The 72,089-nt window shown below is 41.7% G+C and overlaps 1 protein-coding gene across 1 annotated transcript; it reads left to right on the forward strand.

Moving 5' to 3' along the window:
• The first annotated feature begins 5,502 nt into the window (after positions 1-5,502).
• DPT (dermatopontin) lies at positions 5,503-33,603 on the forward strand. Its single transcript, XM_084227128.1, has 4 exons — positions 5,503-5,804; positions 15,964-16,089; positions 27,174-27,281; positions 32,857-33,603. Exons 1-4 carry the CDS (start codon positions 5,506-5,508, stop codon positions 32,921-32,923), a joined length of 600 nt encoding a protein of 199 aa, XP_084083254.1. The 5' UTR covers positions 5,503-5,505; the 3' UTR covers positions 32,924-33,603.
• The last annotated feature ends 38,486 nt before the right edge of the window (positions 33,604-72,089 follow it).

Raw genomic sequence — 72,089 nt, forward strand, 5'->3', positions numbered from 1 at the left:
TGTGATTGGAAATGTACCGTGCCCTGCACTGACACATGAAACTGTAATGGCAAACACTTCTTAACTTGGCTTTTCCTTATTGTAAGGATCCTGGAAGGGTCACTGTAATCACAGCTTCAGGGACTGAGTATTTTAACATAAAGGGTGAGAGTTACTACAACAGGACAGCTTTTACAGTATGTGGAGCCGGTTAGGGAGGAGCAGTTATACCTCTGCTCTGACTAAAGCCTGAATTGGATTAGGATCACACCTTAGAGGAAGTTGCTCTATTTTAGTGGGTCTGAAGAACAACAATGAAAAAAGCATCAATTTCTGTTCATAAGTTGTGCATGACTTCTTACAATATGTATGTAATAGTCAAGTTACCAGGTTCCTCATGCCTGCATTTGATGAATGGCTGTATCAGAACTGGTTAAATGACCCTTAGCAAATCTATTTGAAATTACTTCTGTGGAAATCTGTAAGGATGGCAATTGGTTCTTGGGTTGTTTAACACCAGAATATTCTGAGTAGCCATTCTAGGATGTTTGTACAAACTCTACTGTCGATGAAGATGCCTCCCATTGCAAAACTCAGCACTTTTCCAGTATCCAACTTTTCCATACTCAAAGGGAAGATGGAGAAGATTTGTCACGAAGGTTTGTGACTGTTGCTTTTGAGCAGTTTTTGGGGGTTATTTGATCTAGCAACGATGATTAATCTATGATGCAGTTGTTTGCTGATTATCAGAAAATTAAGTTTTCAAAATAATAGATCTCAGACTCACAGAAGGAAAATAATTATCATGGCATCTAGATGGTTTCCCAAACTGAGAAAATTTGTTTCAGTTGTTTCTTTACTAATGCTTCAGTGCAGCTTTCTTATCTTTCCCTCAGAGACGTTGTGGCTTAAGTTTTGCTTTTCCTGTTTGCTTCTATTATTTAATCCATAATTTAATAATACATATGCTGGAAGGAAGCTTTTAGAAAAGCAATTCAAAGGCTTTTGGTAACTTGGAAAAATAGAACTGCAGCAAGCACTTTTTTTCTCTACAGCAATATTCCAGGTGGTATCATATCAGAATTTTCTACAGCTACTTCCAAGGAGAAAACAGGTCTGCAATATCCTCCAGTATCACAGTATCTTGAGTAGTAGCTTCCCTTTCACATGAAAGGACCTACACAAAGTAGAAGCCAAACCAACATCTCTGTAAGGAAGGAGCAGGAAGAAGAGGTTGGGAAAATGAGTGCTTTCCCAGGACTGGAGTAGAATTTTAAATTCCAGTCTAGATGCTGAAGTTTAAAATCTCTTTCTAGCCCTGAAGTACTGGTGAACATTGAGCAGATCACTCTGGAAAGGGTTTTAACCTTTCTGGTTTTCCAAAAAATGGGCTCAAAAGGCTTAATCAAAATACTTTGAGAACATCAAGTGAATGGAGCTACACAAAATATCATTAATAGCAGGAAACCTTGACAAATTAACTCCAGCCTTCACCATATACATTATTCTGAAAGAAGATAGTATCTCTGAGCTAAAAAGTTGACTAGGATATATCTTTACCAGTTATGAAGCAGTCTTTCAGCAGCTTTGTCCTCCACAATACCAAGGTCTCTGTAATCTCTTTTCAAAAGTATAATGAAAGCACCTCAAATCCTCAAACTTCTATGACAACTGACAGTGTAGGAAACTTACATTTATGTGTATATCTATATATATAAATTTCCCACATTTCAAAGTTTGAGGATATGGGGTGCCTTTATTGTGTTTCTGAACACACACATATATATAAGCCATACTGCAAAGATGACAGGAGAAGTAATCCGCAATTGAATTCAATTTACAGCTCCCAGATCATGCAGCCTCCCTGACTCATCCAAGCCACTCTGCTTTATCAGAACTGCCAGCATCACACTGAGACAGTGTGCAATAAAATGAAAAATATGTTCGCAGTGTGTGACCTCAGGGATGATATGAGCTGACATGAAAAATGGTGAAATGCCACGATGCAGTTCATTAGCTTGGAAGCAAACATATATTGCTGCTGCTAGTGGTACTGCTTTTGCCATACCTGTTTTGTGTACCAAGGATTTCAGGGCTCAGCATTACACATTCAGCCTCCTTCACCAGCCTAAAATGCAAAGTTTCACTTCTCACCATAGTCCTGAGTAATATGAGACAGAATCTCTCCTATGCATCTAAATGGTGAAGTGCTGTGAGATACCAGCCTCATATGCTCCTTCTGCCCTCAAAGTGAGGTAAAAACTGGCTGCCCATGAGCGAGTCCTTTGCAGACACAGGATCTTAAACAGCACAGATACTCCAATAAAACCACATGACACTGTTTTCATGCAACTCAGTTTTGTAGACACAGATCTAGTTGTACCTGTCACTGACCAAGCCTGAAGCCTCACTTTTCTCATTGCAGCTCTAGCATCTTTGTGTTTGCCAAATAATAAATGAAGCTTTACCATTCGTTCTCCTATTTCAGTATAGAGCTTGGGCTGGCTACTGTTACTAATTCAAATAATACTTCTGCACCTGTGATTTTAGTTCAAAGCACTGAAATCTTTCTGCATTTCATGCCTGTGTCGTGGCATGGCAAAAAAATACTGCAGCATTTCTTCCTATGCTCCAAAGCACTAATAACACCTGCATCACTAAATAATGGTGCATCTAGTACCTTCAGCAGGAGAGAAACACAGAATAATTCAAGTTGGGAAGAAGATTCTTCTTTAGCCCAAGCTGTGTTAAAAATTGAACTAACTCCAAAGTTAGGCCAGGGAGGCAGGGTATCAAGAATAATCACTTTTATCTGTCACCACTGGACAGGACAGAAATTAATTTTTTTATGTGCTTTAAATGCAATGTTTCTTAGAGCTGATGGGGAAAGCAATTACCGTACAATATAGATTCCACAGCAAGGAACTAATAATGAAAGATTGATCTTAGCACCTCATATTTACTACTTCATTGACACTTTCTGCTTTTCCAAAGATTGGATATACAAGGCTGATATATTTAAAGTCAATTTAAAGGGTAGGTAATTTCAGAGAGGGACTGATTTTTAAATATCAGGATTTTCTTGCAGTGCAAACTGTAGCAGAAGACAACCAAAGACACCAAGCTGCAGATTAGTTTGCAGCTCAAACGCACTGGCTCTTGAACTGTTGTGTGCCAGAACAGAATAAGCCTGGCCAGGACATGTCTAAACTGCCACAACTGCTACAGGGAGTTGTTGTTCCACATCTGCTGTGTTCAGTGTCTTCCCTGCATAGCAGGCAAGCCACTTCTTGATCACAGTGCAGCATGAAAGTGTCGCTCTACTCATTGACTGGGATCAGGCAGGGTGGACTGTGTGTCAGAAGTGAAAACAGACACCTCAAAGCTTCACAGGCATGTCAAAGGAAGGCAAAGACTGCCTACTTTCCATAGAGCCTTCCTTCCACCTTCTCCTTCCCTCTTGCCTGTAATATTGTGGGTTGTGTAAGAACTTTATTACAAGCAATGGTGCTTATAAAGAGTTATGTGAGGTGAGGATCATATGTATTTGGGAATGTGGTTCTTCCTGCTAAAACTTCTTCCAGAATGCCTCTTAGCAGTGTGCAGAATTCCCTGATGTGGCTGTACATTTAAGGAAGTAAGAGGGGGAAAAATACACTATTGAATTATCTGAAAAACTTGTGTGAGATTGTGCAGCTCGTGCACTCTGATGCTCATCAGATTACTACGAGAGTTTTTATTCTAATTTCCACTCTCTTAAGACATTGGGTACCCGTGTCCCCCACTGGTACCTAGAGGAGGGCAGCTGAAGGAAAGGGCTCTTCTCTGCTGTCTCCATAGTCCCTTTCCCCAGGCATCTGGGGCTGATGCAGCTGGAGGTGAGGCACTGAGCCACACCAGCAGCTCTCACCATGCCTGGTGCATGTGGATCTGCACTGGCTGTGAGCACAGACAACTGGGATGTGGCTGCAGTGCTCAGGAAAAGACCCAACCACCACCTACAGTTTTGGTGAACAAGGCTCTGCTACTAGAAAAGCGATTAGCTAAAGGCACAAAAGCATCTGGCTGATAAGACTGGAGGCAGTTTTGAGACCTGAGGCTTGTTAGTAAATGCACCTGCCTCCTGGGATTCGTATAGTCCTGCAAAAAAATGACCAGACAGGATGGATTTGGAGATACCTAGAGAGGAATAATTCCAATTACTATCACAGGTCTTTCTGTCAGTACCAGCAACAGAATAAAAGCTCATAAACATTTCCCCCCCCCCTTTTTTTTTTTTCTTTTCCTTTTTTCTGTGCATGGTCCAAATGTGGAAGAGAGGTAGTAAAAAGATTTGAGAAGAACCTTGCAGCAAGAAACAGTCTTTGGATTTCACTAAAAGAGACAGAATCTGAATCTGGAACTGTTTCAAGGGTTACACATTTCATTAGTAACACAGCAGAGGCAACATAGGCATATGTAGATTATGTTAGATTGACTTTGGACTGTCTGACTTATTAAAACATGCTCAAGTCCCAGAGTTTTCTATGGGTCAAGTACACAGTTAAGTAAAGCACACCATTCCAGACTTTCCTGAAAAGAGTGGGTTCCTGATACAGAAATTGCCTAAGGATGTTGCATGTAAACACTTTCCAAGTGGCAAGTCAGGTTTTGGATTTGCAACGCAGCAGTTCCTCAGCAGCAGCCTTGTGTCCCTAGCCCATGATAAAATCAAGGCAGCTTCAAGGCCCTCACTCAAAGATTTCAGTAGGCTCTGGTCACGCATGAAGCTCTTCTCATTGTAACTTGCTTATGTGCTTTATCCTCAAATTAAAATATCTGCTGAGTCCACAGTTTCACAGAGCTCACACACAGTCATAGCAAAATCAGTTCTACTTGGAGGAAGCCAATGCCCTACTTCTCAGGGTGGGCTGCTTCCATGCCAAGACAGAGTCTCAAGTCATTTGGGCTCCACCTTGCCTCCAACCAAACCAGCTCAAAATTTCTAAAGGAGTTTTTTCAACAGGAGCAGTGAATTCCCTCACCTTGCCCAATTCTCTTCTTTCTAGGCACTGGCAGAATCATGATACACATATTTAGGAAAAAGAGGATGGCCACACACACACAGAGGATCACATTTGATTGCATGTTACTAATGATGGAAAATGGCAGCTTCAAATCAAACTTTAATTTCAAATAAAGTAGTTTTCAAACTTAACTGCTGTCTGGAGGATGAAAGTGGCATGTCTGTGACAGTTGTACTATGACATGTAGCGTGCTGTGCACAGTAGCTCTGCAGTGAAGGATCACAGATGGTTTGCAGCGGCAGGAAGACCCTGCTCTTAGGGACTGCAGTTTTACTGTACTTGCAGAATTCCACCTTAAAAGTAATTGGACATCTCTGTAGCTCAGAGAAGGTTTGCTAAGCAATGACACACTGCACTTGGATCTGAAAACATAACATCTGGAAGCCAAATGTTAGAGGCAATATAAAAGGGCCAGCCTAACAAACCAGAGGGGCACTTCTAAGCCAGGAACATCTTCAGGATGGACATTTTCCTTCTCTGTGTGTTCCTGCCTCTGGTGACTGTGACATGGGGCCAGTACAGTGACTATTACTATGGTCCCTATAATTATGGAGATCATGATGAATGGGTCAATGTGTACCGGCAAGGTTTCAACTTTCAGTGCCCGCATGGGCAGGTGGTCGTCGCCGTCAGGAGCGTCTTCAGCAAGAAGGAAGGCTCTGACAGACTGTGGAACTATGCCTGCATGCCAGCATCCCAGAGCCTCGGTGAGCCGACAGAGTGCTGGTGGGAAGAGATCAACAGGGCAGGAACCGAATGGTAGGATAACCCCAGCCATCCCCGGAGGGCACAGCCCTGATAACCCCTGTGGAATGTGGGTCCTCAAACTGTGGTCAGAGCAATGCAAATGCATATGAATGCCATGATAACCAGCAGGTTTGCTCCTTAAGACTCTTTAATCACAATGCATTGGAGCTGATTAGCATCACATTCGTCTTCTCCCTAACAGTTTCTTGCTGGAGGGTGTCAGTGTCCTTAGGTCATTTGGTCATTCCAACCTCAGCTGTGAAGTGGTTTGGTGTTGCTGCTGTTTCAATGATGAGGAAAATGAGGCAAGCACTTACTGTGAGGAGAGCATAAAGTCCCTCTTGAAAAGTCACATTAAATCAGTGACTAAACTGGGAAACAAATTGCAAAACTCCCCACTTCAACCTCACTCTCTGATAACTAGGAAAAATAATCTCTGTATTGCACTGGCTCTTTGCTTTGTGTTTTTGTTGCTAAGCTTTTTGGCTTAAGCATAAACAAATGCTGTTTTCTAGCTGTGCTGTTATTACAGGAGCCAAAAATCCACACTAACAAGCAATGATGGTGGCATATATATCTGCCTGGTGCTAGCAGACGATCATGCTAATTCCCTAATACTGTCAGTTTGCTTAACTAAACGTTACATTTTCCATCAGCCTTGGAGGCAAAGGTGATGACATTATGAGGAGACAATAATTTCTGGAAATATGTATAGCATTTCATATTTGGGCAAAATACCCAGTATTTAATTATTTTCTGGGTTTTTTAATGAAATGGGAAACAGAGTTTTGGACAGTTCTGGGATTGAAATATTCTTTGGACAGAATGAAATGCATTCAGGAATGAGTATTTTCAAATACTTGAAATGGTTTTGTCCCAGAAATTGCAATGTGATTTTTGAATTTTGTTATATGGGAATAGGTTAGCAATGAAATGTGAAGTTTCTTCTTTTTAAATGATTCAAAATTTTGTTCTGAATTAATCATTCTCTTTCATTTACCATGTGACGCATGCTTATGGCTGATGCAATTGCTAAGGGAAAAAACAATTGACCCTATACTTAACTTTGGGATAAGAACTGAAAAAAGGAGGAGAGCTGCAAAACAGGCGGAAAGAACACATAGTGATAATCCTGGACAACTTCTTCATTTTTAATATATTGATGCAATTTCTATGTATTGCATAATAATTTTGAATTAGACATTTCTTTTTGTTCAAAATAAACTTATTTTTCACTTTCTAAAAATCCCTGGCAGCAATTGCTCAAGTTCACTTCTCACAAACAGGATAGTGTATAAGTCTATACAGAACATTTTCTTCTGCTATTTATCCATTCATCACTGTGCTTTGTATGCTTAGCATGACTACATCCACAGTGTATTATCTGAATCTTATTTCCATCACCTCTTAAAAAAATCTTTTCACTTTGTCCTCTTTGATGCCTACCTTTTCCCTATAGCAAACCCTTTATTTTCTCCAAATGTATTTCTTTTTCAACCCCTTTTTAATTGTTTATCTCAGTTTCTCTCCCTTAACTAGTTTTTGGAGTTATTTTAGTAATTCTTCACTTGCTCACCTTTCCAGTCCAACATGCTTACATCTCTCTGCCTACTCTGCATAGATCAACCAACCTTCCTTCCTTCCTTCCTTCCTTCCTTCCTTCCTTCCTTCCTTCCTTCCTTCCTTCCTTCCTTCCTTCCTTCCTTCCTTCCTTCCTTCCTTCCTTCCTTCCTTCCTTCCTTCCTTCCTTCCTTCCTTCCTTCCTTCCTTCCTTCCTTCCTTCCTTCCTTCCTTCCTTCCTTCCTTCCTTCCTTCCTTCCTTCCTTCCTTCCTTCCTTCCTTCCTTCCTTCCTTCCTTCCTTCCTTCCTTCCTTCCTTCCTTCCTTCCTTCCTTCCTTCCTTCCTTCCTTCCTTCCTTCCTTCCTTCCTTCCTTCCTTCCTTCCTTCCTTCCTTCCTTCCTTCTTTTTTCCCCATAAGTTGAACTTGTGCTCCTAGTTACTTGGGCCATTTCCATAAATCCTAGCTAGCTGGTTGGATTCTGCAGTTTTGGTTTTCCCCCCCCAGGGCTGAGGTGGTTGTATGACAGTGCTTCATGGAGAGAGGCTTGCAGCACGCAAGCACATCCCTGGTTATGCCAACACTGCTGCCCAAGACCCCAGCGACTGGAGTGAAAGTGCAGGCCAGTGTAGCCTCAAATTAATGTGATGGCACAGATATATCCTGGGAAACCTTTGAGAATTCTGCCTTCTCTCTTGGCATTCTTACTTCCCATAGGTGCCCCTCTTCTCTCTCTCTTTCCCATCCACCTCGGTGCTATTTGGAGCCATCCCCAATTCTAAAAAGATTCACTCAATAATTGAGTGGGAACCACAAATATGAGTCATCATTTGTACCCATGGCTCCTGTTTGGCCAGCTCTCTTCCCTGCTGATCTCCCAACAAACCAATCTGTTGGTGACCAATATGTCATTCTCAGGTCAGCTGACACAGCACTTGCTGGACTTGCTAGTACATTTTCCTATCCTTGGACTAAAATATTCCTCCTTCAGCTCTGTCTCACAGAGTATTTTGTCTCACCTTGCACACCACATCCAGTGACGCTCAATTACTTGAACCACCAGTCGCTACAAGTCTGCCAAGTTTTTGCTAAAATTTTGCAGAAATAATTAGGTCTGAAAAGACTTGAAATAATTGAGTCCAACCTATGACTGAAAACTACCAGGTCAACTGAGTGTTACATCTGGTCCTTATACACTTCCAGGGATGGTGAACTCCACCACCTGTCCAAGCTGTGGGCTGCCAGCTTTTTTAGGAGTATGCTGTGGGACCCAGTGTCAAAGGCTGCCACTCTGCTGCAATTGAGGCTTTTTAATCTTTCCCCTACCTTCACTGAGCAATGAGAATAAGCTTGCTGAATCTTTTGAAAAATCCTTTTTACTTAATAATAGGTAGCAGCTACGCCTTTCCCTCACCCACACACCTTCAGCCATGCTTTTGCTTTCAGGCTGAACACGTCTCCATTCCTGTAGTTCTCCTCTGGAGGTTTTGTATTCTAACAGTCCTAAGCAAGCACTGATCATACCTGCAGCTTTTCTCTGAATTCCCTCTGGTTTCCCAGACAGAACCCCAGTCAGAAAATCTAGTCTGGCAGAAACACCAAAAAAAAAAACCTTTGACATATTATGCTTATGGCATTTCAAATTTCAAATGGTGATTTTCAAATTGCCATTCCTGACTGCTGCACAGTTGCGCAATAGAGAAAAAATCAAGAGAGGTTTCTTTAGAAAAGACAATAAAGAAAGTAAAAGCTTAGGAGAGAAAATGAAGAGGGAATATAAAAGACAGAAGAAAGAGTCTCCAACTCATTATTTTCTTTGGCCTTCAGTATCTGGGACAAAATGACAGAAATGGATGGGGGGACCATAGGGGTAGGAGAGTCGGGAGCAAGACAGAACCACTGGCAGAGCTTCCTGGTAAGTTCACTTCCTTCACTCACACAAGGGATTATACAGACTTAGATAATCAAACCATAAAACTTAGAATCTTTCAAATATGAAAAAACTATCCAACAGAAAGAGGACAATGACACAGATCCACATTAGGCATCTAATGCCTAATAATGCTTAGTTTATGACCTTTGCCTCCTTCCAGGGTCAATGGAGAGAACAGGTACTCTCAAAACTGCTCTCTGGGGAAACCCATCTCTTTCACAAGCAGACTCATGAAGACCAATCCCTTCTGGTCACTACCTATAATTACCTAGTGGCATTTCAGACTATATCTAACTAACGTGCTTCACTGCATAAATGCATCCCTGAAGTTAATCATATATGTTCACACTCTTCTGAAGAGTCTATATGCATTTGTGCTTTGCTGAAAGGACATAAGAAGCTTGTGAACCTGTTAGAAGACTCAAAGGGGAAATTGTGGCAATAGATTGGATCAGATGATCAGGAATGCCTTCTCAGCCTCATTAATCTGTGAATATTTTTAAAGTTGAGTACGTGTGAAAAGACTGTTGAATCTGTTTCAACACCTTACTCCTTCAGGGTAAGGTTAATTATCTGCTAACCAAGATGATATTCAAAAGAGAGACAGCAACTGGGAGCAAGAACCAGTTCCTGGATAACTTGGAAATACTCATGTCTGGAGTAGGGAAAAGTCTCCAGAGCATGCCCTGATTCTGCAGTCTTTCTACTGCAGAGGTCCTCGAGTCCTTCTATGCCTTCTAATTTTTATGCTGCAGCTTCTTAAAGAATCCTATCTTTTCAGGGAGCATAAATTTTATATTCTTATCTCAATTTGTAGTGCAGAAATTTTGACCTTGTTTAAATATTTCACCACCTAAGGTCTGAATGATTGAGGCTGATATTGTTCTTCACTGCTTTGTTGAATACTACAGAGTTGTCTCTACAGACCAGCTATTTTTCTTGCCAAAAACTATCATACCAAAAGACAGGGTTCACACAAACAAAGGAACAAAAGCTTGCAAGTGAAGACAAGCAACACTTCCCTCCAGTAACATAAGTTTGGTTTACACCACATGGTACAGATGAAACCATGCCATATCCTCATTATACTCCCAGTTAGCTGTAAAGTAAAAAAGGAGAAGCATTTCCAGCCAAGAGCTATTTACTCCATGTTTGTTGCATCTTTTCCTTGTTTAGACATCTGAGAAAGTGCTTAGATGGGACTTGGAAAAAACAATATAGATTCTCCCTCCCCACTCCCATTCTCTCCCTCCCTTGCCCACAAACTAGGTGCAAAGACAGACTACTGAGAAAAGGATCCTCCTGTTCAGGTTCTGGCAGCACACCTTGGTATGTCAGTAGGAGCTATTTTTGTTCCAAATCTCTGACCAGTCCCAAGTTTCAGAGCTGAGCCTGTATTACCCAAACCAAATAATCCAGCTGCTCTTTGAAAATGTTCCCATTTGTGCTATCTACACAAACAAGCTAATTTTCTTCAGAGCCCTAAGTTTATGTTAAAGGACTAGTGCTACAAGTCCATTTAGCACAGCTGCAATGGACTGAGTCCAGAGGGAGCATCTGAGGAGAAGAGGGATGTTTCTGTAGAAAAGGAGGCCTCATCAGCTACTGTCAAGAAGAAATCACCAGGGTGAAAAGGGCCTTGCCTTCCCTTGGCCAGGGAGAAAAAAGTAAGTCATAAATGTCATTGAATTAGTTCTCATCACACAATTAATCCAGTTACACAGAGGGAGGACACACCACAAAGATAACTCAGGAGAGCAGTCTAGGGCCTCTCCTCCACAGGGACATGGAATGGCACTCTCATGTTACCCTGTTATTAGGAACAAATCACCCTCAATGCAGCATGACCCAGTGCCTACTGAACTGTGTGGCAGCCTCTGCATGGCTCTAGAGAGCTTCAGGGAGCATAATCCCAGTCAGTGCTGCAGGAATTCAGTGCATTCTCTAACAGCACTACTTCCTGCAGCTTAACTTGGTCTTCCCTGAGAAGATTTGTAATGAACAGTGTCCTCTTTGGGCTCTCATCCTCAGGATAACACGGTGCTGATGTGGCTGAGGAACAGGGGGCCTCAGAGGGCCACACAGCACTAGCATTAGGTGGGGCACAACACTCTGAGGCTTTGCTTAGCAAAGAGCAAAATTGAGGTGCAGGCGTAAGTTTGAAGTGTCACCAAAACTGATCCCATTGCTCAAAACAATTCTATTGTTGTAAGCAATGTTTGTATTCAGTCTGGCAGACACCTGTTGAGCCAACGAGGAACACGCTTGGCTGCCAAGATCGTTGCTGATGTTCACAATTAATGTGGCACAGTTTGAGAGGATCTATAGGGTGAAACAGGTCATGCATGGATCAAAATTCTCATATGCATTTTGGGTGGGTTTGTTTCACACCAGCTCTTGTTTGGTCTCACAGACGAAAGCTCACTAGTGAAGAACCAAAGCAGTTCTGACCTGAACTAAATCTGTAACATGGATGCATGCTTTGATTGCACGCCATGACAGAGCTCAGCTGTACAACACTCATTAACCAGTTCAGAAGAGTATTTGGCAGAGGAGAGGTTTTTCACTGGAATCACAGCAGGCTAGGAAAGTCTCAGATACCATATCCCTGTTACTACACCAAACTCCTCCCAGAATAAGGCTTTCTATAGAACACTGCAGTCATTTCCCACACTTGTACCCAAGGCAAGGGCAACTTCCCATCCAAGGGCACCTGATCTTCACCACCAATCTTCTCACTCCCCCCCTACCAACCAGCTCGCCTCCTCTTCTCCCAGTACCAGATCCAAAAGACAGCTCTTCACACTTGGCAACTTGAGCCAACTAGAAAAAGAAAACCTACCCACTGCCTAGTTTAATCCCACACAGTCCCAGCCAGTGTCTCACATTCTTCTGCACTCACCTTGTAAAAGGCATTTTCCTCTCTTCTTAGCAATGTCAGATTTCAGGAGTGAGGAGAACCTGGTCACATTAATTCTGAATACGGAACTACCCTTTGTAGTCAAAGTGCTAAAGAGTGGGTCTTGTGAAAATATATTGTTTTTACTTGGCTATAAATCCAAGTTCCTGAATCACTAGTTTTTATTCACCCTACTTGCTTCAGGATTTGCTGTGACAAGAGTAATGAATTGAACAGAGAAGGAAAAAATTCTGATAAATGAAGTGTTGCTTTCAGATTAGTACATAGAGCAACTGACTGAAAAGGTGGGTGAGGAGGGTTGTTTGTTTACCTTGAAGAATTACTTTCTGCTTGTAGGAAAGTGGCCAGCTGGGAAAAGGAAAGGGAAGAAAATATTTTATATGACCTCACAAATAAGCACTCTGTTATAAATGATCAAATTGGCAGCCAAGTTTATAAAAGAAACTAAGATTTATTAGATCAATAACAAAATAGAATTTCAGAAAAACCACCACAGCCAAGGCAGCGTCAATTACAGAATTTGGCGCTGGGTGAACCTGGATCTGACTGACAGAGTGCCAGAATTTCCCGGTGGTTTCCCGGTGGTTCACCCCGACTGTCTCATACAGCCAGCTTATATCCCTTATTCTGCCTGAGGCAGCAATGACAGAATGTCCTTTTGTGTCCCTTCACATGTAGAACTGGGACCACATAGATACAAAGCCAGTCCAGGTGTCCAAATGACTGTCTGAGCTTCTCCAGAATAGCCTTCTCTCACATGTATAACTGGGACCATACGGATACAAAGCCAGTCCAGGTGTCCGGATGGCTGTCTGAACTTCTTCAGAATAGCCTTCTTTCACATGTAACCGAGTGGTGCTGGTGCTGAGATGGTAGATGCAATCTGCTCCAGGTGCAGGTTCTCGAGAAAGGCTCAGACATTCCTGGGAAGTCGACACTCATGGCCCATACTTACATTAATGGACTTGATATTATCTTACAGTTGTCCGGGAACTAACTGAATAGAAATAAGACTCTGCTCCCAGCTAGGGTGGTCAAAGACATGAGTTGGGTTTTACAATATTTTATATACACATACATACATATATATAGCATGAATTAACTCTAATATATATAACAACTCCAAGTTCTGAGAGCATCTCTTCATTTTTGGAGTGTCTGGATTTTACTTCAAAACTAGAAAGATTAACGCAAATAATCTTACATTATGTCAAAGCTAAAGAAAAGTACTTCAACATTACTTTTTTTTTTTTTTGCTAAACAAAATACTGAGCTTGAATAAAAGATTACAGGACCTTGTGCATGAGACACAAGCAAAGAGAGAAAATTGAACATGACCTTTAATATGTATTTCAAATTTTACTTTGAATTACATTAAAACAAAACTGCAATTTAATTATAAAGCATCACTTATGTCCAGGTTCACTTACCACCCAAGAAACTAATTTTTAAGGCAACACCAATTATATTTTTTAATCAAACTTATCATGAAAAGATAGACTAAGAATAAAAAATAACCACACCTTCCTAAAATCTGGTACTCAAATATGAGTGCATGTCAACATATGAGTGGTATACGAGCTAGGTTTGTTTCTCAATTCACTAAAGAGAGAAGTGTCCATGAGTGATATCTCTTTCAAAATGAATCTTTCCATCACAACGGGACTATATTAGTAGAAAATAATGTGTCAGAAAAATAAAAACCTTTGTAGAAGAAAAGAAGACAGGACTTCCCAGGCTGAATGTCAACAGGTGGGAAGAGAAAAGAAGGAAGAACCTCCCACAGATACAAGTGAGCAGGAATATCAGACACTGATCTGATGAGTGGGGATGGGAATTTGGCAGGGCAGTGTTGAACTTCTGAGAGGAAATGTCAAGGAAATGGAGAAACTAAGTGCTTCCAACATTGCACCTATGCAAAAGTGCTAGAAAATCTCCCAGGAGCATGAGGACTTGAGCAGTGCAAATGCAGATAGGAAGGGTGACAGATGGAAGATGAGGTACAAATTTGCTGCTATTATACACAGTTTAATGCTCATCTTGCAACAGGTAGAACCAATCCCTATACTGCTGTGCATCAACCATTCTCCCATCAGGGTAACACCAATCATCTGCATCAATATGTTTACTCAGAGCCTTAGCCATATGTTCCTATGGCCTATGAGCCAAAAATCAGAACAACTTCCTATCAAAGCCTTGCTGAAATCCTGAGTGAAAGCCAGACTGCCATACTTGGTGTGATACCATGGCAACTCAGAATCCCCATCAGGACTGAGCTCTGAAGGTCCTTGAAAGAGTCTCACAAAGCACAACAAGTACTGTGGCCCCATCAGGGTGGGAGATAAGGGGACACAAACAAATGTAAATACTCTTATCTGAACAACAGAACGCAGGGGAAGAGACAGAGAAGAGACCCTTAGGTTCAAAAATGGATGCTGAAAACTAGGTAGGGAAATTCATCACTGCACTGGTCAAAATTGATCAGTTTTTCAGCTTTTGCATACTTCAGCCTCACGCTGTCTTTGCAAGCACTAACACTCCTGTGCACAAGTGAATGACTTTCGAAACACCAAATTCTGCTAGATGATGTGTGTTCCCTTCTGGGAACTTCAAGTCTTTAGAATAAATTATGAGGTCATTGAATGAAATTAAGGGAGATTTTGGGTATTTGTTGTACATACAGTTACTTCTGAAGGTGTCTTTCAGATGGATCATTGTAATTGATTTTATGAAATAGCAGAGAAAGTTTGCTACAGGTTTTCCTTGATGAAAGGAAAAGAAAGAAAAGGAAAAGTGATGGAAGAAACAACATTCCTATAATTTTCAGGATGGGGAACAGTGAGGCCAGGAGGGTGCTTGAGAGAATGAGCACAGGACAGCAGAACCAATGACCTGTCTGTTTCCATGAGCTCCTTGTCATTACTCTCCAAGAAGCAAGCTATTCAAACTGATTACCACTTGAATTTGGGTATCAGTGTTAAGGTGTTGAAGGGTGTGCAGACACAGGCATGCATGCTTTGAGACCATGTCTATTCTACCTGGAGGCAGTGATTCACACGTATAATAGAATTATCGAGCACACAGAAAGCATGAAGCAGCAGATTTTTCTTTTGAAAATCCAGTCATAAACTTTCTGTGACACTTAAAGTTACATAACATTTGAATTACAGTTTTCCTTATGTGATTGCTATCAAATAATGATTTCACCATAAGCCTAAAGGTTTTAAATAAAGAATCCCTTCTCCTAGAGACACATAATTGTGCAATTAAAAAAGTTAATGAATTTCTTTTATAAAATAGCTTCTCAAGATTTTGTTTTGTTTTGTTTTTTGTGGTAGAGAAGTAGTTGAAAAGGCTAGTTCAATAAAGCCCAAATCCTCAAATACCAACAGTCATAGACAAAAATATTAATGAACTGTTTTGAAGTCAGTCTTATGATTTGTAAACAGTTGAGAATTATAACACCAGAACAATCTTCTTTCCTGGTTAGCATACTAGAATGATCAAATATTTCAGCCTGATTAAATAGTTTTAAGTGCGACATAGATGTTAAGACATTGGTTAACTGCTGCTGCTTTCTTATAGAAAATTGTTACTCTACGTACAGCAAGTGCAAACAGTGCTTCTCAGCACGAAGTCAAACCCTCCACTTGGATTCTATGTCAAAAATACTAATGCTGTTTTGAGAAATGCTTGAAACTATCAAGGAGTCTAATACCATGTTTTCCTTGTGTATTCTCCCCTTTACCCTCATTATTAGGTATCAAACCTGCTCAAACAATGGGCTGGTGGCTGGTTTCCAGAGTCAATATTTTCCATCGGTGCTGGACCGTGAATGGCAATTTTACTGCTGCCGCTACAGCCGGAGGTGCCCATATTCCTGCTGGTGAGTTCAAGCAGTCACCAAACCTGTGATCTTCTTTCTCCCAACAATCCCTATAAATGCCTTTGGCTGCTTGACCTGTCAGAAACATCGTCTGAAAAAGAATTAGCTGTGTTTTATGGAGCTAAGCATGTTATTTCCAGTCTGCCACAGGATTCCTAAGGATGCAAGGCTAAGGGAAAGAATAAGACTGCAGTTACACTGAACAGCACAACGCAGTAGCTGACCCTCAATGAACAGGTCTGGGGATCAGCATCAGCCTAGCTGTGCTGGAAACACAGAAGTCTGCAAAGAGGAGTGACATTTTCCTACTATAAATCCAGCACATTTACTGGAGTAGGAGGAGCATGTCTGTGCTACACTTTTGTGTGACAATGACTTACAAGACAGAACTTTAACCACTTACCTCAGAAAAAATATTAGTAGTGCATATGACTATGCTTTCTCTCTCAAAACTGTTTAAAGATCAAAGTCAAAATGAGCTACTGATCATAAACCCAGAAGAAAAACGTGGTCTCAGCAGGGTATCACAAATAGTGCTGACAACTTTATGGAGACTGAAAAAATGAGCTGTGAATCCTAAGCTTCCCAGTTTCTCTAAAATGCACCACAGGTGTGGTTTCTCTAAATTAAAACCAAAGACAGCAGCAGATTTTGTAGAGGCAGCTTGTATTTCTCCTGGCCATTCTGTTCAAGAGAAGCCATCATTTTATGCTCTGGAGTTACCTTCAGATTAAAATTAGCTATTTTCAGTGATACAAAGAATAACCTGCCAACCTGCCTATATCTAAGGAAAAAAAAAAAAAAAACAACAAAAACAAACAAACAAAAAACAAAACAAAAACAAAACCAAAAAAAAACAACTAGAGGGAGAAAAAAGTAGACCTGTGCTTGAACCCTTTTTTCCAGACATCAGTTTTAAAGGAGGCTTCCCATTGAGATGCATACAAACTGTTTTTGTGCCTGTTGGTCTTACTTGGCTGTCTGGCTACTGGCCAAACACAACACCACTGCCTTGCTTTTTATCCTTCAGTCTCCTTCCAGCCAGAAGGAAAATAAATATTTTTATTATTATTATTTTTAATGCCTTTAAATTACAGGAACTACGTAACAAAAGTCTTTGAACGTTCTTCTGCCTCCATTCCAGCAGACATTGCCTATGTATGTTCCCTACATGCCGCTTTATTTACAAACCTGCCCAGGCTCTTCCCTCTGAGGGAAACTCACTCAGACTTTTATGCAGTTTTTCCATTCTCTTGTACTCCTCTAATACTGCATACATTTTCAGAGAGACAACAAAAATCTCTTTTTTGTTATTGTTGACAGTTCTACTTCCCTCAGATGTTGTCTTGACAACTGGGAACAGCCTTGTCTCTGCTTTGCAAGTTGGCATTCAGATTAAGGCAAATCCTAATGTAAATGTTTGGGATTACTGAAGTCTTTAGTTTTCATCTCAGCTGCATACAGACTCCTATACTGCCCTTCTATTTCCAACAGTGACAAGACTCCATTTTTGTGCTTAGAAAGAAAGCCTTATGTAGTTCACCTGCAGTTGCATGCAGAAAAGGCAGCATTTCAAAAGCAGGTGAAACGTTTTTCCCTCTAAGCAGGGTAGAGATCCCATGTACTCACATTCTTCTGGGAGGGGGCAGCTGTAAAACTGTGTCACCTGGCTTGTGAAAAGCTCCTGGTGCATCGTTTGTGGTTATGGATTCATTAAAAAAACATTCTGCTTCTATAGTTAGCAAGGTGTATGTGTATAAGCTCTTTCCACATACAGTTGTCCAAATTAGGATGTTAGGGTCTGGATGGACAGAAAACTAGATGGGCTAAAATATAATGGTTTAACAGGCTCAGAGGGCGGTGGTTAAAAGGTTATACCCTGCCTGGATGCCTGTCCTGCTTAATATCTCTATCAATGATCTTGAGGAGGCAACAGAGCACATGCTGGCCAAGTTTGCATATGAAACCAAACGGGGGGGTGCAGCTGACAGGCTTGAGGGCAGGACTCCCAGTTCAGTCAGATATAAAGAAAACTGTTTCTTCTATGAGCATAGATTGCCTATTGATGCTCCTTGGAGGCTTTCAAGGATGAACCAAATAAAAGCTGAGCAGCCTGGTCTGACTCTGTAGTTGACCCTGTTTGGAGCAGAGGGCTGTTGCAGAGACTTTTTGAAGTCTTTTTCCACCAGAGCTATCCTGGGGTCCCACACAGAAGGACTTTTTTACTGGAGGACTCACACCATGAAGATAAGGTCTCTCCTCCAAAACCGCGGTCTCTTTTCTATCATCTGCCAGGAATGGTTTCTTTTCTGGTTTACTCTCTTTCCCTGCCTAGACAGTGTAGCAGTACTCAGGGCAAGTACTGGTTGTTATGGCAACATACAGAAAACATGAACTTCACCAGAGTAGTGTGAAACCCCATACTTTATGAAATAAACAGGGCAGGAGATCTTTCTCCTTTTTTAATGCCTTTATTAAAAGTGATCAGCTCAGGTGGGGAGAACTGAGGGGTCCACGCTCATGCCGCCGCTGCTCCCAGGAGTGGCATGGAGGAGGAAAAGTGCAGCTTGGTCTGCTAGTCCACAGACAGAGCTGGGGGCTCCCTCCTCCCAAGAGCACCAGAAGACTCCACTTTTTTGGTTTGACATTCAGGGTCCTCTTTCCAGCCAACGTCATTTTAGGTTAGGGTGAGAGGTAAAAAGGGTCTCAGCAGAATCTGGATTCCGTTCCTCACGTCTAGACATCACTCACTCGATCTCTTAATTCCATGTTAGCTTGTTTTTTTAGGGGTTTATTGCATGCTTGCTCTGAGGTCATTAGCACACCAACTCCGATGTCCCCTCCTTTCACTGTCCGAGGCGGGGGTGCCATCTACCTGGCAGCAGGCAGGGTGGTACTGACAAAATAGGGACTTAACAACTGACTATTAACAGGTGATTACAACATGAAGCTAACAAAGAAGTCTCCCCTGCCAGCAACCGGCTCAACTTGTACATCTTCAATCTTTTAAAAAAATGGGTAACCCTTTTTTTTACTCATAACACTTTGGACTCACTTTTACTCATGAAGTCACAGATGTGACTTATCTGAGTTACTAAATTTCAGTGTACCAAAACCAAACTTCCTGTCCCCTAAGCTCAGGAGATTTCATTCACAACATAGCTTTCACTGGCATTTCCAAGTTATTGTCGCAAGACTTTGTTCACACATCACGCTTCTGGTCTGTATCTTGCACTAGTTAACATGCACTTGACAGGAAGAATATGTTTTCCAAACAAACTGCAAATTAGTTCGGCGCTACCATGAGTAGGACCTCACATTGTATATGCATGTGAGACACAACAAAGATGTGTGTGTATAGTGTATCATTATTTATTGCAGTTTCTGCCCCAAATGATAATAGTATTAGTTCTATTCCAGGAACTCATTGTAAACAAAGTAACTGTGGAGATTTGGCAATCACCATGCTGCTGACTTTTTGGTTGGAGAGGCTTATTTTCATACAAAGGCATGAAATACACTATTTCACTAGTATATGACTATGTGGAAAAGTAAAACCAGGGAAGTATGCAATGATGGTGATACTTTGTGGATCATACATTACACAGGAAAAATCTATATTCAAAGAAAATCCACACTGCAGAATTTCTCAGCAGCCTTGACTTTTAATGTGCAATGTGTCCTTAAGTATGAAACCAGGTGCAGGCAGAAATGCATTTTGAAGAAAACTGACAATACTGAGATGTGACAAAACTGTTTCAAATTAGCTCTGACTTCGAGTATTTGATTCCTTCCTCTTCCAATTGTCTCCATACAGGCCTCTCTGGTACATATAAAAGCAGTAAACCAGCTGATCCTTATATATGATTTCTCTTGTCTCTTCTGCATCAGGACTATGTTCCTCCTGAAGTGAGATGACCCTACAATGAGTAAAGACAAGTTTATCTAATGTTCATGAGCCATGCAACAGATTTCTTAGAATTTGCCCTGTTTTTTACGCCTAGAATATCCCTGTGTTTTTTGAAAACTGCTAGTATCTGTTGGAATACAAATTTATAAAACCATCATGCTGACTGAAGCCAACACTTTGCCTTCGTTTTCCTTAATAAAATGACTGAAGTCAAATTCATGCAGAAGGACTTTATTTGTTAGCATTTATACTCTTACTCTTTGAACCCAGTAGTTCTGTTTCACAGCTCATCCTCTCACCATTAATTCCCAGCTTTCCTCTGCAGTAAGCTCATATTGAAAATATACTAATCTTTTCCAGTCTCAAAGTTTTGTACTTGCTTTGTAATTTTTTTTACAGGTACTTAGTTTCCTTCTTCATCATGCCAAGACTTGTCATGGATTCTGCACATTTTTAACATACTGAAAATAATTAACATTCCTCACAGGAGACAGAAAAGCTCCCTTTACTTTACCTGGCCAGGGAATGCTTCCACAGTAAAATAAACTGTGTGCTGATTTGCACCATAAAGGAAGCAAATCTATCTCAGATGCAGAGACAGTGTCACTAAGTGGTCCCATTAGAGCTCAGATTTTTCTCTTTGCCAAGACATGAAAGCTTGACTTCATACTCTGGAAAGCAAACACATGTCACAGAGCAGCCCCAAGTCTGCAGACTGTTTATGACTGTTTCCCTTCTTGAAACAACAGCAGTTTAAATGCCAGAAGGTCTGTCTGGAGCTGTGGCTGATCTCTGTCATGGTGACACTGTCCAGGCAACAATTACATTTTCCAAGAGTTACGGGGTTTAAAGCACTTATTTGGTTTCAAGGCTCAACCTGCCACACAAGACATATTGGAAATGATGTGATCCCGTGCAGGTTTCTCAGAGATAACCAGTAGCAGAGGTTCAAATCCAAGAGGTGAACTCAGAACAGATGTAATGGAAACATGCAGTTCTGGCAACCCAATTCCCCTCCCCTCTTTTCCCATTTTTTAAAAGGTATATAACTGTTGGGGGAGGTTGATGGGGTTTGTTTCTTTTTTTTTTCTTTATTATTACCTATCAAATACAACCTTGCAGTTCAATCAGCAGGACCATCTTGCAGAGGCATTTTAGGAGAAACACATTTGATCTGACATTGGAAATCTGGCCAAGTTATTTTGGATATATCTTTCTTGAGGAGCAGGCACAAGTTGCCTTGAGCTGTCTGCTGCTGCTTGTACCTGCATAGCACGAGCTCATGCAGGCCTGGAAGAGCTCTGGTCCCACTGTGCCAGCCCCCAGCCTTGTGGCTCCTCAGCCCTGGCCTGGAAGGGCTTTTGGCTTTCAGTGCATCACAGTGGGAACGCAGCAGCAGTGATGTGTCTGTGTGAATCTATGGGCTCAGAGCCTGGAGCATGAGCACAACCCCAAAACACATTATATGGCCACACAAGAGAGCCTCTCATCTCTAGAGGAGCTCCAGGACACCTCTAGTTCCCTGGCAGCTTGGCAATCTGGGATCTTTACTCAGAGCAGTTGCTGGAATTTCTGTAGACAGCTTACTAAGATCTTCTTTGGCTTTTCAGTATAGAATGCATTTTTTAAAGCAGATGACCTCTGTCCTCCAGCTGGAGGAAGAGCTGAAATTTATTAAAGATGTATATAATTCCCATGTTCATTGAATTTAACTTGAAGGCTTGTGGCTCTTGAACAAAATTTCTCCATTAGGAAATACATACTCTTGAAGCACTTGTAAACAATATCTAAAAGTAAGCCCATAAAGTAAGGAGTGTCCAGAGACACTCCTTGTCCTCAAATGTCAGAAAGTTAATGTTACAGCTTATGTCTTCCTCTTAAAATGAAACAACTCTTTCTTTTGGCTGTGGCATTGTTAGAGGAAGAGTTCAGCCACAAAAAGGGAAATGAAGGTTAAAGAGAAGCCATTCATCTTGTTAGCATTTAAGCTGCACAAGAAGTGAACAGCGTAAGATATTCCAAAACCATGTACTTGTACCAAAACCATGTACATGGTTCCAAAACCATGATCAGGGAATAAGTATATTCCACAACTGGAGCCAGAAACTGTTCTACCACTGACTATCTCTCATATTTTAAAAGACTAATTTCTTTTGTCTGCTTGGCATCTGAAAGCAAGGCATACCCACAGTTCTCATTTATTTCTTTAATCAGCAGGCTGTACATATTAAGGCCACCAGTGGGACTAGATCTTCTTATTGGTAAATAATGGACTCATGATAACTATTTCTGAAGTCAATTGTTAAAAGAGTGCCACAGATCACTGTAGATTAGTACAAAACATTCTTCTCAGTGCTAAATGAGTAACTGTGTTTTCTATTAATCTCTACCATAGCAATTCTTCACCATGGAAAACAAACAACACAGCTGTTTTCAGATTGAAGTAAAAAGAACAGTAATCCTGGTAAACAGCTAATGCCTTTTTTGAGTACATATTGTACCCTGAGCAAGATTTATATGATTATAGTGAAATACATTAGAAAAATGTGTGGATGGTTGGAGCAATGTAAACCACTGAAAAGATAAACCATTCCACATCAACCCTATTCTAGCTAAAAATGCCATTATGAAAATACCTTTTTCTGTCACCTTTTTCTGCTCACACACAGGCCAAACTACATACACCCCTTATCACAACATTTCCTTTCCCAGTCCTAAACACAGAATTACCTTTTTTCTCCTCTCTCAACAATGCCACTGGAGCTTCAAGTCTCTTGTGCCCAAGCATAATACACCTGGTACTATCCAGAAGTAGATTTGAAAAGTTGAACCAGAGTTTTCTGTATTTTCTTGCAAACAGACCATACAGACTGAAAAGACTACCATTTGATAAAGGTCTCACATTACTCTTTTCTCCCCTACAAGTCCTTCCCCAAACTTAACACCTGTGCGTGGATCTGGGTTTTACAAATAATTCCGCTAAATGCACCTTCCTGGCCACTACTGTTATAAATAAGGAGCTTGACTAGGCCAATATTCAAGCAGCAATCAATTTATTAATTAATTATGGTAAAGTATGAGCAAATAGCGCTGGGTACAGTGGAGGCAGTTTTCCCTCCAACTGCACACCGATAGTTGGGGCTTACAGGTATTTATAGGGGTACTCAGAAGCTTTCTCAGCAGTTTCTATTCCAATTTTTTTTACTCATCAGCAGTTTCTATTTCCAATTTTTACATCACAATTCTATATACACTATTGTGATTTAGTTTTTCTTCAGGATGTCCCAAAAAGGAGGATCCCCAGATGGTGGTGGCAGCCTCTGAGATGTTGGTCCAATTTCCTCAAGAGCAATGATGAATCCCATCTGGTGAAGTCCAGCTCCCCAGATGAGGGTCCCCCTTGTTATTACAATGACTATAAATCCCATAACAGTGATGTCCAGCTTCCCTTGGTGAAGTTGTAAATCCTTGAGATGCTGTCCATCTTCCTTTCTCAAGCTGTTTTCCTCAGTTTTGTTAAGGAGTGAGATAAGCATATTTCCTTTATATATATTCCAAAGCTATAGTTTCAAGGATACAAGCAATATTCTAGAATTATACCTCAAAAGGCTATTATTGCAGCACTCTTTAAGGCCTGACTACAAGCAAAAAGCAACATCCTTAATGCTGTAATTCAAATGCTCCTAAATCTACCAAGGTTAATTGCAAACAAAAGCTAGGTTCAGAGGCCTTCTTCCACGCTTTACTTTCCTCAGTTATTATTAGAATTTGCAGCTGTCCCATGGTCAGTGTCCACACATATCGCAATCACAAATACACACATTGCCTGCCTGTACCTGAGACGAAGCACAGCTTTGTATTTCACACTCCCCCTCAGCATTACGAATTACTAAGTGCCTAGAGCCCACAATTGCTATAACACACATCTTCTCACAGCTGCTTTGCCAGCCTCTTTCCTAGGGCCCCCTGTCACCTACCCCCTCAGGCACCACAGGCACCCTGGCTTGGTCATATAACACCCCAAACAACAGCAGTAACTTAGCGTGCTTGGCAATTCCCAGGCTTCTCACTGCCCCCCTGGCCCAATTCTGTTTGTTATGAATTCAACACCAGAAGTGCCTACAGGGCACTGGGACGGTTACTGTGGATGGCTATTCCCACCTGAAAAGTCCATGTGCAGGCAAATCCTCATTAACTAAGGCAAAAAGTGTCTCACACTCATTTTGTGACTCCTCTCAGGTACAAACCATGCGTTGCCACACATGGCTCACAACCTATTTACCACGTTTGTAAATAAATTGCGTGTCTGTAGGACCATGGTAGGCAGCTCACAAGTTGATATGCACTTTGTATTCATTAGTGACTAAAACATTTAACCTTTTCAGTTAAGTACTTGATAATAAGGGTACAGATCAAGCTACAACAAAACCTGAGGGAACCACTGTCCTCCGCCAGGCAGACCACTTTGGGAAGGCCCTCAGTGGCTGTCTTAATTGACCTTTCTCCCCTCCATGATGAGAAAACCACAAACTGGCTATCCCTATGCATTAAACACAAGGGCATCTCTAAGTGCAGACACATTTTGAGTGAATTACTCTCAGGATTCCAAAAATGGAGATAACAGAAAAGGAATGGGACACACCACAGAGCCCTGCTGCATGGATGATCAATTGCATTTCCTTCTAAAGGACACAGTGCAAGACAGACAACCTTGAAATGCAGGGTCTTAGGGGAACAATTTCAGAAATAAGTACAGCAATCATCAAAGAGGAATGAATTAGACAGAGCACACAGACTCATGTGAACTTGAACACTGCTGTCATAGCACTATTTATAATTCTTCTCTCCAGAACAAAAGTAGCCCCTAGGCACCTGCCTATGAAAGACACAATTCAGAGAAGCTCAAGTCCCCAAATAATTTATTTTTTGTGATTGCATAGATTTGCTTTTTGAACATTTCTTAGTGGAGGAGCCTTAAGAGGCTGCATGGTAATGTGGAGAAATTAATACAGAGAGAGGGGAAGATGACAGCAGTCAGAAAGAAAAGAGAGGGAAGCTAAATGAAGACTCCCACTGCACTTCAGAATAACCCTGCATGCCTCTGCAAAAGGTCTGTGAGACCAGAGCAATTCGGAAGTTTGTCATCAGATTTATATTTCAAGTGAGAGGCCCATGAAAGAAGTTCAAAGAACTGACTCTCAGTTCTGTTTCTGAGTAGAGAAAAAAACAGCTTTTTAACCTTGTGTGGTGCAGTCTCATCTGCCCAGCACATACTGCTGGTCAAGATTACAGAACATTTGCTTTGCTGAGTGCCAAACAGATGTTTTGAATCACATTTGGTAGAACATACAGAAATACATGTCTTAGTGGTTTCTCATAATCATAGCTAAACAAAGTGTCAAAACCTGGAGTTGATGGGAGAATGCAAAATTAAATGCTGGTCCATAGCTGGTCTTCATTTTTAAAACCTTCTATGACTCTGGATTTTCTGAAGATCGGACACTCAGGCTTCAAATTAGTAAACTAAATTAGTAAACTAAATATGGGGACTCTCCTCTGGCTGTGTGGGCAGTGTTCATGGTTTCTTCTCTTCCTCCTAGTCGGCATGACCTGAGAAATACTGATGTTACTTCTTACCGGTGGCAGAGCACCGCAAGGGCTTTACATGTCTGTGTGTCCTTGTTCAGAACTCAGAGAACAGACACTGTGACCAGGCCTGACTTTCTGCTTTCCAAACACACTCTGGGATGTGTGTCCTTGTACTGTAAGTCAGAATCTGTGTGATGATTTTTATGGCCAAAGGAAAGGAAGCATGAGAACAAGATATATTCAAAGAAGCTGACTGATTAGACTTGAGGCTCTTATATGGTCATGCTTGAGTTTCATATGCAGACACATTTTTCATTTGTCAGGGAAAAATTATTTGTTAGGAATGATGTTCTAACTGAAAGATCTTTCCCATTGAAAAGCTGAGTATGACCTGGAAAGCAACCTAATAGCCCAGAGTACCTCAGTTTTCAGGTAAACTTTCAGCTTCTGAGTTCTCCAACAGTTATAGGCTTTGGCTCCAAATACACCCAAAGCACCCCATAAAAGCTCAAACCCATCCCAAAAACTATATTCCTAGTGAGTAAAATATTTAAGCCTGTGCTTAGACTCCACTGATTTAACAAAATGTAAACATGCATGAATGCTGGCTGGAATGTGCTTCAATCACCTTCAAGCATCACTCAGGTACTGCTGGTGGGGTGGATTAAGTCAGGCAAAAGTTGCCAGGATTTCTGTAAATGTGTTTTAACTCTGTTAGTCTCAACAGGAGCTGGGCTGTTTATTTCCACAGGTTCAGCATCTCCCTCATGGGAGACCTGATGCTGCTCTTTGCTGTTTCATGGTGAGGTTGACAACTCCAGTAGGAACACTCATGTAAAATGGTGTAATACAAGGAGTGCCAGGCTTCCATTCGGACTATATATATATAATGTTGACAGAAAGTACTGGTCAAGCTTCCAGCCCCTTCCTGAATCTGCTCATTATCTGTAAAATGAATTACAGTATTACATGCCTATTTCCCAGGGAAGCAGCAACCATAATTTGGTTAATAATTGAATAAGCACTTTGAGGTCCTCAGATCAAATACATTGCACAAATACTGTCCAGGCCCATATTTTTACATTCTAAATTGGGCAGAGAGAGGAAAGAACAAAGAGTAATGGATTAATTGTTACATTCATTTAATACAATTAATACATGGATAAACAGAGTGATTTTACTTGGCAACATTTACTGCAGCCTACAGTTGCAAACCAAAGAGTTTCACAAGACGAATATTTGCTGGAGCAAATCCCTACAATGAAGACATAAGTAGTAGACGAGGTTTATCTTCTTGTTCAGATTGCTTTTATTCCAGAGCTGCAGATGTATATACAAATATTCCAATACTGCAGTTTCCTCTTAACTGTTCTAAAATTGCTGAAATTTTATTCAAACAGCTGCTGGAATTATTTGCACAGAGGAAAAAGGCAGTCTCGTATCTTGAGATTGTATCTTGTGGTGCTGTTAAGAAGCAAGAACTTTCAAAGAGGCAGTAGAAATCTACTAATTGAGTTGTAGCCATTCAACTGGACTCTCCTATAAGATGGCAAATTATATTATTTTCTTTTTCTTTAATATAAAGGTTAACAACAGAATATCCAGGACACTATGGAGAAGACATGGACATGATGATGTACACTTACGACTATTACATCCGTGGGGCAACCACAACTTTCTCTGCTGTGCACAGGTTTGCTTTTTACCTGTTCCATTAGAAACTTTAAAATGCCTCTTTTCTATTTCCACCCAACAGAGCATGGCTACACATCATCTGCTGTGGTACTCAGCAAAGTGTAGGAATTCTGAGAACCAAATTCACAGTACATATGATTCATTGTCCAGAGTGATGCATCAGGAGCAGAGCATGCTAATGGGATCATTTGCCATGTCCATCTGAGCAGTGAAAAATACAGCAGTGGTAGGCTGAATCTGACCTTCACCAAACGCAACAGATCTTCTGTATGCTTTCTCACCTACCTCTAGTTGGAGCACATTTCATTGAGCTCAGTAAAAATAACCTGTGCCTTTAGGGAATGAGGGACCTATTTTGGTCCACTTTTCTTTGCAGAGAAGCAGGGAATCTGCCAGTATGCAAAGTTAACACCGTACAAACTGCGATGCGGATGCTTTAAACTGCCCAGTCTATTTCAACACAATTCCAACAGATTCAAGCCACTCCAGGAATTCAGGCAGTGCCATGCACCTTGATCCCTTTCCAGAAAATGAGTTAACTACATTTTATTGATCACTCCTGGTCATTTCTTGGCATTTGCTAGTCCTCTTGGGAGAGGCCCTATGGCTAGTGAAGTTGTAGTCATGCAAATGGATTCACAATTTTTCCATTCAGTTAAAAATGAATGTTTGTCCCTTTTTAATATGCACAACTGCAAAGTTTTAAACTTTGGGTTTAACATTAATCCTGCACTATTGTCTGCCTAGGGCTACAGAGTTCCTAACAGAGCAGGTTTAAGAAGAGTATAAGCAGTCACTGAAACCTGATTTCAGTGGGAGAGGGATCTTGATTCTCTTAAGCTGCCCTCCAATACATCAATAGTGAGCTATTTCTCTGCTGATGTCTTTTGTTAAGCACCTCAGCCCAGTATATTAAAGCATTTGTTACCAAGCAAAACACAGACAGCAAGGCAAAGTGTGCTGCACTGCTCTGCCAAGATGGGCTACATGAGAAGGGGAAGAGAAGAGAGAAGTGGGAGTTTAAAGACATCAATATTTCAAGCTGTCTCTAATAACACTCAAAGCAGCCAAAGTGCTTTTGTCGCTGTAATGTTCTCAGCTTGCCAAAGTTCACCATAGGGATCCCTCAACCTAAAATAAGGAGGCTTTTCCAGAACAACAACACATTGTAAGACCACTGCAGGTCCATAAATATAATTTCCAGGCTAAAATACGTTATCCTGTTTATTACCAAATGTAAGCTGTGTATGCAAATTCTTCCTACAAGTGGAAGAATAACTTTCATAGATATTTGACTCAAGGGTATCTATTTATAGCTTTAGATAAAGAAATTACAAGTCATAAGGGACAGCCCCGTTCTGGGCTTTTCATCTTAAATATTTTCCAGTCCTATCCTTAATCCTTGTTCCTCATGGTTGTGGCAGAGAGTAGGGGAAATAATGCAGACAGTGCATTCCCCTGCAGCTGGAATCCAGACTCCGTCGCATGTGGACCAGGGTAAAGTCTGGAATCACAAGGACAGGCCTGGAAAGCAGAGCAGCCAAGGTAGCCCATGCCTCTGAGCAGATTGCTGTCGCTGGCTGCTGAAGGCAGCCTTCAGAACAGGATGGCAGTGGGGCAACTGGAGCAAAGGCAGTGTCATGGGAATGTACATTGGGAGTACAGGTCCTCACAGGACCACAGTGCCTGGAAGAGGAAGAAGCCTCCAGCACACATTTGTCCTATCTCTTCTCCAGCAGAGAGACACCTGAAGTCATACACCTGCAAAAGTAACAGGTTGAAACTACAGAGAAAATATTTTATGAATTGCAAACTAGAAAAGTTTTCTGCACCAATGAACTTTCTTGTCCTCAGCTTTCAGAACAACCAGAAACTATTTGTGTTGCCAGGAGAATGAAGTGGAAAAAAAAGTCTCGCTACACCTGTTCAGAATTCAGATTCAGGCTGTAACATTCCTCCTGAGCAGGATGAATCACAACAGTCAGCAAATTTATCATCCTTAATGATTCTTTGCAGCTCATGAGGCAGAATAGGAGCAGGAAAAGGTCTTCCAAGTCTCAGCCCACCTGGAGTGTGCACATTTCCACTTGTTTTTGTGAACATTTTTTAATTCCTCTTTTCAATCCCATTGAACTTGTGTCCCTACTATTTAGTTCATACAGACAATGTTCTTGAGCTAACAAGAGGCAAGAAAAAGCCTCTGAATATATTTCAGTTAAAACTTTCCCAATCACTTCAAACAGGTAGGTATTTTTAGACTTCTTCAATAAACTTGCAGAAATCATATCTTCCCTTCCTACTCCCTAAGACATTGCGTCAGTGAGGCCACTATTGATACAAGGATATTTGAGACAGCATGTGATGCTTGTGGCAAAGGACATAGAAAGTTTAGAATGATGCTATTCCCACCAACACTTCTGTAACCACTGTCTGCGAGTTTTCATGCCTGTGTAACAGGAATGAATGAAAGAGTTATTGTTGTAGTTATTATCAAAAGATTTAACTGCTCGTTTGGGAAGAACAGACTTCAGAACTGGTTACTATTTACATTTTCCAGTCTCATTTAAATGGGTCAAAAGAAGAAAACAACTGTCTATAAAGGAAGACAAAATCAGCTGGAAAGAATTAGAAATGGCCCGAAGTATCTCTGGGAGCCCATTCAGGAGTGTGGTGATAACACTGATGCAGACAGGATGACCTAAGGACATCAATAAGGGAACATTTGCAGGGGGGGCAGTGTCTGTATCAGACAGACTGATACAGTCAAATTTCCAAGGACATGGGCTACCTGAAGCGGGCTGTAAACAACTGAAACTGCCCACATACACGTGCATATTGCAAACCCTTGGAAAAATAGCTTCCAAAACTAAACCCACAAACCAAACAACATAACACCTTCAGCCTGAGCTCTGAAACACGCCAAGTGATGATGATATGACTTTCTGGTGGAGCATTGTTAGGTGGCTGTGATCTGGTTGGAACAGTCTCCTGGTCCAGAGAGCACCACTGAAACACTCACAACCCAACCTGCAGCAAGTACCTTGGACAGGGAGGTGGGAATTACCAGGTGTTCTTAGAAAGAGCCTCAGCTTGTCCTTTGCTATGTAGTATAAAAATAGCACATGCAGACTGCCATAAGCTCGTTTCGTTTGCAAAACTGCTCTCTGCTCCATTTGTTTGGGTCGTCTGGATAGCCAGTCACTTCTTAACTGCTCAGACATCATCACTGAAAACCAACAGTAAAGTGTGTTTGAAAAGCCCAGACAAGCTGGACATCCACCAAGCTCAGCTGAGCTAAATTATAGGGTATTTAAGGTCCCTAATAAGTTTCATATGACCCATGAAAGAGGATTTTGTCAAACTCAATATGAATAGGAATTCACAGAATTTTTTAACTGAATTGGAAACAGATTATTCAACAATATTTGGAGATAAAAGAAATTTCTCTATACATCACAAAATTCAAATCTGACAGGACATGACAGCTGGAAAGCAAAAGAGACAATTCAATATTGATTCCCAAAGCCAAGGAAAATGCATTAATTTAGCAGCTGGGAGGGGATGACACCTACAAACTGGTGTTAAGATCTGCAAAGGTAAGTTCAGATATATTCTAGTGTACGCCTCATAAGGCAATTCCTGACGGCATCTGCATCCCCATTGGTAAACTTGTAAGAGTTCTAAATTGAAACAGGCTGATAACTACTGAATTAAGCACACAATAACAATAATACAAAGTAATTGCCTGCATCCTGAGAAGCTGGGAATGCATGCTTGAGTTCAAACACAAGTAAGAGGGGAAAAAAAGGTAATATGCCCTAAATGCATTAACCATGTACATACATGCTAGTGTCAGCAAATCCAAGCTGAAATGACAGCTTCAGAAATAATTCTGTTCCAGTATTTTAAAGCACGTTATTAATTCAGGTGACTAAAATACATTTCTTTTAAAGAGCTTGACTTTTAATTTCACAATGTCCTATTTTAGAAAACCCACTTGATCTAAGAGTTTGAGCTAAAAGTGTCTCTGACAATGGGTGCTATCTTAGCAGACCTTAACTTTGACCAATATAATTCTGTTTTCCACAAAGAGATCCTCTTTATTTTTTGTCTCTCTTGGTAATGTAGTGACCAAAAGAGTAATAACTGTCTTTGAAAAGCATGCACATAGACCAAATAAGGGATTCTTAAAATAAACCTAAAAATGAATCTTGCATTTCATTAACCTTTGGTAGCAGTTTTACAAGAAAATTACAATTTAAAACATCTAGGAAAGATCTGAAGAAAACCAAAGCCAAACTGTATAACTGTTACATCATTCTTGCTGACGAGCATGACACAGACCCAGTTCCAAATGACACTCAGGATAAACTTGTAGCTTAGCAGCACAGTAAATTTCCAATTAAAAAAACTCAGTTAAAAAAAGCTGCAACGAGGCATTTTATACCTCCAAAGTCGGTACAAAATGTATACCTACAGGGCTTAAAAGTCAAATTAGTCTTATTTCAGGACAGAGTCACCCAGTCAATGACACCATTTAAGCACAGTTAATACCAAAATCTGGGCTTAGGTGGTCTCAGCACATTCCCAAGAGGCAACAGTCTGGCACCAGTTTGGTGCAGGGGTCTTTAAATGCAAGCTCCGATTAAATCACCCATTACCAGCATTACCCATCCTATGCCTGAACTTCAGGACATCACTATTAGCAGAATTCAAGCTTTCAGAAACCTCTCAGAGGATTAGCCATTATCAATATAGATGACAACTGCCATCTGCATGGACTGTAGTTTGGATCTAAATTCAAGTTAGCCAGTATCAAGCAGCCTAAATTCAACATTCCCTTCACAGCAGGACAGTATTTGATCCTCGGATGTCATGCCTATCTGTCAAAGGAAAATTTAATGCACAATAAGCTACAGAGGAAATTAAACTTGTAGCCTGCTGTGGCTATTGAACACTAAATTGCTGGACTCCACTGTTGAATCCCACCGCTCCAGTCAGGCTTCCTACTAAGAGTTGTTAGGTTTCCTATCGCTCTCTTGAGAGAGAATACCAATCACAAACTGAGAAGAGCATAAACTCTTCTTACATTCATAAATCTTACTCTTCCTCACATGTGATCTGATCAAGGATGAGAAATCAATATTTGCTGTATGGATAACCTCCCTCTTCAACATAGCTTACAATTCACCCAAGTACTTTTCACCTTTTACACATTACTGAACAATATCTGACATGACAATAACTTTTGACAGAATTATCCTTTTCCTTTTGGTCATTGATTAAAAGTCAATTCAGGACTGATCACCATAAGGATTCATCGTCTTCAGAGACCTACTTATTCAGAGAGCTGATTTTCTTATCTTGTAAAGGAGTGTAAGGGAATTGTAACCATCACACATATTTAATGTTCTTTTGGCTCTTGAAAACATAGAGCACTCAGATGAAAGTCAGTTAATGGCAGACAGACGTTTTTCTTGCTATAGTACATGGTATAAAATTACTCTTACTTGTATAGCATCTTCTGCAGTTCTGGCTCACTAACACCTCTCTCTTGTCTCTCTTTCATGCAGGGATCGTCAGTGGAAATTTATTGTCTGCAGGATGACAGACTATGACTGCCCATTTCAAAATGTTTAAAAAGACTGAGTGTACTCCATTTGGAAATCTTGGGGACAGACAGGGTGGGGTAAAATTAGTGATTACAGGAGAAGATTGATTAGGCTCACAAAAATGTACCAAGACTCATCACCTGTCTGCTGAAGTCATAATTCTTTCCCTCTGGAGCTAATACGTAAATTGCCAACCCACATGCTTGCAACAGTGAATTCAGAGGATTCTTTCAAGCTGCACTGACAGTTGTATCCCCCAATTGAATTTGCTTATGACATACATGTTTATGATACACAAATCTATAGCATATACAGTTACCTTTCTTATATATACATGTAGCCATTCTAAACACATACAACTTCCTTTCATGTAGCAGCTCTATAGAAATGGCTTCCCATCACCATAGCCCCTCTGAATGAGGTGGAAACATACTATACACTTCCCAACATGCACTAGACTTTCCTGTCTTCTACTTTGTACTTGGAACCAATCCAGTGACCCCAGCCAGCTTCTCAGAGCTAGAAGTGTGCAGAAAACGTTATTGGGAGGTGTCTGACGGGCTACACCTGGCATTACCTGTTACAGCCCTTAGCATAACTCCACTGCAACAAAGGTCTGCCCACACAGGAGAATTCCAGGTATTTACGACAGGAAGACATCAGTATCTGATAAAAATGAGAGTAAATGCATCAATAAAAACAGAAGACTAACCCAGCTTCACTGAGAGTTTCTTTTATATTGTCTTAAAAATCTGTGATGACAAAACTAACCAAAAACTCTGGTCTGGGCAAACCCAGGAGTAGGTCATGCCATTAATGCTCAGTAAATATGGATATGACATTCTTCAGGAGACTGAATTTCATGTGGATTTGGTTTCCACTGTGGGTGCCTGTACAACATCCATCTTCCCTTGGTAATACAATCTTGGCTTAGAGTAGACGAATAAAGTTAGTGACTTAGGTGACCTTAGTTCCTCCCGTTTGCAGATCCTATTGTCTATAAAGTATAAATTGACCATGTTTCAACACTGCACAATGCTTGTGCAGCTGCAGTCCAACAAGAAAGAATATTGATCTGTTTCAGAAAGATCTGAGGTAGGACTTTCACTCTTGAACAAGTCAGAATTTAAGGCTCAGTTTCTTAGTTGATGAATTCAATGGTGAACTTAGGAGTGGCTCTGGTGCTGCTGGCTCAAGGGCCATGATGACTCCATGTGCTAATTTAAGGCTGCAAAGCTTCATAGGAAACAGTGGTGTCTGCCAATGAGTTTCCATATTCCAAGCATTTTTAGCATGTTTAGAAGCATATCGTCTTGTCCAATAAAGGAATGATAGGATTTGCTTTGCTGTAGCCTTGTTTTTATTGATTTTCCTTACACCAGCGTATTAATTTGCACACAAAAAATCCCTCTGTCATTCTCAGAGACCATAAAGGTGATTAGGGAGTTCTGTGAGAGCCAGTTGCTGAGATATGTAGGTAACAGTGAGAAAGAGACTTTGATAAGCTTAGGGAAGCTGGAGAAGCTTGATCGCTGACTCTGGTAGACAGGCAAAGGAAGCCAAAGAACTCCAAACAGTAGAGCACCAGAAGAGAAAGCACTCATGCCAGGAAATCAGTGGAAAAGGCTGTGCACTAAAATTAGGCACAGGAGGATCATCCCTGAGAATACTTGCTATAGATGGAAGTGCATCTCCCACACAACTTTGTCTTGACTACTTAGGCTGCTCTTCATTCTGTGTGCACACCATGGGCTTATGAAGGCCTCTGATGGGACAGTAAAATTTCTTAAGCTGGAAAGGAGCAGTTCTGGAGCTCTTGTCCTGGACATCCAGTGTCATATTGTCCCATATCATAGAATCATTAGGGTTGGAAAAGACCTCCAAGATCATTGAGAACCAGCATGTGATGGAATGCTGTCATGAGAACAACCCCATAGCACTAAGTGCCATGTCCAGTCATTTTGTGAACATGTCCAGGGAGGATGCCTCCACCACCTCGCTGGGCAGCTCACTCCAATGTCTAATCACTCTTTCAGCAAAAAAAGTCTTGCTGATGTCCAGCCTAAACCTCCCCTGGCACAGCTCAAGGACATTTCCTCTTGTCCTTCTCTCTGGCTGTGTGGAAGGGGAGCCTGACCTTCACCTTGCTCCACTCTTCTTTCAGGTGGTTGTAGAGAGTGATAAGGTTCCCCTTGTGCCCCCCTTCTCCCAGGTTGAACAACTCCAATCCTCTCAGCTGCTTCTCCTAGGACTTGTACTCCAGACCTGTCACCAGCTCCATTGCCCTTCTCTGGACTGACTCCACAATCTCAACATATTTCTTCTCATGAGGGGCCCAGAACTGGACGCAGAGCCTGAGGTGCAACTTCATCAGTGTCAAGTACAGTTGTTTCCCTAGTACTGCTTGACACAGTATTTTTTATACAGATCAGGATGCCATTGGTCTTTTTGGCCACCTGGGCACACTGCTGGCTCATGCCTCTGTTCTCCCTCATCCCTGTCCCAGTCCCTTGTTTCCACCCATGCTCTATTCCCAGCTCCACCCTAGCAGTGCATTTGTGTAGGATACATTTCACAGGACTCCTCTTCAGAAAGTTAAGTAATTCTCAGATGAGGAAAGGTGTGGGTGGGAAACAGAATGTATCTTGGGGGAAGGCAGAAATGGGATATGGACCAGAAAAAACCCAAAAAGCAGAACAGAGACAGAGAAAGAGTGGTTCCCATGAAGTCCTCGGACAACTAGTCGGCAAAACCAGGAACTGAACTTAGCCCTTACCTAAGCTTTTATCTAAAAACTTAGATACTTGAAGTATCCACTTCTAATGTTGACTTAACCCTTCCATATGGGAAAGCACTGCTCCAAAGCTGTTAAGATTCCAGCCCAAATTCCTTAGCACAGAGTGAGTTGATGATGAGCCTGTCTCACAAAATTTGTCTGCTTCAAAACATCATCAAGTTTGCTTTAACTTTCCTGTAGCCATTCTGGGAAAGTGAGCCTTTCAACCCACTTAGGACATCTTAGGACACCAAACCTGAGCCACCTTTCACTCCTGCTGGCACAAATCAGATGGCATTTGCAGGGAAATAAAGAGTTGTGCCCAATCAGACCAAGTACAGCCCAGCACAGATGCCAGTGCAGGGAGCCCACTGCACTTCATTCTCCTGCGCTCCAAGGCACAGAAGCATCACACCTGCACTTGTACTATATGGAATAAAAGTCATCCCTGACCTGAGAGTAAACACAAAGCCCAACATTTTAAATAAATCCTTAGTCTTTAATAAATAAGTCATCAGGAAATAAAGTTTTATTTATTTAATAAATAACAACAGTATGGATTGAATTCAAACACCTGAGAGAAAAACATTCCCTTGTAAATACAGAGCATTGCCCCAGCCATGCTACAAAGGCTGCAGATGGTACACTTGTCAGCAATCTTTTTTAGATAAACTAGGGCAGGAAAATCTTTGCATTCACAAAGGGAAACACAGCAAACTTCAAGAAACAGATAGAACCTTTTAAGCTTTTCTAAACAGTAATAAAAAAGGTGAAGTAAGGTGGCTTGGCTGTGGAAGAGAAACACCAACAGGCACCAGACTCCCTTTGTGGGTCTCCTTTAACTTGAAACTCAGCAAAGGCAGGTGCTAAGACAAACCCATGTCCTCCATTCGATCCATTGACTTGAGGAGAGATTTGAATAACAGAACAGTGTAAGTAATTAGGGAAAACAGAGAGTCAAAGAGAAGGACTTGACTGCTCTTGTTCCTAAATCTCAAGAGCAACTTTAAAACCATGGGACTTCTGTGAAAAAATAAAAATAATGAGCTCTATTTTTAAAGATATTCTGATTTTTCAATTTGCAGAGTATTTAAGCACTTCCAGTATTTTTTACTTTCAGTAATTTTCAAGTGTTCAAACAGTGTTTCCAATTACTACTCAACAATGCTGAGCCTTGAAATGTGTTTTTTAAGTGAAGGCTGAGATTCTTGTTTAACTACTTGAAAATGAGAGCTGGGACATCAGCACTTTGTTTTTATACTTTAGGTTCTGTTTTTCAGGACATCAAATTCTATGAAACACATGATAAATATACCTTGGCAACAGAGCACTGATGAAAAAGAAATAACATGTTGAAATAAGGCTTCTTTCCTGTAAGATCAAGAGAGACCTTTTAACCTCTTCCAGCCTAGTATTAAGGATTTTGTAATATGAGATAAACCTGGTGGAGAGTCATGGCATTACCTAAGCAGAGAGATGTCAACAAAGCTGAAGGGAAACCAGTCTGTGGGTGAACCAGAAGATATGGCAGAATACCAGATGGCTCTTTGAAAAACTTACTTATGTTTGACCCTTAACACACAGACACTGATTTTTTTTCTGTTTTAAAACTTGATTTCAAGCCCATATTTATTGCATTAGCAACAGGTTACTGTGCTAGCCTGCATCTTTAAGGCTACAGTAGTGTTTGCATTCAGAGAGTATGAACGTCACTGGTAGTGGCACTTTGTGCCAGAGTTGTTGGCGTGAACCGTAGGCAGGAGGAGTTCTGCTAATAACACATTATCAAACATAAACAGTACAGTTTTCAAGACAGAGTAGTTACAGGGGGACTGCTACTTTATTTCTCACATTTCAGGGTTCTGGTATGTGTTCAGCTGATGCCCTGAGCAGTAAGCTGGACCTATGCTTTGACAAGTTTAGAAAAGGCACAGGACTGCCCACATGCTGAAAATAAAAGACTAAAAAAAGTGCCTGCAGATCAGAGACAACAGGCTTGTCTTTGTCTTTCTGAGTTCTGTACCTGAACAACACCCATTTCAGTCTCATCATCTTGTGAAGCTTGGCCAAATTCAACTGAATTCAGCATTAAGAGTCATGCATGTAAATAGTTTTCAGGATCTCAGCTGATACATCCCTGCAGGGAGTACTGGATAAACTGGAACTCAGGTTAAAGGGAATCAGTCAAAGAATGTGCCAACAGACACGTGGATGGCCAAGGCAGCACATATTCTGTACATACTTTCTTAAGACATGAAAGCCCAGAATTGGTCAGGCCATTGGACTGGATGGTCACTGTAGGTTACTTATAATTGAAACAGTGTATTCCCTTCTATCCTACATGAAAAATCTGACTTACCTTCATGAAGACCATGACTCACTTTGCCTTAGGTTACCTTTAAATCCTTTAAGAAGAGTAAAAGAAGTTTTACTAAGCTTAGCATTAAAGCCTTGTCACAGATAAATCTCAGTCTACAAAAAAAGGTCTCAGTTACATTTTTGCAGAATGAGAGTTTTAGTTTACCTGCAGGGTCAAGTTCTCCAGGTCTTGCTTGAACACAACAAATCATCACACTGCAGAACCTGATCCCAAAGAGATCATCACAAATCATGAAGACCACAGAAAATCATCCCAAATCATGAAGAACACATGAAAGTGCAGAAAAGATGGTTCTATCTCAGAGAAAAATGAGGGAAATGACAAGAACCAGAGTGAAAATAGTGAAAGAGACATGAAGCCGCCTGAAGAAGATGCCATTATGTAATTTCTTAAAATAAATGCATGCTCCTCTATCTTAGGAGATGAGATGACTAGGATAATTTAATACCAGCAAAGAATTTGGAGAGAGCTCCCCAAATAACTTTGAAAAGAAAAAAGCCAGCACAGTACATCAAATATCATCCTTGAAAAGCAGAGGAGTTGCCAGTTGAAGCAGAACCAACTGAAAATGTTGATATAAATCTTTTAATCTATGTTTAGAGCTCTTAACCCTTAACCCTTGACCAAAGAAAACAGAGAAATGAGAACTGAAGAAATAAGCTAACAATGAAGCACAAGTGGAAGGAGGAGATGTGATCACAGATTAAGAAAGTGGCAAAAAAAGAACAAAAGCAAATAAATTCTTAACAAACTAATGAAAATGGGCCTTTGGCACAACCTGTGGCCTCTGAACGGAAATTCTATTTTTCCATGGTTGTGTGAGGCTGTATATAAGGTTTTGCTTCAGTTAATATAAACATAGTGCTCAAATTACTTTAAAGGTTGAAGTTACTTACGACTCTGGCTTGGGTTCAGACCCCTGTTAAAGTGAACAAGCTTTGACTTGGAAACAGAGATATTCATCACCAAAAGAAGATCCTGCTAGAATAAATAAATAAATTCAGACATGATCTTACATGGAAAGTAAGATGTAATAATAATTCCTCCTTTATTTATCTTTATTTTACTTATTCAGAGTGAATTTGACACTGATGGAGAATTTGAGGTGGCCTTGAAGAAACTCTTATCTATATAACAAAGTGCTTTTCTGTCTCATATTTCTGCCTTCCCCTGGGTCCTAGGGGACCTCCTTGTGCTCTAGGAGAACTGCTGAATGTCTGTGGCTTATTCAACAACAGCTGTATTGCTGAGACAAGCAATGAAGGGCATAAGTAACTCTATCTGCCACCACTTCTCTTCTAGAAACTGACTTATGACCATAAAAGTAATTCAAAATCAGCAATGAAATAGTCATTGAATTGTAACAGACTTGCAGTTGTTACACTGAACTGTAGCATCATCAAGCAGAATTTTTTCCCCAAGGATGTTTTTTGCTGAATGTGCCACACTGGTTTGGGAAAAGTCACCGAATCCAACATTTTTAATTACAATTCCAAAAGAGAATTAGATGAGAAAAGAATGACATAAACATCTTTCCATACTGCTTAGAAATGTTAAACCTGAACATTTATAGCATCAAAACCTGCAGTTTGCTCTTTGGCTGGTTCAACACTGCCTGCTTTCCCGGTGCCTCTGACATTTGCCTTTGCTGCAGATGGGAACGACAGTGCACACATCACAGACTCTGCACTTAACACTGCAGCACAGCAAACATTGCACTCACAGCCCAGTAACCTGAGTCATCATTTGCAGTTACTTTCTGCATTATTTAACAAAGCAGACAAGAGAAAAAGGGCTCTGAGTAATTAAGTGCTGTTTGGCAGGCACAGTAAATACGTAGATCTCCATGACATTAATTTTAAATGGTGACTGAGAGTGCTTTGGTGCTTTGCACCCACTTCATACACATACAGCACAGTCTCAGGATCACCAGCAAGAAATGCATATCATGGGTTCAGGTCATTACTTTTTCCTTTTAAACCCAACCAGCCCCCTGGTCTGATACAAACAGACAGAGTCCCTCAGCAAGAGGGGAGCGCCTCCCCCTTGGTGTGAACTGAGCATGTTGCCCCACTGCTTGCTCAGGTATGTCACTGCCACTGTTCCATCCAGCCTCTGTGCTCTGCCCAAACCCAATGGAATGAGTGTGGCCAGGCTCCTGTCAAGCCCCCCATGTCATTTCACCCGCTTTCCCCTCACACCACAGTAACAACTAAAAAGACTAAACATCATTAATGTAAAAGCATTAGCATCAACAGTGAAATCTCCTAATTTTTACTCATCACTCCATCCCAGCATGCAGAATCCAGCATTTCAACTTATTAAATTTCATCCAGTTAATCACAGTCCAATGCTCCAGTCTATTTAGATCCCTCTGCAAGTCCCTTGTCTCTGAAGAGAGTGAACAGCACCTCCCAGTTTGGTATTGTTGGTGAACTTGCTAATTGTACATTTAACTCCTGCATCCAGACCATTGATAAATACATTGAACAGCACTGACCCTAGGACTGAACCCTGAGGGTACACTGCTGGTGCCTGGTCTCCAGCCAGATGTAACCCCATTCACTACAACCCTCTGAGCTCTTCTTTTCAGCCAGTTCACCACCCAGGACACCATGAATCCATTCATCCCACAGATGGGCAACTTGCCCAAAAGGATGTTGTGGAGGGCAGAGCCAAAAGCCTTATTGAAATCCAGAAAAAAACACCTAACACCTTCCCTTCCTTTTCATAGAAGGATATTAACCTACTTAAACAGTATATGTGTGCACTTGTTCTCTGTTTGCTGTGCCCATTTGTTGTGTTAGTTAGATTTAAACAACTATGCAAAGTCAGATATATTCACTTGTACCACAACACCCAAATTCTATCTACATATTCAATAAAGTTAGTAACATATTTCCACAATGTGCTGTATGAATACCTGAAAAGATAATGAGCTGCTGTTACACGTTTGTGAGCTGAAAGTTTACAGCATGAATGTATTAATGAATTAAGCCTTTTGATCAAGCAAAAAGAAAGAAAGAACAGACTGATATGTATTATTCTCCTGCTTGTTGTATTGAAAAATTGATTCAGTCTTCAGTCTGTTTCTTGGAAGACCATACCAAATAAACAAAGAGGGTAATCAGTGTGGGATGAGCAGAAGTAAGTATCAAAATATAAATGTGTCCACAGAGCCAAACATCCTGGGTAAAAAGGATGAGATATGCAAGACATATCTGAATTCCCAGGCTGGAATTTTCCATTGTCTCATTTGTCAACAAGGGTCTTAGGCATAACAGAGAGCAGCCTGCAGTATGATGCTGACACACTGGAGCATCTCAAAATGAACTTGTGAGAATAGTCTAATTCCAGTTGGCCAGAGCATAACACCAAGGACTTGATCATGATTCTCCTGCTAACTTAATTAAAAATTACAAAAACCACCTAGTGGTTCAGAAAAAGCTGTAATCAGAAAACAGACTATTTTCTACTATTGGGTCTCCCGCTGAGACCTAGATCTTCCTGATAGAAAGCCTAATGCTGTTTGACACTATTCTAGAGGAGAAGGAATTAGCCCATTCTACCATGATCAGGTACATTTCTGTATCCCAGCTAGCTTGCTCAGCATTTATTTGCATGTTGATAGGTGTTGCTCTATGGTGCCCCATGCATGATATAATGCAGAAAAACCTCCAGCGTTCCTCACTCCTCACCCCTCATGTGATACTGTACTGTCTTGATTTCTGCATAGACAGTGAAAAGAATTGTTAGAAATTGAGATTGATAGAGGATGGGAGAGGAGAAGGAGGTGACATCTGCCTCATTATAAGCATCAGCTTAGTGCAATGGCCATGGTCCCCCCTTCAGCCATATATTTGAAATAGAGTAAGCCCTCACAGGGACAAGGACAGATGAGGTATGTACTCTAAACCCCTGTGCAGCCAACCTGACAGTAGGAAGAGAGCTGCTGTTTTCTTTAAATTATGTATGAGCATACTGATGATGTAGGAACACTATAAATCAAGAGGGAATATTCATAATGAAGCTTTGCTAGAGTAGCAGTTAACAGTCTGAAATCTTAAAAACTAAAGAGTGCATGTGTGGGCACAGGATAAAAAACCTGAAGATAATTCCAGAAAATAATTACGACCACCTTTTCCTTGGGGAGCTGTTGGGCTGAAAGTACAGTGCAGAAACATCCATGTCATCTACCAGGCTTCACCTAGGCAGAGGCCTTTAACAGATTCTTGCTTACTCCTTCTACTGAGGGAAAAAATCCATTATTCTGTTTAGAGCATCATGCTCCAACAAGCTGTTCAAGCTACAATTTGCATCTTGGATGCTGTGCAAGGCAAAAAAAAAAAAAGTCTGAGTCATGCCAGAGAATGTTTCACAGCAAAAAGAAAGAGGGGAAAGAGTGGGTGTAAGAAAGAAACCTTCACAAAATAAGGGAATCTGGGGGAATAAGCATCCACAGCAGGACTAAGATGTAATTAGCCCCACGAAAAACCCTGTTATAAGTCACATGAATAGCCTTTATGGAAAGAACGCTCAGTGGTTAAAATGCTACCCAGGAACTTGAGCAGTTCCTGATTGTCCATCCACCTTTCATGGGAGGAGAGAAGGGTCACTTATGCTCTCATGACACATTGCAGAATAGGACTGAAGGTCAATTCTAGTAACTTTAAGCAGGATGATATTCTTAAAAGCCACACACAGAGATGCTAACACACATTTTCAAAGCAATACTTTCATTGTGCCCGGACTGCTAATTAATCCAAGCACATACTTCAGCTAACACAGCTTGCCTGATTTCGGGGTAGCTCAGTCTACACTAAGACTGTGTTTTGTTTCATGTGTAATTTGGACATGTGAAACATGCCCTGTGTCTCTCTGAATCTCATCTCGCTTTCCATTAGTCAGGGATAGAAATCATCACTGGCATCATGCACAAATACATGTAATGACAACAGTGAGGCTCTAAGATATTATGACAAGGAGAAGGCTGGGAGACCTCTATAAATATGACAGATCAGATGAACCTCAGTGTGAGTGTGCTGGCTCCACATTCTGGCATTTTGTGCTTGCCCAGAGTGCTGATACCAAGGGCATCCTGCCTGGCTCCTCAGGGCTCTGCATGGGTCTCTCCAGAGCCAACCCAGCAGCATGGCATTTTCCCAATTAGCAGAGCCACCACAATGCACCAAACAGCCCTAAGTTCCCTGTTCAGGTGACCAGTTCTTACCTATCAAAGATGGATTTGTCTTCTGGGAGTCAAAGCACATTACAACTCTTGTGGCCAGCACACCCACCATGAATTTTGTTGCCAGGTCAGATACCACATGCAGATGGTATTAATGAGCCAGGTGGAAAAAGGACTTGGCTATCTACAGTCTTCTGGACAAGTGCTGAAGAGATAAGCTGCACTGGAGGTCTAGGCAAGTGTAAATGGCTGAGTCTCTCCCGGGGCCGTTCAGGTCCAATCCAGCTAGCACTGGACCCTCAGCCCCTCACAGCCTTTACAAGTACAAAAGTAAAAGACACGAGGCACTCTTCTCCTCTGGGCTAAAAAGTCCCACTGCTTTATTGTGGAATTAGTCCAGGGGGTCTGCGATGGGGAATAGAGTGGTATCCCAGGGGAAAAAGAGACCGAATGCCCGATGGTGGTAGACTTTTAAACCCAGGGGAATGGGGGGTGGAGGAAGGGAGCCACAGCCAATAGGATACAAGTGAGGGAAGGGCAAGGGGATGAGTAAACCTGGGACAAACCATTACCACTGGGGCTTTTGGGGGAAAGACCATGTGATCAGTGCAAAAACAACGACTAAATAGGCTATTTGGTGCAATACAACAGGCAAGCACCATCTTTTTCAGTCATTCCAGTTACCAGTTTTCTAGAATGGCTAGGATCTTTCAGGACAGAGGGGTGGAGCTACTCTGCTGTCCCTAAATTACTAGGGCTGCACTTTGCATCCATGGAATACCAACTTCTGAAGTACTGCAAGCAGAACATGGTACAAAGGACACCTTCCCCAGCTACCAGTGCACCCATCCACTACTGCAAGGAGGGAAAATGCTCTTGAAGGATTCAAGTGTAACTTGGATTAAAATGCTTTGTAGACACTGATCTAGAGAGCTGCCAGACACGTCACCCGTGACCAGATTAACAATAGCACTAAGACCCCAAAGACAGAGAAAGCCGCTTGACAAGTCACATTTTCAACAGTAAAAAGCAATTTGCTTTGACAAAGATCAAGTTTTGCATGTGAAGGAGATGGGCTTCAGCAAAACGAGCAATGGAGACTGGAAGTGGAAAAGTGGAAGGCAAATTCTTAGTAAATCAGGCTGTGGAAGGCTGGAAACTGGTTCTTAATCCTAACCACTGCTGTCTGGTGCACAGTCTGAACCAGACCACTAGCCCTGAGAACACCTATAAAACCAAGTCCTGCAGGTGAAGATGCCTGAGAACCTTGAGTTTTAAGGTTGAGCCAACCACAACTGAACATGTGAGTTTGTGTCCAGCAGCAGAAATTAGTCTGGATTTTCATGGAAAGTTCATACACATACAGAAATCAGGTATGTCTGACTGAAACAGCTGCTTGGTGGAGTTTGAAGGGATATGCCAAGGCACTTAACTGGGCACTTGGATTTGTAGCACTTTTAACACACAGTGCAATTGTATGTACATTTTCTATAGTAGCCCAAACAAAAGAGACCTGACTGTGGGCTCTAAACTCTTGCTACTGTTCATTTAAAGAACATCAGTCTGGAAAGTCCCAAGTTAGATGCTGAAGGTCAAGGCTAGGTGTAACTTGAAGATGTTGATGTAAAGCTGCTTGATATGGTAGCCAAGAAAATGTGAACCCTTTTTAGCTCCCTGTTCTCAATACTTGCCTCCATAGATAGCTAGTGACATATGGGCATAGTCACTGTTCTAGTTAGCACAGCTTCTCACAGAGCTTAGAAAAACTTCTGAGTGGGGAGTACTGTGACCTAGGACACACGTGCTGGCACTGGCACTGGCTAGTGGATTAGGCTAAAAGCTCACAGGCCAAGTCATAGTGCTCCATAGCTAATGATTTCTCATTAAATCATACTCCACTATGGAGGAGGCTGCTATGTTTTTCTAAGGAGGCTTTTCTACTTTTAAACCATAGAGTGGTTTATAAGTTGACAGGGTAACTCAGTAATGATAATAATAAAAGCATGAGAACATGGTAAAGGCACTGCATTTTTATAAGGCTAAACTATAAAGATATTTATAACAGTCAGTACCCTTATAATCTCCAAAGCATAACCACAAACAACCATGAAATTAATATGCTTAGGCAGTTGCTGGGCTTAATCCAGTGCAAGTTTAAATCAATGGAGGGACATCAGGGACACTGGACTGTGTCCAGAAGTGAGCAAATGAAAAGCACAGGACAAAGGGTAGTGCTCCAGACAGCATTCATACAGTAGGCTAAGAATATCAGATACTGGCAGAACTTGCATAGGAATTATCAATGGAAAATCCTCAGGCAGCAATTACCTTATTTGTGAGGTATTCTTGGCATATTTTTCAATACCAAATCTAACGTCCTAAAACCATAACTAAAGCTTTCCATAGGGCTTAGTGGGTTTACCATGAGTCAGGTTTAGTATAGCATCATTCCCGTCTTTGTGAATCCTGTTAAATTGTTTCCACTCTCTCACCACTCTGTTTCCAGTAAAGGTGGCTTAGGCACAGACTAAAGGACGCAAAAAAACAGAATCTCAGTTGCCTGGCAGTAAAACATATGGATAACTTCTGCAAACAGCTTAGATGTTTTGACTGCTTGAGTGCTGAAGGCCCGTACATGGGCTGTTTCAAACAGGACCAAACTAGAAAAAACCTTCACAATTCTTTGTTCGCCAGTGATTCTCAGTGGAGTGTGTCTCCTGAATTTCTCCACTTCTATGGACATTTTCAGTCCTTGTTGCATAAAGAACATCTACCCCTGGATCTCCTAAGGATGCCAAAAATACTTTGATACTCTCTTTCTCTGCCTCAGTCCTTGTGTGTACTCCCTGCTTGTGGCTAGCTAGGAGACGCTCCTCCTGCATATCTACATGCTTCTGACATGCTCTTCTCCTGACTCTTTCCTGGATAATAAACGCTATTCCAGCTTGACAAACCAACTCTTAAGGAATCCAGCAGGCTTTAGATCTGTGTCCACATGAGGACAGAATACGAAGCTGATAATTTAAGGGAGTTGCCACGATTGTGGCACATGCATGGAGCATAAGATGAGTTCCTGCTTGACTTGGAGAGGCGGTGGGATGATGCACTCGCAGACACTCATAGAGAGCAAGACCTCCTGTTCACTGTGACTTCAGCATCAAAGCACCACTGCTTCTTTCACTTTGTCTATGCTCCTCTAACAGATAAGTAACACCCAGGTAGATGGTAAATGAGACACTCATTACACAGGGAGAACTCCAGCAAGAAGAAAACCTGTCAAAGGATGCTGATTTAATAAACACAATAATGATAAATATTATGTGCACAGAGGGAAACGGCCCTGCATAGTGGTGAAGTGCTGTGCAGATATAAAACAATTTGGTTGCCAACTGAGAAATGTGGCAAGTATATTAGCTGTAAGAGTTATATGCCTTCCAACATCATTTTACATAAACTATTAATTTTCTATTGTTTCCCTCTAGCCTGGTTAATAAGGTAACATGAAATATGCACAACACCACCTTTAACTCTGTGCTTGTCAGAGAAAACATACATTAAAAAAAAAGAAACAGCTTATGAAACTTTGTTAAAACACACTGATCTGGACTCAAGCAATGTCTATTGCCATGCATATGTATTTGCCCCAAGAAAGTGCAACTAGTTATTCAATATTCTTATTAATGATAACTATAATAAAGCCTTAGTAAACCTGGAGAAATATATATTTTTTAAAAGATTAGGTTGAGTGTACTAGATACAACAGTATACTGTCCATAAATGGAGTGAAACCTGTGAAAGATATAAGACATCTGCCAGAATTTAAGGTATGCACAAACTCTGTAAATTGTGGTCTTGAACAGCTATAGATGTTCATTTTTTGATGATTGGAACTAGATGGATGGGCTCTATTTCTACACAGGTTCACTGAAGGAGAAAAGCTGTTGACTCTCAGCTGATGTACATACTCATCAGGGACTAAGTGCAGTCAGGGCACATTTCCCCAGTCTGCAGTCAGTGCTTTACAGGCTGCTAGCTAAGGAGAAGTCTGTCATAGAGACAATGAAGGCAGACAGCTCTTCCTTTGGGAACAACACAGCCTCTCTTATATTACTCACATATAAGAAGCTCAGGCATCGTAACTTGAACAGAAACCAAATAAAGACTCACACAGAGACCACGAGTCCTGGGACCATGCCCCAAGACATGGAATCAACCACCCTCTCCTCTCTGAATCCCTGAGTGGGCTCCAAGCCTTGATTCTCTGGCTTCAGCTTTACATGTTTTCTTCATCAGCTTGACAATGCAGGGGAAAATGGCAGGGGGATTTGTTTTTACTGTACATGGACTCCCTCCTCACTTGTTACACGATTGGGCGGTTACATAAATGACCCAAGATGTCACATTCCTCACCCGGGCACTGACCCTTGAAATAAACCAGGCAACATGACTCTGAGTAGCTGGAGAGTCTATTTGTGAGAGGATTTGCTGAGCAGGGCTGCATTATAGGATGTTCTTTCCATCTACATGACTGTGTTCATCAGTGTATCATCATTTGCAGACAGAGACATTCAGACTGCCATGGTGCTGAGCGTTTCCATGTTCTGTTCCAAAACTGGATGCACATCAATGGGATACCAGTAATGTTTCCTTCATCTTTATTTTTGCAAGTAAAAGGAAAAAGGGCAATCAATCACAAGTGCAGCAGCTTGTTCCTTGTTTAAAAACAAGTAGATGACCTTGAATAAGATTTTCTCTCCCACTCCTCTCTTCACACTCGCTATCTGATCCAGAGCCCATGGAAATCTGTGAAAACTTGTAACCCAGACTTCAAAGGGCTCACAATCAGCCCTTTTTCATCTAGCCTTTTCAAACATACCCAGCATTTTATGCAGCACAGGGTATTCTATAATTCTGGTGCCATTCACCTACAGACCATAAAGCATTTTGCAGTCATTAACAGCACAAGATAACAGCAAATGCTATTAAGCAAATATTATTCAATGGCTGACTCTATGGCTCCTGAAAATGAATGTAAATGAGGGGAAAGGATTTATCCAGAATCACACTGAGTTAGTGCCATGACTGCAAAAGAAATCCTCCTCTCTCTACCCTAAGGAATGTTTTGTCCCCTCGCATACTCGATTCATTTAGAAAAGACTATGAAGGCAACAGGTAGCAAACACTATCCCTTCTTCTTATGGCACCTTCCTGAGGGTGATTCTCACATGTTGTTCTCTAACACACTATCAGAGCATATTGTCCAATTCTCAGAAAGGGCCCAGCACCCGAGCAAAGCTGATGGTAATGCCAGTAGACCATCCAGCAATCTCCCAAGGGGTATTTGCTTCTGTGCTATAGGTTGTTAAAGCATAACTGTCTACTAATTCACACAACCAGGAGCAGTGCTGGCTTAGAGATTGTGTATTCCATAAACCAACGCCCTGTTATTCTGTGCACTGCAGGCTTGCGCATCTCCACAAGTAGAACTCACCCACTTGGTTTTGGCCACTGAAAAAGAAAGCTTTTCTTCCTTTTTTCTTTTGGTCATTTGCAGCAAATATAAAGAAATTAGTAGAAATGTAGACCAAAGTGAAAGCTAATCTGCATTGTTACTAATCCGTATTAGGATAAAACACCCTGATATCTCCTAATCAATGATAAAGCTCTGACCTGCAATTACAATTTATTGCCTCTTTCTACAGAAGGTGAATTTCTATGAAATCTCATTACACGTCAATTTGCAATGTGCTCCAGTTTCTCTTGAGATACTGGATCTACCTGGTCTAGTACATTATTTCCCAGAAAAGGAGTGACAGAAAGGGAAGCGCAGGCATCGAGTTATCTAGGGGGATCTCAGAGAAGCTGTGTGACATAATATCTTTCAGCTGTTTCAATGGACGGTCTCTTGAACTTTTCAAAGAGAAATGATGTACCAGTCAAACTACGGTAGAGCAGCACTCTATTCTAGTTTACAGGAAGTCTGGGATTTAGGGAAAGGCAGGACATAGGAGATTTGAAAGTTGGCTGCAAGCCCTGTACTTAAATTCAAGTTCCAAGCCCATCTAGAACCAATGCAAAGCTCTGGGGAAATGCAAGCTCTCGTTCTGATGAAGATAACAGAGCTATATGGCTGTACCAGAGTCTCTACCTTCTGTATTCATTCATATGCGAATGCTATGAGGTCTCTAGCACAGGAAGTACATTTTCAACATTCTTGTCTTTCATTTATTTGCTTGTGCTTAATCCAGTCCATGACCAATTCCTCTTGAGACAGCAAAGGGTGACCTCAGTTCATTTAGAAACAACCCGCATACATTTCAGCTTAGCTAATTTGGTAGCATCATATTCAGTTTGAAGGATAATTTATCTCAAAATGTAACATTTAACATTGATACTTGTTTCTTGAAAGGTTGAAAGACTAAAAAGTATATAGGAAATAATATGTAAACTCCTATAAACACAGGTACTTCACTTTATCACACATTCCCAGCCTATGTGGCTTTTGGATGTACTAAATCAGGGTTCCCTAATTTTCACAGGCCTGAGCAAGTAAGCAAAATGCTATTAGTTAAAAATAAGTCCACCATACAGGTGAAAAAGGGAACTATTTTCCTTGCTTTCCTTAGTACTGAAAACCAAAACTGGCTCTCAGCTGAACCTGAGCTCTCAGATCAGCAGATTGACAGTGCAATCAGCAGTTGACAAGGACAGTACAGCTATCTGGTTTAGGTAACAACAGCCAGAGCAGATCATGCAGCTGGCAACGGGAAGAATCATTTTCTTCTTATCATGTATCCCTTTCTTAATCTAATCACCTACAGAACAACTTACTTATTTCTTTCAGCTCAAAGTAGCTTTATTAAATAAAGCTGACACCTTATAAGGTAAAAGTTTCCACTGTTGTTCTTAAGTGAAACTATACCTGTAAGAGCTTAATTGCGATTTAGGTTTTAAAGATGGGGAACCAACTCCAGTGCCAATGTCAAGGCAGTCTTTTAAAGAATATGTGCTGGCATGCAAAACACAGACTCCACATGCTGCCACCAGAAACATCTTCCTCTGAAATAAAAAGAAATGAGAACAGTAAACACAAGATTCTTAAAATGCAGAAATGGTAAGGTACTTTGCATCTGTTACCTCCTTTCCTGAGCCTTGCAGCATTTTTACTTCAGATACAAAAAACATAGCCAACAGAGAAGGTATTTGTACAAATTTTTCATCAGCAGGGATCTCCAAGACAGTATTAAGTCAGTCACATGGCAGTGAGTATCGAGAAAATCCTTTCTTCTTCCTTTCTGCTGTGACCAGGAAAGCTATTTTAGCTACATATGTCGATAACGAAGATAGAGAAGGTGTAGCTTTCTGATGTATTCTTATTTTTACATGTTGAACTCCCATATCTTGATACTCTCACATTTTGGTAGCCAACCCAGCACTTTAATTTGTAAAATCATCTTCCCATAATGCTTCGGCCTAATTATACTGGGAAAGTTGCTGTCTGGAAAAGATGTATTGCGATCATATGGCCTCTCAAATCCATGTAGATTTTTAAAATGCCTTGTTCTATGAGGTCTTGTTAGGGGAAGCTGTCCCTAGCCTTCAGCTGTTAGGAAAAGCAATTACTCCTACCTCAGGTACTGCTAGAGGTCATTAAAAATAGCTAATGGCTTAGTCAGCCACCAAACCTTGTCACTTGCCCCATGCATCCTATTACATTCTCTCAGCACACTGGAATTAAATGTAATTAGCTTATGACAATCAATCACATTTTTCACATTTTCAAGGAAGAAAAGTAGGGGAGTAATTGGGTAAAACATGATCTATACAGCCCTTTCTGACAGAGGAGCAAAGAATAGTTTTTACATCATAGCAACAGCAAATATTTTCAATATAACCTAAAGTTCTGCCAAGCCATAATTTTCACTTGGACTTTTCTGACATTATCATAGGTTAAAAAAAGGAAGAAATAAATTATAAAAGTGTGTGGGTGTGTGTAGATACACAAGGGAATAGTCACTCAGTTTGTTTCCTAGACCTAATAAATCTTTGTATAAAATGGTAGGGCGGAAGGATTTTCAGTTAAGAATTGATCTCATGAAACTGGAAACTGTTGTTAGCAAAATTACCCTTGGACCATAATTTTGCTGGTTCCTGTGGACTCATTTTGGTCCTTTCTACTTTCTCTTTTACTGTTAAAGTGTCAACCTTCTTGATCATTTTATAATGACAAAAACACTCTATAGTAGAGGCGAAGAAACAAAGCAAAGATGGCATGAAAATTAAATTGCACAGAAATTAGTAAGTGCTACTATTACTGCACAAACTAAAATTAAACTGAGGGAAAGCACTTGCAAAGATGAGGAGAGAACAGGGAGTTAACTTATCTGTGTCAATGAGGGATTCACCATGACTGTAACATTCCAGGTCCACATGGCCATTCTAAATCTGGCCCAGTTCACAGTGATCAAAAGCTGGTACAATCTAGAGTGGTGCTTGTTGGCTGTAGAAATCAGCTGATGGTTTAAATCTAATTCTTCTCAGAGAGCAGAAGCTCGTAGTGTAAGGATGCTGCCCAGGAAGCTCAGAAAACCGAAGGTTATTTGCCCAAGCAAAACCTTTCCTGCTTATTTGTTCTCATCACAGCTTAAGGGGAACCCTGACCAAACAGAACACTGCAGGGCCACATCTGACTATTATTTGTGTGCTGAAACTGTAGTAACACACCTCTCTTCCCTGTTAGGCAATAAGAATACAAATAAAGAGAATAAATATACAAAATTTCTAATCAACTCAGAGGCCATTTTTTCTATCCCTGAGAGGAAATTCTCTAAATATGGCACTTTCTCATACAATATTTATTGCCTTTCATTAACACCAGATGAAACACAAAGTCTCTAAAACCAGAATTATATTTCCTTCATTCCCCAAATGCTGGCTTTGCAAGCTCAAGCACACATTTAGCAGCAAATTAAGTCTTTCTTCTGGTACCAATCAGTGCAGTCTGCAGTCCTGTATGATGTGACACAGTCACAGATCCCTCCCTCTTTAGATGAGGGTCATGTCATGGCAGTCTGCGAACCTCTGAATCTGATGTATTGCCATCACAGGGTTAAATCCCAGTTCATATCCTGCTGACTGCATGGGAAGCATATAATATTCAGTTCTCTCTCTAATGAAGAAGTCTATTTGGAGAGCTAGAAGGAAGCACAATCTGTAAATATTTATACTGTTTGTCAAAACTACAATGCACATGGGACTCAGAATGTATCCCACGAGCCAGCCTGCACACTGAAGTAGCTCCATGTTCACTTGCCAGAGAAGTATGGTTCCCTCACACCCCTGCACCACTAAGCCAGAACCTGCTGAAGAAGCCAGTCACAGAACCAGCCTTACTACCCAGCAGCTGTGGGTAAGGAAAGGTTGTATCAGGCATTTCACCTGAAAATCACCTGCTCTGGTGCTCATATCCAGGACCTTTCAACACTGTCCTGATTTATGCTACCATGGCTAATACACCAAGTGTAGGCAGCCAATTCAGTTTCATAATTGTACCCTCCACATAATGAAACTGAAATGAAAGCAACCATGTCTCTTACTTCATACTTTAGTACCCATCCTGCCTCAAATAGGGGAGAGCCAAAGGAAAAAAAGACAAAAGCGAAACATATATTTTGCATATGACACTGGATCAGTAATGAAAACTTCAGCCCATGGAAAGCTAGAAGCATGGTAAAATTTTTTCTCTAGTTATTAATTTGGTAAAATTTTATATTGGAGTTTTAGAGAGGAATGCACACAAAAGCAGCTGCTAACAAGGTGCTGACAAAGTGCTGTGAGGTGCAAGTCAACCACTGCCACTACTATGGACTGCTGCTTCTAGACATTCCTCTTATAGTGCTGTGAGGCTACACAAAAGGTGGTCAGGAAAAGCACAAAAGCTTACACACCGCAGCATGAAAGAAAAGACCTGTTGAAGTGGGGATTTGCTGCAAGGATGGAAGAAAGCTCCATGTTCCTACAGCCTGCTGATATTGCTAACATTTGTCATTTACATTGATCTTCTACTGAGAAACTAATGTTAAAACTTGCTGTTGTAACCAATATGCATTGGAAGTAGAGGAAAACAATGAAGTCTTATAATACTTAAAGAAAGTAGCTCCACTTTATGTAATTTTGCACCTTCTTTGCTTCTCAGATCTTTCATACTCCTCGTTATGATCCATTCTAAATGATTGTCATCAAGAGCTAAATTCAGGAAGTTTTTATGGAACAAGCACAGGAGCACAGATTGTGTGTCATAGGTTTCCAAGCTTCTCGGCAAGCCCATATCTGCAGGCTGGCTGCTGGTCCCCAAATATTTGTAGGTGCCTTCCTCTAGAAAAGCAGTGGGCTGTATCAGCTCTGTGTTCCAGAGCAGAAGCTTCCAGGGCAAAAGCTGGACAGAGCAGTGAGGACCATGCCTGTGGCACAAAGGGGAAGCCTGCAACCTTCATACAGAGTGCTCAGCACCTGCTGCCTACCATTCTCTGCCTTCAGTCATATTTCTGTGTGTCTCCCCAGCTTTTCCATGAGTCTCCTCCAAAAGCTGAAGCAGCAGTAACACATGCAGGTACTGCTGTGCCCTGTCTGGAGTGCAGCTGGCTTGACTGGCATCTTTCTGCCAGTTAGCCAGAGAGCATTTGCATTTTCAAGCTATCACCCACAGTGACTTCACGGAAAGAACAAGTATTATCCAGCACTGTTCAATAGCATTAATCATAATACAAATCCTCTTCTTGGGCTCATTTGCTTCATTCCAGGCTTGTCCTGGTGCCTGACTCACACTTAACCACAAATTCCCACTCTTCTTCTCTACTGAATAGTAATTTGATTGACACTGGGGTTATTACCAGCAGGACAGCCTTTCAAGCCAGTTGGCGTGTCAAGAGCTCCTGATTTTATTAGTGCCTCTAGCAACTTAGAAAAGGCAATCTCTAGGGTTTTGTAGCAGGAATGCAGCTCCCAGAGCTGCTGCTACCCTGGCTGCCTTGTAGTGTTCTTGGAACCAGTTCTGGGGCTGAAGGCTGGCAAAATGACACCAGGCACAGATCCAGCAGAAAAAGAGGCGGCAGAGGTTTGTCTCCACGCTGCAGGCAGGCTGGCAAATGAGTTTCTCGCAGAGCCTACCGCCCTGTATCCTACAAGTAAAGTGAATTGCCTGGTTGGGTTCCTGGAAATTTTACTTTGTTTCTTTCCTAAACACTCTTCTGAGATCAGATGAGAGCTAATTCCACAGGGTAATACATAGTATTATACATAGATCAAATGTATCCAAGAAGAAAAACAAATCTACTTGTAAGCTTGGCATTTTCTGATGGCAACAGCTCATTCGCTGCTTTTTGTACAGCTGTATGCAGCTGCCTGTTCAAGTGCTGCAGAAACACCCAGCAGCCACCCAGCTCTTCACATGCCTATTCTGTGCTTTGCAGTTATTTTGTTCCTTGCTAGACCGTTCATTTGGCCCAGATGTTGCTATAATACAAGTGATCTGCAGGGGGATACAGTATGGGTAAATGAAGGTGGTATGGAAGGTGATCTTATCCCCCAATGAGTTGCAGCTGGACCAATTACTAAAGATTAGAAGCAGGCCTGATCTTAACAGGCCACCCCTGTAGCCAATAAGAACAAGTGGTATAAAAGAGTGGATTGGTGGGATCTGGGGGAAGAGGAGTCAGATGGGTGCTGCAGGGACTGGGGATAGGCAGTGCATAGAGGAGCTGCCAGAAACTTTGAGGAGGTGTGAAGCCCTGGAGATACGAAATCCTTGCACTATAATGATGTTTGAACTTGTGCTAAGACAACAGTGATCCACCCTGGAGGCTTAGTGGATGTTGCACAGGTAAATATCAGCTGCTTTGGTACTGGGGGACAACATAAATAATGGGAACACATCCAAACCTGACCTACAGACTTGAGGGACTCTTCACAATCATATTCCTTCTATCAAATAGGATTTATATATTTGCATAACCTCACCATTGCCAGAGAGGGACAGCAACAAGCATTTCAACTTTCAACTTAACCTCACAGCAGAGCTAAAACTTAAATAGAGATCTCTCAGTGTGATCTAGACTTGCAATATGGGAAACCTTGGCTGGAGGCAAGAGAATGAAAAACCCTCAAATCATGAACTTAGAACAAAACAAGTGGAATTCAAGAAGAGCCTTTAAACAGGCATGGCAATACTATATTTTGTTTTAAATTATGCAGAAAAAATGGGAGCATGGCCAGAAAACTCAGACAGATGGATTTTCTTTCTTTCTTTGGTTTGGTCAAACCAAACTAGCCTGCAGATTAATAACTAAAACAAATATTTTTTCAGCACCCTAAGATGTTTGTTTTTCTCTTCATTAAGTGCACACTAACAGTGTAATTGTTGCACCAATGCTGGGTTGTACTTCTTTGATCCAGTACTTTAGATTGTCACCAGAAATTTTTACCAGATTTCTTCCTTGCCTTCAGTAACTGAATGTATTTCATATCGTGCTTACATAAAGAAAACTTTCTGTAAGCACAGTGATCAAATCCTGATCAATGCCTTAAAAAAGTGATGGTTTGTCCTCTGGAGTCAGTATAACTCATATTCTTTCCAATTCCTTTCACTAAATTTCATGTCTGAGGGGAGGTTTAAGATCTACCACTCTGACCTAGCAATAGGTTTAAGTTTTGTGGTTAAACCCTTGGGGCTGAACCAAGGTCTAAAAATATAGTTCTTCCCCTGTGATTAAGCCATCCTAAAGAAAGGAAGAAGACAAAAAGAAGGAAGAGGAAATAAAAATGAGAAAAAGAAGGAAGAGAAAAAATCCAAGAAAATAGAAAGAAGAAGAGAAAAGAAAACAACTGTTTGGTTAACAATTTTGTTGTATAGATATGCATTTCAATCTGAGCGGTGTGAAACATACTTGGTTTGCTTGATTTGTCACCTCTGTTAAAGGTGAGATTTCATTTCTCTGCTTAGCCTAACATAATATTTCTAATAAGAAGCATGATTAGGCAATCACTGGGAAACTAAATCTCTTTGGAAGAGAAGGATAATTCTTTAGAAAGGAAAGCACAGTAGGCCCCATGAGATAAGTCATTCCTGATTCAGAATAATTAAGAGTTTACATATAACTTTTACAATACCCTGTAATTGTTTATGCCTTTTATGTGAGAACTAGATGGTAGGGAGAAAACAACCTTTATGAATTCCTTTAAAACAGAGTCAATTTTAGAATAACCCTGTGGCATGCACTGGGTTATTCTACAATATATAGTGTGTGACAGGTATAAATATAGCGAAAATGTTAGTAAAACTTGTGACCACAGTTACAAATTAGCCAGGAAATAAACAAATTGCAACATATCTGACCTCTCAGCAATAGCTTTTTAAAACATTAAGGATCCAAAATGCAAATAAGGAAATGAAAATTACTTCACTTATTGTCCTTAAGTTGAATGAATGTGCAGACACTTTTGCAAATGCCATGAGGCACCTCTGGGCATTCTTAGGGATCTAATTGTGTTTAGAAACATGACATCTGTCAATTAAGAAGCACGTTCTGTAAGTGTGCTGCTGGGATTATGATGTTGCCATGGATCAGTCTGTGCACAGCCATGTCATGACCTGACAAACACATAAGTTACTTCCCACTCATCCCCTACATTTGCATCGCTCTTCAGCGTCACAAAGTGCCAGTTTCTCAACTGGAATAGTCTTCAATTCAAGACACTAGCAGCAGTTTGGGATGAAAAACTGAGCCCCAGACGCTGCCAAATGGCATTTTACTCTTTGACTGCAGCACTGCATCCCTGAACACAACTTCTTAGGACCATCAATAACACCTTCCCAATGGAAAACCCCTGCCCTTGGGCAGTGCTGAGATCTGCAGACTGCTGGGGTGCCTCCTCTCCCTCCTCCTGCCCTCACCTCAGGGCTCAGAGTGTTTATCACACTTCTTTCCCTCACTCCTCCTGTAGGGCAGCATTTAGTCCTTTATCCCACAGCCTCTCGCTGTGGCTGCAGGGCTCAGCTGTTTGGAGCTGTCCGGCACCGGCTGTGCCCAGCAAGGGGCACCTCTGTCCTCTCCTCACAGGGGCCACCCTGCAGTCCCTGCTGCCAAAACCCTGACACCAGCACCAAATACACTCAGTATTGTCAATAATTTCCACTGGGGACTGGTCCATGACTGAGAGCTAAGAAGTGTGAGCTGGTGTGTTGGGGGGAAAATGATCAGCTCCCCCCGTGACCAGTTCTAAGGCATGTGACATGTGCACACTAATAAGGAAAAGATACAAACAATCTATATTGACATTACTCACTATTTATTTCTATGGCTGACCCTCTGCTGGCCTTCCTCACCACCAAGCAGGTATATCCACAGAACCCTCTCAGGGACAAGGCAAGGCAAGTATCCACTGCTTCGGCAAAGTGAGAGATGATGACTCAGCAGGTTCAGGGCTAAATCACTACATTTTAGTTGCCATCATATCTCCTGGTGTTTGAGGTCAGTCTTCAATCTGAAGTATTTGTTCTCTAATCACAAACCTTCAAATTTGGAAAAAAAGAAAAAAATCAACAAATTACCATTCAGAACTGAGAAATTTTTAAATTTTCACCCTGTACCTATGACACAGGTTGACAACTGTAGAGGTGTGCTGCTATAGTAACACTACCATCATCTACTTCTAAGTGGTGTGCCTCCATGAAAGACAGCACACTGGGCAAATTTCTACCTGCTCATCTGCATCTACCATTAACATGGGTGGGCAAATATCTGCTTCTACCAGTTATACTGGATATTGGAAATGCAGCAACACCTCATTTTTGTGTCTCTCTCTCTATTTTCATGCCAGTCACTTAGGAACTCATCATGTGGGAAGAAAAATGAAGTAGCCTCCTTTAAGAAAGGCCACAGTGTCTTAGAGATGGCAGACCTCTGTTTTTCCACTTATCAAATATGTTTCCATCACTTCACAATGAGCTTTTAGCCTAGCTACACACTCAGGGAAAAGTTTTGTGTCCCCACTGCCCTCATACTTTCCTTGTAATGATAATAAAAATAACCCCAAACCCAGAGCATCAGCTATGCAGAAACTCTTCACCACAAATCCAATTGCAGTCATCCTCATGCCCGCCACAGAGGACATTAGAAAGCTCTTAGAGGCAGGACCTTGGAGACAAAATGGATAAGTATCATTAGGCATCAGGTAGAAAGTTTCCTCCATTGAATGTCCCTGAAGCAGCTTTTCCTCAGTCATTTCCACTCTCAGCAGGTAAGCAAGCAGAGCAGCATGAGAGCAGAGCACCATTCTGGCACTACTGCAGCTTGTACCAGTGTTAGCTCTAAGCTTGAGCTGAAATTTCATACTAGAAACAGTTATTAAGGCCTCTTACAAATGTAAATGATAGGCAAAACAGCCATTTCAGCAGGGTGTTTATGTGCCTTTGAACAGATGTTCTAAAGTAACAGCTCTTTCATCCACATAGATATTTCTTGTGTCTTGAAGAGAGATGAAGATTTGGGAACAAAATATTCTTGCAGGGAAGAACAGCACTACTTGGTAATTAGGCACATTGTGATTCACAACACCAGAGGAATGCCAGCAAGGCAGGATTGTCCTCTGATTAGGATTTAAAAAAAAAGGTTTCAGAAAACAAAACAGGTTTCTCTATGGTCTTCTTGTGAGACTCTTTAAGGCTCTATTCTCTGCCCACAAAACAGGAAGAACAGTGCTCCCTTTTGAGACAGAGAAATGATCTCATTTGTAGTGTCCAGATTCTGCCCTACATTATTACATGCTACTAATAAAGCTGAAGTTTATTCTGGTGGCAGGTGCAATCAGTGTCATCATGACATCCCAAGAATGTTGTGGAAAACATAAGAAAAAGCAAAACCTGTAACAGAATGGAGATCTATGCTGGTTTTGGCTGAGACAGAGTTAATTTTCTTCATAGCAGCTAGTATGGGGCAGAGTTTTGAATTTGTGCTGGAAACAGTGTGGATATCACAGGGATGTTTTGAGCAGTGCTTGCACAGAGCCAAGGTCTTTTCTGCCTCTCACACCACCAGTGAGTGGGTTGGGAATGTACAAGAAGTTGAAAAGAGACACAGCTGGGACAGCTGACCCCAACTGGTCACAGGGATATTCCAGACCAATGTGGCATCATGCCCAGCATATAAAGGTAGTAGAAGAAGAAGGAAGGGGAGACACATATTACACATGATGGGGCTCTGCTTTCCCAGAGATGGCTGAACACCTGCCTGCCCATGGGAAGTGATGAATGAAGGAACAAATTAATTCCATGTTTTGATTTACTTGCACAAATTGCTTTTACTTTACTTATTAAACTGTCTTTATCTCAACCACAAATTTTCTCACTTTTGCTCTTCAGATTCTCTCCCTCATCCCACTGGAGGGGGAATGAGTGAGAGGTTGTGTGGCACTTAGTTGCCAGTAGTGGTTAAACCACAAGATCTCTGTGGAAAACATACTTTGCACAAATGTTTGAATACTCCATGGACCATTTGTGATAAATGGGCTGTGGATTCTGGAAAAAAGAGTTGGGTAAAAGTAACTGGCCAAAGAGAAGAAGGAGTACCCTGTCAAATAGCACAACAGAAAGTGCCATAGCAAATATTTTCATGGCACATAGAACTAACCTTCCTCTCCTACGTCAAGTCTAGACCCAGAAAGAAAGAATAGGGTGTAAAAATAGGGTGTAAAAAAAAATATTTAGCTTTAGAAAGATGGCAGCAAAACAGTGACTCTGAAGAAGAATATCTGAAACACACTAGCAAAACAAGCTAAAAAAAAGTGCTTGTAGCCAGAGCCCCCTGTGCTGCAAACTTTGAAGGGTCACTTCAGTGACCCAGAAGAGCATAGAAGAAGCAGCCAAAAAGCTTAATAAACTGAATCACCCTGAGCAATCTGGGGAATTAGGAATTGTTTTATGTGGGTATTTTTTTCTGGAGTTCACCACCTTGTCTGCAGGAAGAAATAAATAAAAAGTTATTCTAGTGGTTATGGGCTGGTGAGGTGTGAAATGTGCCATGTGCAGCTACAGCTTTCACTAACACCCAATACCACCTAGGCAGCTGCTGCCTTCAGTTGTGCTCCTAGTGCAGCATACAACCCTTTTTTTCTAAAGGTACTAAAATGCCACTTACCTAGCACTGTAGTTGGAAAAACCCTCAGTTGTCTTGTTGGATTATATTTCTCTACTGGTACAAGAATGTGCAGATGTGGAGTTCTGGGTCTTTTCCAACCTAAATGGTCCTAAGATTCTATGAAATTATGCAAACACTTCTGCAAAAATAACATAGCAAAATTTTCAGTTAAGGATAAACTAAAACATTTGAAATGAGGCCCTGAGTCTTTAGATAATGGAAATCTGCGAAAACACAGCTTAACGCACATCTTTGCTTTTCAGCAGACCATGTTGCTTTGTCCCGGATCAGAAGTGGTTAAAACTCTACCATCAACAGACTATCCAGGTCTCTGTGCAGAGTGTGCAGAGTTCATGGGTGTTTGAAATATGGCTGGCATTTCAATAGGACTAGGGAACAGCAAAGACATCTGTTACAAATTCATGTGGCCAGATGCCAAATACAGGGTGGTCCTGTACAGAGGAAGGATATGAACTTTTCCACTGCTCATACTGTAATGAACTGTCATTTACTTAATGTGGTACTGTTTTCTGTGGCCCAAGATCTTTATTTATTTCTTGCATTTTCCCTATAAATAACCCTGACTGACACCTTCAAAGGCTAGATTAAGCAGACGAACTGCACAGCAATGTTGTTGAGGTAGCACTCTGGGCAACTGGTTAGCAAAGCCTTATTAAAGCAAAGGTTCCAGTGTGGGGCTTGTGATCAGACCAGGATAAGTTTCATCTTCTCAGTTTGGGATCTGGTTCTCAGAAAGAGCAGTCCCAGACTGTGGTCATGCTCTGTCTGTGTTTACAAAACAAAATGGAGAGGGAGTTGACCTTCCCTGCAGAGAGGACCAAAGGGCAGACTCCCAAAGTCCTCTGGCACACCTAAAATCAGCATGCCTGTTGTTTACAGCTTTCTTTTCAAATTTAGAAACAGAGCCTTTTCTCATCTCACTTGTTCCTGGCTGGAGAAAGGGCTCCAGCTATTTATATATGTTGCAGAGGTGCCAAAAGACACACAACACGGCTGGCAGCTTCCAGGGGGCTTGGCTCCACCATGACTGCAATTATCCAGAGCTTTTTGGAAACTACTTTATTCCAGTAAATCTTTTGTTCTGGAGGCATTTTGATCTGGGAATTTCTATGTAAATGTGCTTCCTAGGTTGGTATCGTTGAGATTTTATAATTAGAAAAAAGGGGACAAAGCAGTTTCACATTCTTGATAGCCTTTTAGCAGCTCATTTATTTATTATCCATGAATGAGCTTGTTCAGATGCAATACAAGTTTTTAACCTTCCACATAAAATATGAGATTCACTGCAATTTGGTAAATGGTACAGTTTCTACGATTTCTTTACATAGCCTGCACCTTTAAATCTATTGAAGAAAAGATGTATCCAGAGACCATGAGCCAATTGTCCATTCTGCCAAGTACAGTGTGGTTTGTAATTTCAATTCATATTGGTTTGGTTTGCTTCCCCAACAAACACAAAAACTTTGACTTTCTTAAAAAATTAATGTTGTGAAGGAAGTTTGTAGTGAGATTCAAAATTTAACTTCTGCTTAGTACTCTTGTCTCAGGGCCCTATACTAAGTTAGTTTTCATTTCCCTCTCCCTTCCAGTTGGGAAAAAAAAACCAGAGAAACATAATAGATCAAACCATAGCTGGTTCACACAATTCTTATCTATTTTTTTCTACTTAAAATGTTTGTAAATCTAAGAGAAGCTGAAAAGACTGAGAACAACTTAATTTGGCTTTCCATTCTTTCCCATTATATGGTTTAGGTTTTCTATGAACTCTCCCATAATTAGGACTCAGCCATGGTGAAACACTTTTGTCCCTTGCTGTTTCTAGGTAACCTCAATTAAAAGCCGTGCAGAGTGACAACAAAATACTGCCAACACATCAGTCATGCGCTGTATGATAAAAATAAGTTCCTTTTTGGTGTGTGCTTATCTTTGAACATAAGAATATTTGTCAGTTCAAAGAAGCTGGGAAGGGTTACTTTGATTACTTATTTGTTACACTTTAATGCTGTCCTCTTTTCCAGTTTTCCCAGCATATTGCACCTCTCACATGCCCTTCTCATTCAGGTCCCCTTCTAGTATCACCCCTGGCTTACACATCAGGCAGAATGCTTCCTGCAGCTTCCCATGAACCACCTCATTGCTGTGTAGCTAACCTCCTAACTTGCCACTGCCCCCTGAGAACTCCTTTGTGCTTCTTCTGGGGGCTGTAGTCTGATGTGAAGGTGAGCCTCAGACAAGAAGTGACAAGTAATGCTTGGGTCTAGCAGCTGTTTCAGCCACTCACCATGGGTCAGATGCAAACCCTACTTGGGATCAGATGGGTATTTTAAGAACCACAGCTGGGAAGTGACCCAGTTAACTCATGGTTAAGATCATGGAGCAGATCTTCCCAGAAACTATACTAAAGTACATGGAAAATAAGGACCGGATTGGTGACAGCCATCATTGCTTCACTAAGGGCAAACTGTTCCTGAGAAAACTCGTGGCCTTCCATGATGGGTGAGGGCATTGGTGGATGAGGGAAGGCTAAAGATGTAATCTACCTGGCCTGGTACAAGCAAAGCACATGGCACCATCCCACACAACATCCTTGTCTCTGCCCAGAGCCCACCACAGTGGAGAAGGATTTGGCTGGATGGTCCCACTCAGTGCAGCCCCTGGCTCAATGTCCCAGGGGAGACCAGCAATGGGTGCCATTCCCCAGGGGCTAGGGCAGTTTAACACTTTTGTTGGCTACAGGGACAGTGGGACTGAGCTCACCCTCAGCGAGTTTGCCCACAACACCAAGCTGTGAGGTGCAGGAATGCCATCCAGAGGGATCTGGACAGGCCTGAGGGCTGCCCTGAACAGACCTCATGGAGTTCAACAAGGCCAAGCACAAGGTCCTGCCCTTGGACCAGGACAATCCCAAGGACAAACACAGGCTGGAGAGCAGACTGAGAGCAGTCCTGAGGAGAAGGATTTGACAGGTGTTGGTGGACAAGAAGCTCAACGTGAGCTGAGAGCACACAACCCAAAAAGCCAGACACATCTTGGGCTGCATCAAAAGTAGCATGGCCAGCAGAAATGATTTTGCCCTACTCCGGGTAAAATGGGAATGCTTTTTGTCTTCTCTGGTCTGGTGAGACCTTACTGGGAGTTCTGCATCCAATTCTGGGGTCCCCAGCATAAGAAAGATGAGGACCTGCTGGAGCATGTCTGGACAAGGGCCAGGAGGATGGTCAGAGAGGGACAGAGCACCTCTCCTATGGCAACAGGCTGAAAGGGTGGAGGTTGTTCAGCATGGAGAAGAGAGGGCTCCAGGCAGAGGTTAGAACAGCCTTTCAGTACCTAAAAAAGGGGAAAGGGGCTTGTTACAAGGCCCTGTGGATTAGATCTAAGGAAGACATTATTCATTATGAGAGTAGTGAGACACTGGTTGCCCAGAGAAGTTGTGGATGTCCTGTCCTTGGTGGCGTTCAAGGCCAGGCTGGATGGCACCCTGAGCAACCTGGTTTAGGGGAAGGTGTCCCTGCCCATGGCAGGGCCCTTGGAGCTGGATGATCTAAGGTCTCTTTCAACCCAAACCATTCTAGGATTCTGTGCTGATACCAGCTGCAAGGGATGGCACCACCAACATGTACAGCTTGGCTTTGAAAGGATATGGTGTTCCTTAGCACAAACTCAAGCACACTGCCACAGGCTGTCCAAACCATGACGCAGCAGCATCTCACACAGACAGCAAATACAAGTGGGCTCTCTCCAAGCAGCAAAAGCATGCAGGATGTTGGAGGGAAACATTAGCATATGTGGAGCAGGCAGATTCAGTCTGGAACTGGAAAGCTCAAAGTGGATTTTGGGGGTAGGGAAAAGCAAGGGAGGAAACAATGAAACGGAGAGAAAAACCAACTGGGGGCTAGAAATAATAGGGAGGGAAACCTATGCACAAACCCTCCACTGAGCTTCTGGGCATGAAAGATTGGGCACAGCCTTGAGAAACCCTCAGCAGACTGACTGCTCTGACTGAAAATATGAGTCATCAGCCCCTAGGATGACTCATGGCCGTCCTCCTCCACCCTGAGCGGCAAATGAAAATATAGATGAAGAAGAAGGTCGGGCTGAGGACAGTACTACAAGCCAGGGAATTTCTCAGCCTCTCACTATGCGAACACTCGTGTCATGAATCCTTTCACATTCAGCAGTTGGTGGCTGAGGAGGAGACAGCAGTGACCATCTGGGGAAGGAGAGCAGTGCCATCCTCCCTCATGTTGCCTGCCAGGGAGGGAGACGTCTTGGCAACAGAAGAAAGCACCTGAGAAACAGAAAAAGGGAAACTGGTATGTGTAGCTATTTAGCACATGAACTAGAAATAAGAAGGGGAAAATCACAAAGGGTTTTGCATACCTTGGTTAATTGAGTTGCAGCTGTGAGGATAGCATTGCCGAATAGCTTGCCAGGCTGAAATCCTGGCCTCAGAGTCATTGGAAATCTGGCAACAGACCTAAGCAAATCTGGTTTTCAACACAGCTTTAATGCCATGTGATACTGAGAAACAACCAAGGCTCAAGGTCCAGGCAAAGGCTGAGCTGCATTACTGGCTACATGGGTGCAGCCTGGCCAGATCTCCCCAAGCTCCTCTGCTCCAATGGTGCCCAGCGCTGGGCAGAGGGGCTCCACGCCAGGCTGTGCCTGGGTCCTGCAGCTGAGCCAAATCAATGTGCTGACAGGGATAGAAGGGCTCTGGGAGCTGAACTTATAGACATCACCTGGGCAATTGCCACACAGCCAGCCCATAGGGAGTTGCCTGCAGTCACTCTGCTGCTAGACTCTCTGCTAGAGTGGCATCTGTATTTTATTGAATTCCCATCATCTTTCTTTCAGTGTGGACTGACAGTGAGGAGGGGATAAAGTTTCTTGTGAGCCATTAATGCTCGCTGGACTGGTGCATTCCCACATCAGATCATGCAGCTCTTGCTTCTCACCTCCCTTGTTTCTCCCTTACATCTGTTAAGACTACAAGTCCCTGGAGCAGTGACTTCATCTCTTGAGCACTGTTTGCCCAACAAGGCCTTCATTTCCTTTAACTCCTGGATCTACCAGGAGATAATATTAAAACATTTACATGTTGTCTTGTCACAGCGCAGAATTGGCTTTCTTTATAATGAGTTTTTCCTAAAGCCTTTTGGGCATTGGTTGGATCATATTCTGTTCCCACAACAAAGTGAGTTGGGTCATTCAGTAGCACGTAAGAAAATTATTAACACAAATCTGAGCAGCAACATTTCAGCTTCTTTTCCCAGATCAGTGAAATTCAGCACTAACTCTGTGCACTGAAGCATTCACTTTACTTAAGTACTTCATCTTCTTTAATTACCTTCAGCATGGAACCCCCCTCCCTTTCCATTCCTTTCAAGCAGCTTTTGTTCTCCAGCTAAAACGAGGCCCTTTCACTCCCCTTTTTTATCAAAGCACTGCCCTGATCACAGAGCCAAAGAATGTCAAGATAGATATACTTCTGCAGATACACGTAATGCTTGTGTAAATGAGTGAATGCTCAGGAGAGAGCATGCTTCATGGGCAGCAGACAAGTTAATAGGAACTTGAGAGGCTTGGCATTGTCTTTGTGCCTGTCTGCCTCAGGACAGTTCAGGGTTTGTGATTCCATAGTCAGCAATGTTTATTGACTGACTGTTCCCAGCCATGAGCTTTGCTGCACAGACTGAGCCCTGCATGGACCCAACCTTGTCCTTCAGAAATGCTTCCCTCTTCTCATTCCTGTGAGAACAGAGTCAGTTTTCACTGCCTGCCAGGTCCGTGCTGCTGGCACACAGCTGAAGGGAGTGGTCAAAAGTACTGGAATCGTCTGCCACGTACTGGAATGGTCTTCCCAGGGAGGTGGTGGAGTCACCATCGCTGGACGTGTTTGAAAAAAGATTGCATGTGACACTCAGTGCCATCTTAAAGGTCTCTTCCACCCTAGTGATTCTGTGAAAAGCCATCACTGGCAACTCATTACATGCACGGAAACTCAGCCAGGAGAAAAGACAAAAGGAGCAGAGGTCTCACTGCAGTCTGGGATACTGTGGCAAAGCTAGAAATGTTTTCCGGTTTTCAAGAGCCAGCCCATAAGGGAGAAGATACTAATACATGAATGCTGTCCTGAATGTTTTTAATATGCTCCTGAATCTCACAGAAAATTCAGGAAAATTTGAGGTGTTTTGAAGGCTCTGGTCTATTTTCTCTGCTGTTGATGCTTTTTTTCAATTTTTCTGAAGTCATGTTCCTTGGTTTATACCAATATGATTTTCTCTATAGCAACGAAGCTGTTCTACATTAAAAAATTAGAAATCAAAAGCAAATAGCTCATCTAGACCAGTACCTGCCAATTTGCATCATAAAGTGGGTCTCTCAGAGCAATACTCTGTCTCAGAAAACTACTCTGTTGCCACACTTCAGAAAAAGACATAATGGCAAAATTTCCCCATGTCACAGTACCCCCACTTGTGCAATGTTCTCTAAAGGACAAAGGGGTAAAAAAAGATTTTAAAAAAGGTCCTTATGCCTTGTGGCAACAGTCCTGAAGCTTGATGGCCTATTTTAGAATGTGCAATTTTAAGAACTCTGCTTGTTTAGCCCAGCCAAGCAAAGGCTGGCACTAAATATAATTATCCCAGGTATATTTATAGGGAGGATACATTGGGGAGGAAGAAGAGCTAATGAAGAAAAAATGATACAAGAGCAAATGGGAATAAGTGAGCCACAATAAAATTAGGCTGGAATTAGTAAACAAGTCTACCTGTACTGGTCTGGAAGAACCTCCCAGAAAGAGAACAGTGAGGGGGGGAAAATGGCTATTTTTAGAAAATAACAACATTAGTTTAGAAAAGTTTTATCACTGTGTGGCCTGATGGCTATGAAAGCAGAGGATCATTTCAGGAATCTTCTAGCTCTATATGCTTGTCTTTCTTCACCATTTACATTTCTTCTGAAAACAGGTTTCTCCCAAGGGTTTTAGGATACACTAAGTCTTTTTCATCAAACTTTAATCCATTCTTATTTGAGGTACAAACTCTGCAGACTTGAATAAAAAAAGCAAAAGTGATTTGCTCGACCAAATCAATCTGATGTCTGTCCAAAAGATGCTTTCTGATTCACACAGGAATAAAATCATATGGCTGGCAGTCCCCAAGAGGCAACCTGAAGTGATCATTGAGTACCCGTTTATAATAACTCTGTTAACCTCTGCCAGTAGCAGTAAAAGGGCTCGGTGCCAGCACATCTTACAGTTTTAATTAGTTTTCTTCCAGACGTGGCGATCCCCGTCCTGCGAGCCCTCTAGCGGTGCCGTCCGTGCTTGCGGGCCGGGCAGACCGGGCCACCACCGGGCTGGCTGCTGACCCCGCCGCTCCGCTCCTCTCCCGGCTCACAGCCTCACGAGTGAAAGCCACAACAATTTCCATCCCACGGCGCGTGCATTTCCTGCTTTGATGGAAAACCCAAAGGAAAGTACCCCCAAATTTCCTGTTTCCCTCCCAAATACTTCGCCTGGCTTAACAAACAGTATTATATTGTCTTACAAATCGCACCAAGCTGGCACATGGCAAGTTTGGGTACATGAGAATCGGACCCTGACGGTCCCCACGAGCACCTGCGTGTTTCTACGCACACCCTGTGAGAGCAGATACCCAGCTGCAGGGCAGAGAGTAAACACAGCTGGAACCAGCCCTGCAGGGCTGCTGGCCGCCGGGGATGCTGCAGAGCCTACCAGAGCCACCTCCGCTGTGTCCCCAGCTCGCTGCCTGCAGCCTCCCTTTGTCACAAAGCCAGCAGCCTCGCTCGGTGCCTCCCGGTGGCATTGGGCTCTGCAGCTCTTTGTCTGCTCACGTTCAGGAATTCCATGATAACTGCTGGGATAGATAAATATTTTTTTAAATGCTGTCCCTGCACAGAAATCTCCATTGTCACTGCTGCCTGGCCACAGGGGGAAAATCCAAAGAGACACTTTGCTGTGTTTCTATTTCTGTCTCCTGGACTGCATAACACCTCATAGTTTAGCCAGTTCCTTGCTGAAGTCTGACTTTCACAGCACTAAATATAGGAATAGTGCACTCTGCAGGGCCTAAATTTAGCTTTGCTGCGTTAGAAGGGGAGGTACCTCATTACTGGAGGCAGAAAAGCTAAACCACTGCAGTCAGGGAAACTTGGGCGATGCAGTAACAGCCACTGCACTGTTGTGCTAGTGCACAAAGGAATTGAATTAGAAAGTCCAGTTCTAGGTTTGATTTTATGTTTTTTAATAAATCTGTTAAATGCCTCCTCAGTGAGGTTTTCCAGTAGTTGACTTCCTCCAGAAGAAATTACATACATCCATATGATTACCGTTAAAGCATTTAGGAATATTCCTTATTTAAATTAAGGAGAGAATTTAAAATAGTGCAAGTCAAATTTCAAGGTTTCAGGCATCTGAGCTTGTTACAGCTGGCATGTAAGTCCTTGCCTAAAGATCCTCAGAGGCAGTAAATCATGACTACCAGCCATAAGCCTGGGCAGGCTTTTCAGGAATGTTAATCACTGCTAAAAAAGGAGGGTCACTCGTCTCACAGTTGCAGCCTTTCACCTTTAAGTCACCAATTCTAGCATAGTTGGCAGGGGGCACATGACCTGGACTCTGTTCCTAAGATGTGCTATTCACTGTGGATTAGTCACCATGCCTCTATTTCCCTGTCTATCATCTGCGGGTGGCAGAATTTCCCCTGTGTTGCAGAGCATTTTTAGAGCACAGTGACAAGTTAAAGCCATTGCCCCGGCTTCTCTTTCAAAATCACAAAGCCCTGGGAAGATTTGAAAGACAGGATTTCGACCAAAATGCTATGCAGGAAAACACCTGACTGCTTGAAAAGATGTTTCCTAGCAGGTGTCATCACTCATGAATCAGCAAAGGCAGGTGAGCGCCAGAGGCAGCAGACCGAGGCTGTGGGTGAATCATGGGAGATGTAATGCAAGGAGGTGACCCCACAATGGAAGCTGTTGATATAAATTAAATTTTTTTTCAGGAATTAAGATGGCATTTCAGAAGTGTAAGGGGTAGGTTTTGTCAAAACTTTACAGAGTCCCATTTTTCCATTACTATTCTCATTTTTCTACCGTGTTCACCAATATGAAACAGAGCTATGAGTCAGATCATCTTCCATGTGAAGAATTATTATTTAATAGGAAAACAAATCAAACCACCACTAATTTAGTTATTCCATCTTCACACAGATGATGATGATACACAAACTACACAGTGAAGGAAATGACCTGTTCTAAAAAGAAAGTATTGTTTGCATCCACTAATTTTTCTTGTCAGACTCAAACATAAGGAGGAAAAACACCCTTTTATGAGTCCACACTAGATTCAGCCCTGGCTAATCCATGACAAGTGACAGCTGCACAACCATTTTACTGCAGACTGCTGACAAAAGTACATTATTCACTGGATACCAAATGTCCATACTGGAAAGGTAAATGCATCCCCAGTACTTATTCTCTAGGACAGACTGGACTTTTTTTCACATACTTCTATAGCCCAGCTGCTTTATAGCCCAAAACATTTTGGTCCTTGTTAACTTTCAAGCTGTGCCTGTGAATTGTCTGGAAGCATATTGTTTGGCTGGGGCCAAAACAGATCAGTGACAGTAGCTGAGCACCTGTGGGAAGATGACTGGGGCTGAAAAACAACAGTACAGAAATTACAGAGGAAAATAAAGTGGGATGGAATGTGGACAGTACACCTGACCTCCCACACACAACACAGTCTAAGGGTGGGGCTAAACACAGGGTGGAGCAGAGTGGAAACCCCATGGCCACACTCTATCAAAACCCTTGCAGAGGAGGGAGCTCAGTGGTACTTTCTAGGCAGTAAGCCACACAACTGCTGAAAACCAAGGGAAACAGAGGAATATGTCCTGCTGTAGAATCAGCAGCTGTAGTGAAATCACTCTCCTTGGACTGACCCATGTGCCCATGCAACACGTTTCTTGGGTGCCACACTGAGATAGCTGCCCCAAGGTGTGACCACCCCTCAGTCACTCAGATGTATGACTGAAGTCACTCAAGCTCAACATAAACGTAAGGAAATAGTATAGAAGTGAGTCAAGAATGGGAAGAAGTTGGGGAAGACTCCATCATAACTTCTGGGATCAGCTGACAGGCTGAATCTGCCATCTCCCCCCACAGGGACCCCTATTGGGTAAGAACTGCACTCTATGCTCACTGAAGGATTATCTTGAGCTAACCTTTGTTAGGGATTAGATCTTGTTATTATGTTGTGTTGAATTATATTGCTTGTTATTCTATTGCTTTGAATACTTTTTTGAAGTGAGATACCACCACCAGCAGCCCTTAAATCTGTTGCAATTATATTAATAAAGAGTGCTATTCCATCACCTGTTAATGGGAGTCCTTCAAGCATGCTGGCAGTGGGTAAAGCTGTGGAGACTGAGGAGGAGTTTTCTCAGGCATGTGACCCCAAACAAGTCAGCCAAACTGCCCTTCAGTGTGGTGAACTGCTCAGTGAAGGGCCCCCATAACTAGACACTGATAGACTGCTTGGGCACAAGGGTCCCAGTTTTCCTGGGGAGCTAACAGACTAATCAAATACTAAGGAGTGTTTGATTAGTTCCCCTTTTCATGTGACAGTATTTTTTAAAAAAATCATACTCAGCATATGGAAACAACCTCTGGGACTGTTTATTAGCACAGATACAGTCACTGAGTTTAAAATAAGGAAACCAAAATTGTCTTTTTCCTCAATGCATCCAGTAAATAATGTTAAGTCAAATACTGATTGGTCTCAGTCACAAGCTACACACATCTACAAGCCCTCTCATACCCCATTACTTCCAATTTTGGTGCTGAGAGTCAAAGCTTGTGTCACTGACACACTGAGGTGCAGGAGTAGATAAGTCTTCAGAAATGAACACTCAGCAGGATTTTAAAATTCTGGATACGTTTGCCATCCATCTGTTTACACTTTCTTTTGCCTCTTTATGAGCAAACCATGCTCTCCCTTGGTCTCATGCACGGCCAGTCTTGAACCTTCAGAAGGCCTTACAAAAACACCTTATGACTGCATATTCATGAAATAACTATCAAAAGAAAGAAAAGGAGAAACAATTTCCAAATATAAACTCTCTGAAACAAAATTAGAAAGTGTAATATATGTTATAAAGTAATTAATGCTTAAGGGGAGAATGTATAAAATAAAAATTGTAAAAAGACTCTAACATCCAACGAGCCTCTGACCACAGCAACCTGGAGACAGATGACTACATTGGAATTACAAAACTCCTGGTGGCAGCAGGACAACAATGCCTGATTTACTAATAAAAGAATGTGGTGTAGTGGTGGGAGATGGGCTTCCTCCAGAGCCAGCAGGGAACACCCAAAGGTGATCATCCCTTGATAGATACCATCAATCAAGATAGCTGAAATCAGCCAAGGAACAAACATCTGAATACATGACTTCCCCTGACATGATCAGCGCCTGCCACTCCTCAGGAACCAGCGATTGTCCAGCCCTGCACAGCGAATGAAACCTTCATACATTTGGGGGTTACAAAAGAAACCAGGGCACCTCTGCCTCAGGCATAAAAACTGTACAAAACAGTCCCGCTGGAAGCA

The sequence above is a fragment of the Fringilla coelebs genome (assembly GCF_963513975.1).
Source record: "Fringilla coelebs genome assembly, chromosome: 2".
NCBI classification, from domain to species: domain Eukaryota; kingdom Metazoa; phylum Chordata; class Aves; order Passeriformes; family Fringillidae; genus Fringilla; species Fringilla coelebs.

Bases quoted from the DNA above. Each gene is read 5' to 3' on its own strand.
- DPT (XM_084227128.1), top strand. From the start codon at position 5,506: ATGGACATTTTCCTTCTCTGTGTGTTCCTGCCTCTGGTGACTGTGACA. The intron at 16,090-27,173 runs GTGAGTTCAAGC...TTTAATATAAAG, and splicing joins AGGTGCCCATATTCCTGCTG to GTTAACAACAGAATATCCAG. The intron at 27,282-32,856 runs GTTTGCTTTTTA...TCTTTCATGCAG, and splicing joins ACTTTCTCTGCTGTGCACAG to GGATCGTCAGTGGAAATTTA.